Genomic DNA, 72,089 nt, shown 5'->3' with positions numbered 1-72,089 from the left:
CAAAAAAGTGGAGTTAAGTGACATTGTTTTTGTGAGAGAAACCCACACTAAAGAAGCTTACAGTGAGGGAGAGCTTTAAACCATGTCTTCTGAGTTCTAAAATATCCAGCCCAAACCAGTGGTTGCTTAACTTTTCACTTGTGGATCCTGCGACCAACAGGACCGAAGCTTCCCTGGGATAGATTATATCCACATTAAATCCTTGACTGCTACATTTCTATCCTGAGTGTTAGAGGTCTGTTCTGCCCTCCGTTGGGAAGGAATCTCTGCAGGTTGATAACAAGGGGGAAGTTCATGTTGTTTATCACCACTGGGAAAGGGAAGCAGCTTCTAGGTTGATTCCTTGACAAATATGTCCTGGCTTACCCAAGGTGTGTCTCCCTGTGCTTGCACCTGTTGAGTATGTACTATTCATCAGAAGTGTCAACATTCCCATGGGGCAACTAGATTATCTGCTTCAGCCTCTTCCAGGTTCCAGGGTAGAGATGAAGAGCATTTGTCTCATTCTCCACTTCTGGACCTGAAGAGTAGGGACCAGGATCCTCCTAGGGGAACCTGAATGGGAAGTGAGGCTTCTGAAGACAGCAGTCGAGAGTCGAGAGGGGCTCTGATTCCTTCAGTGGAGGATGTAAGATCTTGTTGTGCTCCATCTTCTTAACTCTGACAGTGTGGACGCGGTAGTAGACATTCCATTCTGTAGACACGCCCTTAAACTCCAGGCCTCACTCCAGACTATGCCAGTGTCTGTGGGGCTACCGTCACAGTTAAGGACATAGAGCTCATTCCCGTGGGATCAGAATGATACTTCTGTAGACGCAGAGAGGCGAGGGTGTACATGAGTGACACCGGGGTGGGCAGAGATTCTCAAAGCCCGCTGGGGGGTGGGTGTGACACCTGTAGGTTGGTGGCCTTTTGTTAATGACATTAAAAGGTGACTCATGACCCTCCACCCAGTCTATCCCAAAAGGTAGAACTGAAACTGGAATTAGGGACAAGATTGAGAACTCCCCCTTCCCTGGCTCTGGTGAAAGTATAATTCACAGATAATGGCTATGATCCATCATCCATGAAATCTTTACAGGTATAACGAAATGCAGGAGAGACTCTAATAAAGCACGCTAGGCTGAGAGCCAAGGAGTCTTGTCTTCTATAATGCTTTATCACTCAGTCCCCGTGTTCACGTAACCTCTCTGGTTTAAGGTTTCATTTGTAAAACCAGGGATTTGGAGCAAAGGGTTTGACAGGTTCCCTCAGGCATAAACGTTTTAGGGTTTGAATTTAGCGGGGTGGAATGTGTCTGCAAATTGCCACCCTTCAACCACTGCAGGAGAGCTTTCCAAGTCACAGTTGCTTCTGTGGCAGTGACAGGTTTGCTGTCGGGGGAGCTGTGTGCTGAGGGTCAGTTTGGATCAGCTGCTTTCTAAGAGTTCAAGATACTCTATTTTGTAATGATATTTCCAAGGTGAGTCACACTCTGTGCATACACAATAAATATCTTTTGAGCCCTTGAAAGCGTAGTTTAGACTGGCATTTTAAGGTAGTAAGCAGGGAAGGGCTGCTTTCATTCTCCTGAGGTACTAAGATAAACAAGCATAACCCAAGGTAGTCAGTGTGGCCACAGGAGGAGCGCACAAGGTGCTGTGGGGCTGGCTTCCTGTGCGCTCTGGAGGGTGCAGCATAGGTGGAGTTGGGACGAAGCATGCCCAAGGTGTGGGCCTCAGGGTGGGGACTGATCAACAGAGGAGACCAAAGTACTTGGGTCATTAAGGTCCTTGCTCACTGCACGCAGGTCCTACTACCACACAGTGGATGGTCCATAATCAGTGCTGAACAAGTGCTTCAGTGCATGGAGATCACAAAATGGGTAATTGAGGGGAATACCTAAACTGTCTCTGAGATCTTACTGTAGGCAGAAACTGTGCCTAGCATGCATTGCATTTTTGTGGCCATTTATTTTCCAGAAACTCCATAGACGTAGGCAGGAACCTCAATAAATATAGGTCTAGTAGTTAAATTGAAGGAAATTCTTATTTCTCATCTCAAGATTCAATTAACTTAGAGCGCACCCTCCTGTTTCCACGGAAGCTCGTGAAAAATGAGTGGAATATGTTTGTTCAAATAATGTTTACTTTTCAATATTTTTGAGTTAAAAACTCCCTGTGTAATTAAGTGAGGAACCAAAGCACAAAGGAAGATTGTTTCGTCATGGTGACCATTTTGTGCCTTGAAAATAAACTCAGGACATGCCCTCCATATCTGCTTTTTATGCCTTGACAGCACACACAATCCCTATCATTCCTTGGACAAGTTGAAAGGTGAGACTGAGCCAAAAGAAAAAAAAGTGTTTCCAAGACAAAGCTTCAAAGAATTTGATATCTGATCAAGAATAGGTCAATTTCCTTTATTTTCTTATTTGTGTCCTTAATTTGTTTGGTACGTTGACATGGAAAGTTTCATTTTAAATTCTAGTGTCTATGAAACAATCTGTAAGCATCACTCAGTGAAACAAGATTTTTTAAAAAAGGCTGCAGAAGCAGGAAGTTGGGATTTCTCTGGCTAAATTCTGGCATTATTCTTCTATGGAAAGAAAATGTGAAGAAAATATTGCATTTGAACGTTGTGAGGTGAGGAAGTGTTTAGAACAGTCAATCAACAGCAAAGGTTAGAATGGCCTGGGAACCAGAAGAATGAGGGGGATGAGGTTGGAAAGGAGAGCTGCGAGTTATTGTCAACTTGGTGCATTAAAAAATCTATTTCTAGTGGGGTACATTGGCACATGCCTGTAATCCCAGTGGCTTGGGCAGCTGAGACAGGAGGATCAGAAGTTCAAAGCCAGCCTCAGCAAAAGCAAGGCACTAAGCAACTCAATGAGACTCTGTCTCTAAATAAATGCAAAATAGGGCTGGAGATGTGGCTCAGTGGTGAGTGCCCCTGCATTCAATCACTGACACCCGCCACCCCACAAAAAAACTAAAACCAAAACCAAAACCTACTTCCATGAAAATGTCTATTCAAACAGAGATTTTACCAACACCAAGTGAGCCTACAAAAGGTGAAAATCTGGATAATTCAGGGTTGCAAATAGCTTTCTTGTCTCCAGACTGTGAGTGAACGGTTATCTTTATATAACCCAGCTTAGTGGGCACTGGATGAAGCATGAATGGCTGACTGGGACAAACACATCCTTTACAGCACAGAAAGCAGTGCACCCTGGAGCATGTATGCAACCATGCTGACCTGGGTGGTGGTGGTGTTTCCTGGGCCCCAGCAGGTCAGGCACTCTGCTCAGGAGGGTGGACACTCCACACACACACTCTCCTTTCTACAAACCAGATGGGTGGGGACTATTCTTGTCTTCATTTTCCATGAGCACCGAGGCTCAGAAACACAAAATGAGTTGCTCCACCTCATAAGCAGCAGAGTCCAAACTCAAACTTAGGTCTGTCTGTCCAACTTTGAAGGATATTCTTAATTAGACTTAAAAGGCATGTAAAATTAGAGGGTTCTGGGGCTCTAATGAACTAGAGCAAACGAGGAAACATTCTGCAGACATGAAATGCTCAGAAAAGTTAACCCAAAGGATTAAAAAAAAAATGCTGAGCAAGGTGTGAAAGTAAATACCCATGTAAAGGGTATGAGCACTTAGTCATTATCATCTAGCTGAAAAATGAAAGTTGCAAATGCGTATTTTTATATCTTCTAGCACATACAATAAAGGTCTTAGTTTGAACCCAAAGTTGTTCACGTATTATAAAAACAACTTCTCCAAGATCCTACTAAGTGCTTCATGGATCATGTGTTTGAAGGATAGGGGTCTGAGCCAGGGCAGATGATAAACCTCCTGGAACGAGAGCCCTTCTCTTTCGTCTTACCCAGCTTCATCAGTCTCATTCTTTTGGTTGTCTTGCTGTCCTCTCAGGCACTGGAGTCCTCATGTTGTTGTCACATTTACTCTTTTCCCAGGCATACCTTAGTTAATTAGCGGGAGGCAGACTCACACTTCTTCTGTCTTGTCTAGCTACCATGAGAAAATTTTCATTCCATCTCAGGCGAAGGCACAGCTCTGACTCTGATTAGTAAGAATGAAATGAGGGCTAGTGATTGACAGAATTGATGTCAAAGAAATAGATCCAGTACCATCATTTTATAAACCTTTGTGCAGCAGACTATGAGGTGGACTACTGCAGGCAAGAAGACACATAAATATGACATTGAACAGGTAATTTGGTACTGCAAGAAATTCCCTGATGTGGCAGTAGATAGGCCCTGCAGAGCTGAGGTGGCCTCACCCGGCCGGATGGCACTTGCAGCAGAAGGGATGAACCAGTGGTTTCTCTGCTCCTGGGATCTGGTCCACTCATTGCCCTGTATTCCTGGCAAGAGCTACCAACCTTGAGGGTGGCCTCTGTGAGGAACTAGGGAACATTTGGATAGTTGTGTCTTCACTTGTGACCTTAAAGCATAAATGTTTTATTGTGTTCTTGGCATATTTAGTTGCAGTGGTCAGAGGTGTTGATTTTTTTTAGTAAATTTCAAATCCGTATTGTCTCTCTGTGTTTGGTCTAGTTCACTCTGAAATCCCCCATCAGATTCCTTACAAAATCTCCACTTACCCTTCATCTCCAATTAAACTGCTTCCCTCAGGCCCCACGTGTCCAGATGTATTAATGCCTTATCTTGTTTAATATACTAGTTGAAAGTTATTTTATCCTTTGTAGACATTGTATATATTTCCAGTATTTTACAGATGAAAAAAATCACTTTAATTTGATAACCACCATTTAATGAATGTGTCACTTGGAAATTCAGTGAGAACCCATTGTAAACTGAATACACTCTATTCAAGCCTTCAGAATTTAAAATACAGGGTGCAAGATTGGGATGATATGGGTTGTTAATGAGCAACATCAGATCTGTTCACCATTATTGGTTTAATAAAGCATTTCCACTGTAGTTTGGGTTTAGAGATGGGTTTTTGTGAATGGTCAATAATGATGGTATTTGGTCTAAGGGGGTTGGATAGCAAACTCTGCCTATTAATGAGCACAATGTAAACTGAGCTTAGTATGTTCATACTTCATTTAGGTCACAGGAATGCTATACCTTTTTTCATTTTACAGGAGACAGGTTGAGGAATCTGATGTAAATAAATGAAATAGATGATGGGGCAACATATATTATTTATTATTAATTTTAAATTAGTTTATTATTAAAAATAATTTTCAAAAATTACAAAGTCATATTTACTAATTATAGAAAATTGAGAGAATACAGGTTCATGAAAACAAAAAATGAATTCCTTCATAACTACATCAAATAGAAATAACCATGGTTATTAGTTTACAGTATTTATTCTTTCTGTACAAAATGCTAAAAAGAATACCTTTTTACTTATAAAAGTGAAATCCTACTTTTTGTACCTGCTTGTTTCAATTAGTATTACATCATGAGCATTTCCATTATTCTTCTGGATCACCTTTTTTGTAGGCCACACAATGTTTAGAAAATCCCCTTAATATCAGAAGCTTTGTATGATGTATTTGTGATAAATGTGATACATGTCTTTTGAGCAAATCTTTACCCATCACATATATGTCCTTAGGGGCTGAGTTTGTGGCTCATTGGTAGAATGCTTGCCTGGCATTCATGAAGCACTGGGTTCAATCCTCAGCACCACATTGACAAAAAAACAAAAACAAAACACAAACACCCAGCTAAATAAACATATATGTCCTTAAGTTTCTCGAAGTATAGCTGTTGGGTTGAAATCTATATCTATATCTATCTCTCTATATATAGAGAGATAGATATAGATATACTTGGTACCAGGGGACTAAACCCAGGGGCACTTAACTACTGTATTACATTCTCAGTTTTCTTTTTTTTTGAGACAGGGTCTTGCTAATTTGCTTAAAGCCTTGCTAAATTGCTGAGGCTGGCTTTGAACTTGGTATCCTCCTGCCCCAGCCTCCCAAGTTACTGGGATTTCAGGCATGTACCCCATATATGGTTATTAAAGTCATGAACATTTTTAATCGTTTTAGATTGCCAAATTAGCTCTAATTTAATATTAATGGATTCATGTTAATTTTTAATTTAATAAATAGTAACATTATTCTTAATTATTAATATTAATGATTTAATAGCTTTAATTTAGTATTCTTAAAACAAATCACTGTACCACCAGCAACACACTGAGTTTATTTTCACACACTATACTGAAAACACCTTTTAAAAAAAATCTCAGTCCATACATTACCTTCTTGTAGTTGTAGTGGTTAGATATTTCTTTGAATACTAGATCAAACATTTTTCATTTTATTGTCTACTATATTTGAATTTCTTCTTTTTCTTAAGCTTCATCTAAAATACTAAAGATTATTAAGATAAACGAGGAAAAAGGGTGTAACTTTGTGATATTGTGTTATTATTAGATTCCTTCCAAAGGAAGAAAAACAAGATCTTCTGTGATAATAAATTACTTATGGAATGAAAAATAAATTAACAGGATTAGAGACACCTGGGCCCACTAGGCACGTTTCCATGATGCATGTCATGGCTTCTAGTCTTCTTCATTTGAGTTCTGCTGACATGAGTTCCTGCTATGTTCTAGATCACTGTACTAAGGGCAAGTGAAATGAAGATCACCAGGGGGAATACTCCTAGTTAATTTGACTTCTGTTCTACTAAGGCAGGCTTTTCCTGAGTTTTGGAGTTGCATCTACTTGCCTACTGCAGAGCTCCACTTGGGTTGGCTATGGAATTTCAAACCCAGCATGTTCCAAGCTCAATTTACCTGTCTTAAACCTCTTCCTTCCTCTGTCTCCTTGGTTAGTAGCACAATAGTCTACCCAGAGAGTAACAATCTCCAAGACTTAAATTTTCTTTCTTAAGATCTTTTACTATTGACCTCTTTTTTTCTCTAATAAATTCTTTAATTCGGGGTTTTCTAATGTTAACCACTCAGTAAATATTGAGCCTTTACTCGGTGCCTGATCCTCTTCTAAGTACAAGGAGAGCAAAGATTGGAAGAAAATAGAGGAAGTCTTGCCTGTTGGAGGAAGCGAGAAGGAGGGCAGTTGACACAGATGATAAGTAAATAATAAACATGGATTCAGGGGACAATTTTGGGAGTGATTTAAGGCTGTCTGAAGAGGAAAAATTTAACCTAAGGCTGGCAGAGAAGAGGCCACTAGTGTGGGGTGTGAGGCTAGCTCTGGGATGGGGCTGTGGCAAGACAGGGAGGCAGGCCCAAGGAGCAGTTGGCAGAGGTGGAACCATATTTGGATGCCATGTGAAGAAGTCTGAATTTTATATTATTTTAACCATAATGGGAAATCTATGAAAGTTCCTAGGGACAAAGAAAAAATGTGATTTCAGATTTTCAAAAAGAACACTGTCGCTATTCTGGGAGAACAGGCAGTTGTAGGGGCAAAGGAGGAAACAGGGGTAACAGTTAAAAGGCCACTGTGGTGGCTCATTTGAGATATCTGATAGTTGGGCCAGGATGATGGCAATGGAGATGAGAACTTGATTGATGCAAACTAGAAGGTAGATCATTCTCGTCAACAATCCTGTTGAAGTTTCCCATCCTCTACAAAATGTGATCATGGACACGCATGGAACTCTGAATGCTCATGGCTAGTGGGCTCCTATTTAGAGCACTTGGAGCTGTATGAATACTAAGGATGAGTTTTGTTTCCCAAATTTGTGTATATTAGCTCTACTTAAAATTAAAAAATGTTTACTAAAGAAATAATTAAACAGGTACAAAATAGCAATTCTAGTGAAAATCAGGTCAACTGATTTGGAAAAGACTTGGTAAAAGGGTAGGCAAGAATGCCATTACAAGATTGGGGAAGAAAAGAAAAAAAATAGAACATTCTGTCACAGATTCCTTCATGGGTCTCCAGTCTGCATTCTACAGACACCAAAGCTGCAATCTGAAAATGTATCAGGGGTATGGCTTACTAAGACAGTCAGAAACTCAGTAGGGAAAATATTCCCAAAGAAAGGCTTCAGACCTCAATTAGAAAATGGGCAACGGAATATATATTTATGCACATTAGGTTAAAATAGAATGTTTAAGGCGTCAAGGTTTGTATGTTCCTGACTCGTCAGCATCAGGTAATTGAGAGGCTGCTCAATCTGAAACTAGAATTGATGGACCAATGGACTAACAATGACATATGTCACTTGCATAGGCTGCAGTTCACCCTTCAGTTTAGTATTCCCTCTGTTCCACCTCTAAGGAACAGGTAAAGTGACGTTTTGTTAATCTTAGTTGTTTCTGGCTCTCACATCCCTGTAATTCACCATGAATGACCCTATTACCACTTTTGCCACAGTGAGGCACAATCGTATATGTGATTTGCTGAAAAGAGTTTTAGAAGTCAAGGAAAACTTGATGGGTTCAACAGACATTTATCTTCCCTTTAGGTTCAAAGAGAAATAAATTTTCTCCTTTTCCTTTGCTAATAAAATGTAAGATACTATCCCAGGCAGATGCCCCTTGTTTTATAGAGAACTACCTGTATAAAAACCAGTACCATTCTAAGCTCCTTGAAGAGATCATGTATTTCTTAGTTATTTTTATAACTCAGTGCCACCACATAGCAAAGGCTCAATGTTTGTTGAATAAACAAATGAAAGAATAGGCTATCTAACCTTTTGAACTGAGAAATGTCTTATGTTACATCCATATTATACTATTATGTATTGTTTATGCACCCCACCCCACCCCACCACAATTCATATATTAAAGCCTTAGTGTACCTCTATTTGGAGATGGCATTTAAAAGGAATTAATTATGGTTAAATGAGGTCATTAAGGTTAAGTCTTTGATCTGACTGGATTGGTTTTATAAAAAGACAAACCAGAATGTTCTCTTGAAGCTCACACAAAAGAAATATAACATCACTCGAACACACAGTGAGAAGGCAGCTTCTTATAACCCAAGAAAACTAGCCTTAGAATGAAACTTACGTTGTCAGGGTCTTGATCTTGGGACTTCCAGACTTTTGACCTATGAGAAAATTTTTGTTGTTTAAGTCACCCTGTCTGTGGCATTCTATTATAGCAGCCCAAGCAGACTCATATATGTTAATATATGTATATATAAAAATTATATACTTTGTCTCATACATATTGTTTGCCAAAAGAAGCCTCAAAAGTAAGTGACTTTTGGTATGTCTGATATTCCTTCCCCTTTAGCTTTCATATAAATATCATCTTTTCTTTGCTAACAAAATGTACAATATCATTATACACAGAAAAGCTTTGTTTTGTACAATTTTTTTTCTCCCTTAAGTTCACAATCTACAGTCCAAACTTAAGATGGTTTTTATCTTGGTGTATTTAATAACAAACCCATAACTTAGGGTGATTTAACAAATGGCCAGAGTCTTTGTGATTCTTTTCTCTCCTGTGTCACATTCTGTTCCAAAGATGATTGTGCAGGACCTCTGACCATCATCTGAGGTCAAAATGAAAAGGAAGTGGTGGGGCTATACCCATAGTATGCCTGCCATCTTACAGGATGATTTCCTAGAAGCAACTACTAGATTCCCATTTGTCTCACTGACCATAATTTTAACAGGCTCAAATCTATTTTTTAAGCTGAGAAAATGACATTTAGATTTTTATCCCTATCTTGGAGGTGGCAAAGCAGAAGAGGACTACAAAAAATATCTGTTGGGTTAGCCAATGAACAGTGTCTGCTGCTTAAAGGAAACAGAAGTTTGGACTGGCAGCTGAGCTAATTCTGGAGAAAGTCTTCCAGGCTTAAATAATCCAATGGAGGAATTTTCACACTTTAGCAAGGCCTCCCACTATAATGCGACTATCATTAATACCGCTCTGATTACAATTAGCTAGGCTGCAAACATTATGTTAGGTATCTAAGGTTTATAGTTACTCTCACCAGTTGCTATTACAACAAAGAACTCCCCATCATTTACTAAGCATACATTGGCTGCACTGTTTTTTGTTGTTCTGTGATTTTTTCCTGCAAATGACAAACATAAGAAAGTGGCAAATGAGCAGTTGTAATTTGAGACTGGTTTAAACTATGGTCATATAACCATATTATGCTCTGACCAAGAACCTCCCTAACAGCTTATTATTCAAGAGCATTTCTAAATTTGAACTCCGTATTCCTTGATCTCCCGGGCATTTTTGTTTTTCTTTTAAAGAATAGTTTACCTTTTTGCAATCACTGGCTGGTGATAGTAATTGTTAGATCAAGTACCAGCTGTGATGAGTTGTCACCTAAGTATAGTCCAATATGTCACTCAAGTCTTTATCAGGACAAAAATACATGTGTTCTAATGAAATAATTTAAATAAGGAAGATAATTGGAATTAAGAGAAAAATAACACATAAAATAAAGCTGAAACTATTACTATAAAAACATAACCCATAAAATCCCACAAAGTAGCTGTAGGTGAACTACAATTTGGCTCAGAGCTGTCCAAAAGGCATTGTCTATTTTATTAGTACTGGAGATTGAACCCAGGGGTGTTTTGCCACTGAGCTACATCCTCAGCCCTTTTGGAGAGAGGGTCTCTCTAAATTGCTGAGGCTGGCTTGGAACTTGTGATCCTCCAGCCTCACCCACCATTGATGGGAAGTAATAGCATCTTTTTTTAAAAAAATTATTTTAATTAGGTATATATAACAGCAGAATGCATTTTGATTCATTGTACACAATTGCAACACAACTTTACATTTCTAGTTTTACACGATGTAGCGTCACACCATATGTGTAGTCATATATGTACCTAGGGTAATGATGTCCATCTCATTCCACCATCTTTCCTACCACTATATATGTTGTCCAAGATGTGAGGGAAAAGGCACACTCATTCATTGCTGGTGGGACTGCAAATTGGAGCAACCAATCTGGAAAGCAGTATGGAGATTCCTTAGAAAACTTGGAACAGAACCACCATTTGACCCAGCTATCCCACTCCTTGGTCTAAACCCAAAGGACTTAAAATCAGCATACTAGCATCTTTAAGGTACTAGCATCTTTAAAATAAAAACAAATCAACTGTTTAGGAGAAGTATAGGTTTCACAACTACTGAGACCAAAGAGAATTGCCTCCTCTGAGTCCTCATAAACGGTATACTGTGATATAATAGCTGCCAGCATTAAAAGCACATGCATTAAAAATATCAAGTTTTGATGATCAATTTCTCCTATCAGAAGTCAACAGCATCAAAACAAAGTGCAATGTAATAAAGGTATTTTTATGAAGAGCTAAAATGTGGATCAAATATGTAGCTCTCTTTAAGATTTTTCAGAGGATAAAATTGAGATTCATCTCTTTACCAGTAGGGCACCAAAACTTCTTTCTTGTAAGTAATAAAATCCATTTCAAACCAGGAAAATGATTTTTAGATTTAAGGCCATTCTTCCCTTCTAATGCCACAGATAGCTGAACCAGATTACATACATTTTCTCAATTAATGTTTGATAAGTGGGTACTTCAGTGGACAGGTGAAATACATTTTAAAATGTGAAGTTTTATGGTTGCACTACTATTATGTGAACTTAATTCTTAATAGTGTAAGTTTCAAGACTAAAAAAGTATGTTTAATTTAGTTACATTTAACTTTTTTATTAATAATGATTACATATGAAGAGCATTGCACCTATTCACAAAGATTTTTCAAAGATATCAGTGATATGAAGTATAAGCTCATAAGGAAAATCAGACTCATTCCACATCTGCAAAATGCAGCAGCCTTTAAACATAATTCAATTTACAATAATTATAGGGAATAGGGAGGTCACAGAAAGTAGAAGGGAAAAATGGTATTCAACTTCTGAACAACACAGCTACTGTTGTAATGAAAATATAATTTATTAACAAATATAATAATACTGGGAATAAAATGAATTATAAAAGTAAAAAAAAGTCAATTCTAAATATAAATAATGGCAGTTTACCTAGTCAACAGAGTTACTCTTTACCCACCTAGAACTTTACAAAGTTCTGAAAAGTCAGAATTTCAAAGTGTAAGGTTCCCTTTAAGATGTGTTACGCTATAATCTCTGGAATTTGGCAAACATCATCTTGCTTTATTAGCCTCAAAAAGGTATGTATAAATGATTTAACTTTTTAAGCTTTAGGTAAACTCTAGAATAATAATTTTAAAATAAATAAGCAGTTGCATTTACTATATTCATTTCTGTCTCTAAGGATAATAAACACATTTCTAATACACTTTGTGGAAAATGTTCTGAGTAGAGCATATCTGTGCATTTTGAAAAGCCTTTAAATTTTAGGTATGTTGGTAAAAAATAGTCTCCTTTTAAGATAAAAAGTTAACAAATAGCCATGGGATATGTTGATTAATGTCAGTAGAATTTTAAACAACTACATCTTAGTATGTACATTAAGACACTAATAAACTTTTAGTTAGTAAAGAGAAACAAATGGAGACTTAATTCTATTTCCTTAGCAAATGTCTCTGGTTTGAGAAAGCTTATGAAGTTCCACACAACAACTGAGATTTCAAAATGCTAGCATGATTACAATGCATATTAACAGCAACATGCAAACCAGTAGAAACAAAAATAAATGACTAACTTCAGACTATAACAATGAAACAAGGCATTTTAAATAACTGTACACAAAGCTGAAATAAACATAAACATTTTTCAAAAGGCTGACTCACAAAACCTAGGAGACTTTTGTAATATGAAGGCACTACATAATTCTGCTAACTCCACTTACTAAAGAAATTCACCAATTAAACTTGGCACAAATGAGTTTAATTTTCATAAAGTGCATCACTTGGCTAAATACATTAAAAAGAAAATCAGCCATAACACAGCGTAACAACACCTTCACAGACACAGAAATAAAACCACAATGCCATGGGTTCAAGCCATTTAGGAAATCTGCAGTGTCTATGGATTTCTGCTTTCTTTTTTTGTACAACTCCCAATTTCGAATATGTAGTGTATTTTCAAAAGAATATACCTTGATTAGCAAAGAGAGGTAGTGTTCTGAAAAAGGAAAACTCACTCAGTCTACTGATAGAGATTTAAGATGATGATGTGGCAAATAAACTAGTCTAATATATCAATAAACTGGAACATTTATAAAATCTTTACCAATGAGTTCACTTTTAAAATCAAGGCTATTTTGTCACATTAGCTATTATATGATTATAGCTCTTTAAAAGTTTTCCTTTGGTACTAGAAAGTCATTCTCCTCTTTTAAATAGTACTAACATTTCAAATAAGAAATTTTTATTTGGAGATGGCAAACATGTCAACATTCAAAATTCAACTCATCTTTACCCTTACTGTGATGTTCACTGATTTAAGCCATTAATGAAAATATGTCATTTCAGAGATACAAAGAAGTATACATCACCCAGATAGTAACATGCAACTAATTTCCACTTGACTAATGTACCTGTTGATTACACACACACACTCACACAGACACTTATGTCTGGAGCATTATACAGGCAAAACACCATAATAATTTATGTACAGTATTTTAGAATGTAGACCTTGATAATAGAATTCTAACTAGATTTTTTCAGTGTATTAAATACAAAGCTGAATAAAAGACAATTAAAAGCAGCAATGAATATATTTCCTATCCCAATAACTTAAAAAAACTTTTATGTAAACTTTATATATATATACATTCTTGTTCTTTTTGTCAATGTTTCATAGTCCTTTTTTTTCTTTTTAAATGGTATTTGCCACTCTATTCTAAATTTGCTGAAATGTTGAAATGGAGAGCTGCTTGTGTTTTGTATTAGTCTTCTTCAGCGTTATATGCCAATTCTGCTACTTCTATCTCTGGGGTGGCATTTTCAGGTTCACAGAAGCTTAGGTGTGGCTTAGTATCAGCTCTGTAAAAAAAGAGAAACATATCAATGAAGGGATTGCCATTCCACTTTATTAACACCTCCCTTTTCTTCCCCCAGTGCTGGGGATCAAAACTAGGCCCTCATGCATGCTATGAAGTAACTCCACCACTTTGCCATATTCCCCAACCTTTATTTCTCTTTTTTTATTATCTTTAAAAATTATTTACCTTGAGTAAATACTAAATATTCAATGTAAAAGTAATAAAATACTCCATTAAAAATATAGAAATTAGTATTTTTAAGTTGTAATTATCAGGTAACACCTTTGGAAATGTAAATTGAAGTAAATACATAAATAAATGTATTTTAAACTCAGTTCTCCCAACTGCCATTAACAATAAAAATTTACTTTGTTGTTACCATAACAAAATTTGCTTTCATAATTATAGTTCAACAATTACCACTAAAATATTGATGATTATCTTAGATATATATGTAATAAAAATTCTATGTACTTTCAAATATATTATCTTTTCATCATTCTATTAAGGAGGCAGGGTGGTAGATATTATAGTATTCTATTTTGGAATGAAAAGATTTACAAAACTAATTCCCTCTGTCAGAGGCCAGATATTTCAGGCATAGCTTTGAAAAAAAGCAATGAGAAAACACACAGGCTGATGCCAAAGACAAGTTTAGGGAGAACCTAGAACACCTATGGTCTGTTTGTTCAAAAGATGCAGAACACAATAACACTGAGTGTATAAAGAATGCTCTTCAGAATATTAGAATTATTACTTAAATGATTAGGCTATAATAAACTAAATATTATATACCTAGATTCTTCATCCACGATATCTTGATCAACTTCAACTCCACAGGACTCCACTCGTAGGATCTGTCCACCTTCTACTCCTGATACATACAATGATTCTTCAGCTTCTAAAGATAATGTTCTAAAGTATGTTACAGCAAAAAGTTATTTTGTATGAATAAAATAGGTATAAAATAGTAATATGTTTATTCCCGTGAATACATGTAGCTTTAGTAGTCTTCAGTTGTTGCATCTAATGCAGTCACTTTGTCAATAAATTGCTCACCGTGAGAATCAACAGAGAAATTAGTAGTTAAAATTAAAAGGATTTTAAGCCTCAATTTGATAAATGCTGATGAGAAGGTAAATATGTAAATAACCCAAGAAGGTTTTCATATGTGAAAAGTTGGCATATATGCCCAGAAATAAAGATATCACTTAGGTTACAACAAATAATGTTTATCTTTGTTGAACCACTAGAGGTTGATTTTCCTGATGTCCCCCATTCTACAAATGTTCAGCCTTCTAAATTAAATCAAAAGACAATTTATCCAATTTACAAAGGAGGCCAAGATTCTGTGACTTTAAGAATCAGAAACTTCTGAGATCATTAGGGTATGTAGCCCAGAGTATTAGGAGTAGAATTATACTACAAAGGCAAGTATCACAACACACCTGATTCTACTCTCTAAAGCATTTATGTGAAGTTGTTTCTCACTGAGCAGTTTCTTCAATGATTCCACCTCTTTTTGTTTTTCAAGTAGTTCCCTCTGTAAATGGTAATTAGTCTCTTCTAAAGTTTCACAGAAAGCCTTAAAAAATGCAGAAAGAGAATAAAATTAATTACTGATACAGTATTTTTCTTAAGTGCATTACTGAAGAGTCAAGAAAACAGATCAAAATCACAAGTATATTCACTCTCTTGAAATTTACTCTCTATACTCATCTTTTTAGGTCTCTATTATCTTGGCTCTCTTAGTCCCTAAGTATAACTCCCTTTTCTTTAGAATTATTATAGTAGTAAGTAAGTTAGACTGAAAGTGGCTATATATTTACAAATATATTAACAGATTTTTAAAAATCATGTTAGAATATTACGAATAGACTTATGCAAATATACATGAAATTTTCAATTTCTAGAAACAAATAAATTATCAAAACTGACTAACTGAATCAATTGTCAATAATTCAGTTCATTAGTATGTTCTTTAGAAAATTCTGCTGTCGTTTTGTTTGGAATTATAATACATTTACTGATAAATTTGGAAAGTATTAGCTTCATACTATTGAATCTTCCTATCAATAGATCTTCGCTTATTTAAGTCTTCTTATGCCATCTTTACACATGCAAACAAAAGCATTAACAACCCCCCCCAACACAACCCCTATAACTTAGCAAAGGAGAAAAGAAGATAACTTCCTTAACACAAAAACAAAGAGAATAAACAATTTACAACCATCAATGGCTTACGGTAAACACCATATGCTAATGGTAAAATGTAGGATCATTTCCTTTAAAATTAGGAAGGGAGAAAAACGATAATGGCTTCAACTTAATTCCATGGATCCGTGCTAATACAATGAAATGAAAAATATTAAGGACTACAAAAGATAAAAACATAACTGTTAATATTGGAGGTGATATGACTAACTATACAGAAAATCCTAAAGGATCTATAAACTAAGAAAATATTTCAGCAAGGATGTGTCATACAAAATAAATATATAAAATCAATAATGTAACAGTAATAATTTAGAATATAATAAAACACCAATTATAATATAAAAAATGCTAAGAATAAATCCTATGGTTTTTCTTAGAAGTTTAAGAAAAATATTAAACCTTTATTGAAGAACTTTAAAAGAAGACTTAAATAAGCAAAGATCTACTGATAGGAAGATTTAATACTATGAAGACAAAACCTTTCAAAATTAATAACTATATTGTAATTCCAAATAAAATGCCAACAGGAGTTTTTAAGTTGATTCTAAAAGTCATATAGAAGAGTAAACAGCCAACTTTGAAGAGTAAGGAAGAAACCCCTTGATCTGCTTGATACCAAGATTATATATGAAGCTACAGTAATTAACACAATCTAGAGATACGAGACTATCTATTGGCCAAAAATAGTCACAATGAATGTTTTATGATTAAGGAAGAATTCCTAACTAGTTAAGGAAGGAGGAACATTTCCCTAAATGATATAGGGATGAATGGTCATCCATACAGAAAAAGCAAAGTCAATTAAAGGACCCAAGTGTGAAAAGTAGAAGTTTAAACCTATTAGAAAAAAAATTAGAAGAGTATCTTTACATCATGGGTTTAGGGAAGGAAAAAAATCACAGAAAATATGACAAAGGATGGAACAGGAAATTCACAGAAGTCCCAAAGAGTTACTAGATAGAAAAGTTTTGTAAGCCAGCTGGTAATCACAAAATAAAAGGCTGACAATATTCAGTATTAATGAAAACATGGGACAAGAGGAAAATATATTGAGTGAAAGTATAACAAATTTGGGAAGTAATTTAAACATGTCATGGCATATGTTTATACATATACAACAACCAAATGATTACACTCCTGAGTTGAATTATTTAGCGACTATTTATTAAGTTGTAAGGTATTTTTAAATAGTCCTTACATAAATTCTTGGGTTTCCTCCAATATTAAAAACCATTTAGTAAGGGGGTATTTCTTAGGGAAGATGTATGTTAAGAGGAAGAAACTATTTTAGAATAGTTATTAGAAAAATGTGCTGATAGAACTATTTTGCTCTGTTAATGAGACTATAAAAATGGCTTATATTCCTAGAAAACAAAAAATAAAAGACAGATATATATATAAATCTAATTAATTATAATGCTAATTAAAGGTGAATCTATGATGTATATAATTTTCTTCTGTGGCAGAGAGAAACTGTGCCTCAGAACTGGAAAAATCACCTAGCAAATGATCCTAACAATTGATTACATTAATTATCCTAATTCAGACTGTATTCTTTGCCTTTCTAAATTTCTCAAAATTAGGAACAAGAAAATTCAGCTCTCAACCTTTAGAATAACTGAAAATTAGAATTTGAGGAAAGAATAGAAGCTTTAATGATTTTAGCTTTAATTATCTGTATTTATAACATGTTTCTTTAAGATGATTTTTTTATAATTCATTTCTAATTATAAGCTATTCATTAAAGCTAGTATACTAAGACTTCATTTAGTCCAATTATATTATCTCCATACAAATAATAGATTTCAATTTTTCCAAAGGAAGACAGAATAAATTTAGGTCCTTATCCTTCATCTTCTCTGTTCGGATACATGAGAGGATAGAAATGACAGCCTTCAACAGAGAGTAGGAGAAGTAGGTTAGAGACAAGGTTTACTGGATTGAGGATTCCTTATTCTTCAAATAATCTCAATAATCCCACTCTAAGGGATGTAGATTAATAAATCATTTTGAATTTTTTCTTAAAATGAGAGGCTGCTTAAGGAAATACGCAGACTAAAGAGATATATCTCATTAAGATCACTAAATATTTTATTTTGAAAGAAAAGAACACAGAATTTCTTTAAATTTATAATGCAAATAAATCTGTGAGCTAGAAAAGAAATGATAAACAATAATCTTCTATAGCCTAATGTACACTTAGAAATCTGACTTTCCAAACAAATTGTAGATTAACAATATGAACTGGAACAAAAGTGACCACATATTTCTGGGGAGACAAATATCACAGACTTAATTCAGGCAAGTTACTAAACAAACCCACATAATAAGAAAAATAATAAGCACTCTAGGAGGCAGGAATCAGAATCAAGAATTGTTAAAATATATTACCTAAAATGTCTGGTATTTAACAAAAAATTATGTGACATGACAATAAACAATGTAAAACTAAACATATTCAACAGAATCCAAGCAGTCCATAGAAGCTGTATTTAAATAACTTCAAGCATTGGGTATATTAGACAATGGTTTGTAAGGTGGCTATTACATATCTTAAATGAACTAAAAGCAATAGAATTAAAGGTATTTATTACTTACTAAATATCAAATCTGAATAAAGAGAAAGAATATAATATAAAATAAGCAAATGAAAATTCTGGAGTTGAAAAATCCAGTAACTAGAATGAAAAATTAATAGGAGGGGCTCAAGAGCAGATTTAACAGGACAGAAATATGAATCCCCAAAACTTGTAGATCAACAGAAATTACCTAATCTTAAGAAGGGAGAAGAAAATAAATGAAAAATGATTGAAGAAATGAATAGGACTTCAGGAATATGTGATAAGACATGAAGTATATCATGAAGTATACCAAGGAAAAAATGGATTGAAAAAAATACTTGAAGAAATAATGGCTAACAAATTCTCAAGTCTGTTGTATAGCACTAACCTATCAAAACTAAGAGGCTTATTAAAGCCAAAGTGTCATAAACGCAGAGTGTCACACCTTGATACATCATTACCAAATCCTTCTGTGAATCTAGCCTACTTCTTGAAGAAATAGGCCACTTTAACACGTCAACTGCTGATAGATATTGAAAGCAGCAAGGGCAAAATGACTCAGCAAGTATATGGAAACAATATAATTAAAGGTGGACTTTTCATTAGAACAAACAGAAACCCAAAGGAGGTAGAATGACACATTCAAAGTCCTGGAAGAGGACCTATCTGTAAAACTATCACTCAAAAATGAATGAAGAAGGTATCAATATTTGAGGGCAGAAAACTCTCCTATGTTATTAGTGGGAATGCAACATAGTAGAGCAACTTTAGAAAACAGTCTTTGAGTTTCTTTAAAAAGGTAAACATAAGATTGCCATATGACGAAACAATCCTCCTTCCAGGGATCAAGTCAAGAGAAACAAAACTATTTCCCCACAAAAGATTCTATGAAATTGTTCACAGCATTAGTTATAGTAAAACTGGAAACATCAATGTCCCTCAACCAGTAACTATATAAACAAAATATAGTAATGAATACAATGAAAAACCATTCAATAATAAAAAGGAATGAAGTAATGATAGCCATATGCAAAAGACTATATATACTGTATGATAATTACATACACACATCCACATCCACACATTCTGTATGATTCTATATATGAAATATCCGGGAAATATAACTTTGGAGAGACTAAAAGCAGGGTAAAGGTTGCCTTGGGCTGATTGCAAAAGAGCTTATAAGAATTTTTGTTTGAGGTGATGGGAATATGCTAAAACCAGATCATGGTGATGGTGGCATAGCTCTATAAATTTATAAAATACTATTAAATTTTACATTTATAATGGACAAGGAGCATATGAAGGAAGTTTTTGGATAAAGATTTTACTTCATTGATGCTGCTTTTTAAAAGCTACAGTATTCACACTAAAACACAAAGAACCGTCTCAGTTTAACTGAATACAACACTGCTAACCTATCAATTAAATCTGTTCCATTTAAATACCATTAAACATTTGGGGAAAAAACTTGCATAAAATGCAAGCTAATCTATTATTACCAAATCTTTCTGTGAATCTAGCCTACTCCTTGAAGAAATAGGCCACTTAAACACGTCAATTAATGTAATTTGAGTAGCATCAAGCATGAACTGAACTGATAACAAGACAATTACTTGTACTTCTGAAGATAAGTTTTAAATTTGATTTTAGCTGTAGGTTCTTTACTTGGATATGTGACTAGAAAAAACTCAGTATGCAAATAATTCTATTAAATGTAGTAAAACAAAATTTCTAAGTTACTGTTTTTGAAACAGTTAAAGAAGACAGGATTTATTTTAGATCTTCATTGACTACATGATGCTGACGAATTTTTATTTTTTCACTGAACTAGGTCCATGCATTTCAAAGAAAGAAACCTTTGACTCAAACATTAAGAGCTTTCTGTGAAAAACTCTCATGGTCTGAAATGATAATATTTTGCTGCTTGCAAATCTAATTCAAGAAACAATGTAGTTATTGTACTGTATTATTTGTTCCTCTTCCATGTGATATATAATACAGCACTTACCCTGCTTTCTTCTAGGCTATCAAATGGACCTGGTGGATCATCCAGACAAAGAAATTCTCTCACTGCAAGGCTTTTCAAAGGTAAAAAAAATTAGCTGGGGTATAAATAAGTTTACAAAAGATAGTAAGAAGCAGAAGTTACTTTGAAGCTATATAGTATTCTAACCAAGTAGGTTTTGCTGATACATCAAAATAAGCAGTTGGTCATGTGTCTTAATATTAAGTAACAAAATACACATAACAATCTATGAAGGATACAAAATCTAAAGCCGTTTTCTAAGATCTTATAATAAGAATCACAACTTTATGGCTACATACCAACTACAGGACATAAAATATAATTAGAATAATGGTATAAGAGACCAATCTAAGTAATGATTATTATTCTCAACTAGTAACAAAGTCATTATCCAGTTATGAATAAATATAGTTTCTAATTTATACTTCACTTGTTTTCCTTTGGTGGATGCTTCTAAATAACTAAAAAGCATTTACTCTGAAACAACTGAAAGATTGTCCTGAGGTTGTTTATTATGTTAATTTACTTAGTTTTAAAACAATGTTATTGTTTATACTTTGTATTTATCAGAAGTAGGTTAAGAAGGCAGATAACCAAAACATTTTTTCTTTTTACTAAATTTCTTTATAAAAAAAATAGCTCCCCCTTCTACCAAGCAATTTTTGGAGTAATAAACTACTTTATGTGCATGTCAAAGCATAAATGTGCAGTCTTTATTTTTTCATTTATAAAAGATAAGATTATGATTGCTTGATGGGCATAAAGGAGATGACATAAAGGAGATGACAACCTATGCTGAAAAGAGAATGGGACTTTTGAATTCAGATTGTCAAGATAGGTTGATGATGATGGGAAGCTCAAAAAGAGATGGATGGGATTCTTATTGAAATCTTTCCGAAAGAAAAACCAGTATGAACTAATATACAGAAGTAGTGTTAAGAAAAATAATCCAGAAAATCCCAAAGACAGAACAAAGAATAATATGGGAGGGTCTTATTTAATACATCAGAAGATGTGACATTCAGAAAAGCATATTTTAGATTATAAATCTTAATAGCTTGATAAAAAAGGATACACATTCAGGGAAACAAAGAATTTGTGGCTTCATAATAATGGAAGTGATCTTAAATGTGATCTAGTTCAATCATCCATAGTTTTTGTCCCTTTGACAGGCTCAGCCAAGAGTATACTGAAATATTGACAGAGATAATGGATACTAAACCTCTTTGGTTTTTTCATAAACCATCCCATGAGTGAGTGAATAATGCTGACAATTATTTCACTCCCTGTATGTGTGTCTGTCTGTCTCTCTCTCTCTGTCTGTCTGTCTGTCTGTCTCTCTCTCTCTCTCCATATATATATAAAATACAATGTCTTTTCTCCCTGTAGCTTTTATTTATTGTATGTTAGTTCTGCTTTTTTCAGTAGGGGCAGTTGGGCATTCAGAGCAAACCTAAGTCCTCTTTCACTTGGGAAGACTGAACATATGTCAAGAATGTCATCCCATTTCCTCTAACCTTCCATCTCCAAGAATCAGTAATGTTTTCACAGTATACTGCACACACAGAGCTTTCACATGCCCTATTTTAATTTTCACATCAATTATGTGAGGTTAGGATACACACTGTATCTACAATTTACAAATAAAAGTTCAGAGAGGTAAAATAACTTGCCCAATGTCACACAATGCAAATGACAGAAACGAATCTTAAATCTGTCTTCTAATTGTAAATATGTGTCCTTTTCTAGCTTTAAGTTCTTATAAGTGATGTTTTGGTTTAACTTCATTTTTTCTCCTTACACGTCACTTCTCTCAAACATACACAACTTGTCTGTATACCTTTTTAACTATGGCCTTTAGAATCTTTTAACTGGCTTAAGAGCACAGAGTAAAGTAGAAATGGGACTATCACAGTCTTCTGGTATAGATAGTAATTTCATCCACCCAATATTTATATGGGAGTACCCACTATTAGATAAAAATGAAATAAGTTGATCTTGGGCTTGAGAGAACAAAAATGTGCACGAAGCACTGAGAAAACAGCATTTGGTATTGAAAGAAAAATATGCCAAGAAGAATATGGGAGAGTCTCGTTTAATACATCAGTATATGAAAATCCAATATGAGCCATTTTCATATAGGTTTATATTCAGATATCCTCATATTTTAATAATGTTGTTATGTTCATTAATCATTACAATTATTGGACTGCTGACAGAAAAGGAAAAGTGAGTAAAGCAGTAATGTATCTTTTTTCCTATCTTTAATTTACACTAGAAATTTGGCCAATATCATCAGTGATGATGACCGTGCTCCTGCTGGAGAAATCTTTTTTTGGAGTGGCTGTTTTATTTCATTCTCCTCCCCCAAACATTTTTATGATTTCTGGCTCATGAGAGTACTACTTAAATGAACTCACTGGATTCCCTGAGTTTTCTTCCATAAGTTCCAAGGTTATATTCCACACCCTACTTTAAATCTGAAGCATAAGAACATAATTTGAAACTGACTACAACTTTAATTTCCAGCCCACTTTTTCAGTGGTTCACTGTATTTCTTCTGCTTCAACAGGACTCAGAAGTTAACATCCTCACAGTATTCCTGTCCAAGAAGAGAACAAACAAAAATCTCTGAGGAAAGTAGAATCTGAGAAAAGACTGAAACTGCAATACACTCTTATTTTCTTAGGAGAGAAGCTGTCACTGTTGCTTGAGAATCATTGACTTGGGAACTTTATTTAGATTCAATAATATCTACTGGTTGTTTACAAGTGGCATGGGTCTACTTAGTGATTTTCTATACAGTATTAGCACATGATTTATAAACAACTCAAATGAATTCTAATAATACAGAAACACCAAAACATCTATATTAAATAACTGATGGATTAAATGGAATCATTTTATAAGAACCTTACTCTTTTTTAAAAACTGTTCACTGATAAGTTGAATATAGCCCCCTAATTTCTGTTCTATTCTATCCTTGCTTCTTCTATCTGATCATGACAATGAATAGATGATAAAAATACCATGATAAGAGTGAAACCTATCTGGTTAAGGGGAAATCCAACAATCTTGAATTAAAAGGCAAGGAAGAGGGGTTGGGGTTGTGGCTTAGTGGTAGAGTGTTCACCTAGCATGTGCGAGGCCCTGGGTTCGATCCTCAGCACCACATAAAAATAAATAAAATAAAAGTATTGTGTCCAACTACAACTAAAAGATAAACATTTTTTAAAAAAAGGCAAGGAAGAATCATATCACTGAATTCCTCTTATTACCTGGATAGTATATCTGGGAAAACTATTTTAATAAAGCTAAGACCAGTTGTTAACTTAAACTGCCTGAAGATAATGGAGACCACAGGTGGTATCCTTCAGCATCATTTTTATTTTTAGAGCAAATCTTTACTACAGCTCTTTGATTCTCTTTAAAAAGTATTCTTTGAAAAAGTTTCACTGTATTTTCAAATTATGCTCCTAATAAACTAGCTCTATCTACTGAATTTCACTTTATATCTATTTTTTCCTTTCATAGATATGTATCTGTTTACACTTCAAATAATTCTTTTTGAAGTGTTAACAGCTTCATGTGTTTTTTATCTCAAAGGTTGTAATATAAAGAAGCTCCCAAAACTAAGGCCTACAACTCATTAAAAGTTCAGTTAAGAAATAAGTAAAAAATGTACTAAAAATACTAGATGTCAATTCTGCCAAAAGCAAATTAGGCACAAAAAGTCACTGCATAAAAACATTACAGAGGGATTTCAGATAGAAAATGTTCTATCAGTTAATACTTGTCTTCAGTTTTAAGAAAATAGCAAAAAAATATGAAGTACAACCTTGAAGATTAAGGATCAAGGATCATGATTGGTAACAGATAGGGTAGCTACTCTAGTAAGAAGGAACAAAGCCAAACTCTTATTAGAGTTGGCATAAAGCACCTGCTTACATTCATATTTAACTTTCTGATTTGACATATCAGCAAGAGTACATCCTCACTTTTGTAGTGCTGTCCATGCTTCCATGCTGTTACCATGCTGTCTATCATCCTGGCCCATTCTTCCTCCCTCTACCTGGTATCCTTACTCTTCAAGATTCAGCTTATCTAATACCTATTCAAGAAAGCCTTGCTGGCTAAATCCCTTTTCTCTGCTTCTTGTATGTACTACCAAAGCACCTTCATAAGACTTATGCTGTACTACTAGTATTCTGAGTTTACCAAGAAATCTGTTCCACTTAGAGGTAGATGACAGGTTCCTGGACTGCACAGATTATATCCAAATCAACAGTACAGCACAAAATAAGCATTCACCAAACAATAAATTCATTAAAATGAATCTATTAAAAAATATCGGAACAAATCTCTATCCAGTAGTATAAGCATTACAGACAATTATCAAACAGGAGATAAATTTAGTTTTCAAGAGAAACTCCTACTTTTTGTGAAAGATCTAAGTCTTAAGTATTAAAGATTAGAATCTGACTGCTGCTGATGCTCTGATTTCAAGATACACAAATATTCATGAGGAAGCACAACAAAATGAATAGGATGTAAGAAATCTGGAGTTGAAAGGAGACTTTTTTTAGAGCACACCTAGCCAAAATGTCTTATTTTACAAATGAAAACACTAATTAAAATCAATTAAGCAATCTGCCTTAAATTATTTTGCTACTAAACCCAGAAAACAATTTTGTATAAGGTCTCTGAGGTTCCATTTCATTAGGTTATAGTCTAATTATTGTCTATAATTTTCTTTCTACCAAACTAACATATTGTGGCAAAAATCATTCAACCAACCTTAACAATAATGTGTTGATTCTTATGAGATGGCATTATATAACTAAACTTTTCTTTCATTTTATAAAAAATTAAGATCTACCCAATTTTTCTTGGTAATATATTTATATCCAAAACAACTCAGAGACACAAACAATAAAACTTCTTGTGAGTAGGTAATTTGGACTGAAGTGTATAAGTAGTTAAGTTTTCTTGTTCATGAAATATAGAATTATTAATTTTTTTAAGCTGGAAGAGATTAAGTTGTCATCTAATCAAATGAATCCCATTTAATCATTCTCTCTTTAATACCACTGAGAGTTATCTACCCTCTTCAAATACTTCAGGTAAGTAGGGACTCAGTTTTTAAAAAGGCAGGGCATGCTTACATTGGACAGCTTGAAATGACAGTCCTTTCTGTCTTATTTGAGCTGACGGTGCCCTTCTCCTAACCCCTCACTGTCATTTCTAGTTCTATGTGTTGATTGTTTCAGACTCATATCTATCTTCCTACCCATAATCTCAATCCAATCTTTTAGGCTCTCAAATTCTACTCCTACTATGGGTATTGCTTGATAATCACAAATAGCAGTAATCTCTCCCTTCTCTGAGTTTCTACCATTTTATATTCCATATCATAAAAAGCAGCAATTCATAAACTCCCTTCTGTTTGAAAAGAAGCCTAATATTTCTAAATGAATTTTAAGACCAATGAGTATATCCTCTCTGATTTTATATTGGGCATGATACAGAGCAAATGCTTAACACTCAGGTGATGAATGCTTCTTCTCCTCCCTCTTTTCAGTGCTAAATCACTTTAAAAAGAAACTTCTTATAATGAGAAAAAAAAATGCAACCTATCAGTCATAAGAAAGAAAGTGGATAAACTACCACAATCAAGGCATAAGTATAATAAGAAATTTAAGTTTTCTTATTAGATTTCCTAAATGTCTGGTGATATATGACAAAAATAGGTAAGCCAATAAATGGGAGGCCTACTAGGTTCTTTTATGTGAGACTTTTTAGAATCTTTAATACACTAAGTTTATTAAATAAAACCTTTCCCCAGCTGATTTGGTCAAGAAAACTTTCTTTTCCTGAAATGCTAATTTATGAATTCAACATGACCACTACCAATGTTCTGAAGTACACAGTTTTACAAACATCATGATCTTTAATGTTGCCATCAATGTCTAACATAATTGAACTATACTCTTAATCATTAAAAAAGTGCATCTGAATATTTAAGAAAGATACATTTTTGCTACTTAAAAAATGAAGCAATCAATAAGTGAGCTACTTAATGTGGTTCATATCATTTAAAATTTGATTAGTAAAAATAGAGTACAGTCATTCATAGAATAAGTATTTTCAGCACAAAGATATAAAGGTTTACTGAATAAAGGAGAAAAGGGATAGGATGCACTGACTTCTTTGTAAAAGTTTTCTTTTATGGTACAGTATAAAGTATCTCTTTTTCAAAGACACTCTATGATTTTAATGCTTGTTAACTTTTATTACTGTATTGTGTGCCTGCATTAAAAATATTTTTTTTATTTTGAGAATATTTACAAAATATATAAAAAATAGGTATTATTTAGTTCCCACCACCTAGATCACACAACTGCTAAGTATGCCATACTTGTTTCAATTATTTTTCTAATAAATAGTATAATAGTGAATATCAACAGTTCTCTCATTGGAAAACTACTTATTGAGAACTGGCATGTTAGCCCTGTGCTAAGTGAGACACTGGAGAATAAAATAGTCACATGACCTGGTGCTACGTATCTTACAATTTGGTAAGATAAACACAACCAAATAATCACAGATATAATTAGAAACTAAAGTTTTTGAGAGTCATATACAAACCAGCCTTTCAACTGGTATTCCATGAAGAGAATTAAACCCTACTTAAGTTATTATTTTCTCAATTTTTAAGACTGGCACATAGCTAGTAATATCCCAGGAGCGTAAGAGAAATTAGTTAACTCATTACATACAATGAGTGTCTCAAGGAGGTGACTCCCAAGCTAGTGAAGAAGGGCTGGTATAGGCAGTGAAAAAAAGAGAGAAAATGACCTAGTCTTTGGTGGTGATGGGTAAGAGGTAAGTCAGGAAGGCCAGTTACCTTAAGTCATAAAGGTTATGGTGAAATCTGAAGGATGTATTAGAGTTACTTAGGCCAGGGGTAGGTAGGATAGTAGTGTGAAATATTGACTTTCCATGGAATAGCAAATTTGAAGGACAAAGGAGTAAGGTGATTTTGGAGAAAGAAAAAGATGATTAATATGGCACAGAGAAAGAGAATGAGGAATGGGGAGGAATAATAACATTTGAAGTTGGAAAGACAGACAGGTAGGTAGGGACCAGAAGTGTTTTATAACTGTATTATAAAAGATTTTTGAGAGGGGGTGAGGAAGACCAGTGGGAAGATTTCTACAGTAATTAAGGCAAAAATACTTGCTTGGATTGGGTGTTAATGGCATCAATGGAGAAAAGTAGACATGTTTGAGTGGGACCTAAAACATAAAGGAAGGGATATAAGTAGATCCTGCAGATCTGGTAGGTGATGCTGAAAATTGGGGGAAAACAGTCTGGAGACTGCTTTTAAGTTTATTTTAGGTTTGAGGTAAATTTTGAGAAATCTGAGGAAGATGTCACAGAGATTGCTGCATATATATATCTGGAGCAGAGAGAAGGGGGTCTGGCTTGTAATTTATTATTAAAAGGAAAAAGAGCTATTAAGCTTAGGCAGCTCACATTGAAAAGCAAGTTTCTTATGTACAGGGTTTGTGTCTTATGTACAACACAAGGCAATATACATAAAGACAAACTGAGAAAACAGGATAGAAAAAGAGTTTCATCTTTCTGAGAAAAACTGCTAGAGAGTCACAGACATATAAGATACGCTATTATAAATATTCTCTACATTTTTCTAAAATTTAATTCTAATTTATCTGAAGTCCCCAAATGAGCGACCTAGCTGATATTAAAGCAGTAAGAAATTTTCTTACAAATATATTCAGAATTGACTAATATAATTTTATTTAATGATCACAAAAATGCTAAATATTAAAATTAAGTTGATAGTTGGGTAGCTTGGTGTGATTATATAGTAAACTAAATTTTTTACCTCACTGACTTTGCAAAAGCTTTAATAAAAATGAAATGCCTAATAAAATCCTTAATTGAAAGAAAATCCCATGTAGAACTGTATTTTAGAAGACAAGTAATTATATTCCTTCTCTATATTATGTGCTTAACTAAGTATGGTCCTATTTTTATTCTTTAGTTTAAGTCAGTTGTTGAAATGCTTTCATAATTTCTTATTTTAATTTGTTACATACCAGTTAGCAATGTCCTTGTGAGCTACTAAATTTTGAAGAAATGCTTGTAATCCTAATTGTCTATCTTCTAAAAAGTCGACATTGTAGTTATCTTTAAACCAGCGTTTTGGTGGAAGTGCTAATCGAAAGCCTGGAAACATCTCTTTTAGCTGAAAGAGAAAGAGAAAATACAATGTTTAGTTGAATTATATTAATTCTAGAAAGTATATTTTGTTCATTATATGAAATTATTCATGAAGAAAGCTTAAAATAATGAAATTCATCTAAGTATTTTGTGCCTTATTTCTCTTCTTGATTTTTACCAGTCCTGTGTACAAATGTGTTCCAGTTGGTCTACATTCTTGCTTGAACTTGGCACTGTCCATCTGTTTAATATCAGCCATTCCAGTGGGTGTGCAGTATTTCAATGTGGTATTTCTTTATTACATTTCTTTATTTGCCCCTCTTTATTGATAGCAATGTGGAATATCTTCTCATTTTCTTATTTATATGCATATATCTTCCTGGTGAATTATCTATTAAAATCTTTCTAGCACATCCCCCTTTTAAAATATTGGGTTGTCTTTTTAGTAAGTGCCTGGAGTTCTTTATATATAATCCACATACAAGTACTTGTATTACAAATATTTTCCCTCAGACTGTGGCCTGATTTTTCATTTTGACAGTCTTACCAGAGCTGATGTTTTACATTTTAATGTTATCTAATTTGTCTATTTTTCCTTTTAGGGTTGGGGATGTAGCTCAGTGGTAGAGTGCTTACCTAGCATGTTTCAGGTCCTGGGTTGCATCCCTACCACAAAAACAAACAAACAAACAAACCATACCCACATACATCCTGACTCTCCCTCATTTTTTCTTTAAGGCTTATGCTTTTAGATCATGGGAAATTTTTGCTCATTCCAAGGCTGCAAAGATCTTCTTCTTAAAAGTTTATAGCTTTAACTTTTATATTTTGGTTTATGGTCTATCTTTCTAAATATTTAGCTTAAAATTTACTTCCTTAGGGAAGATTTACACACTGTTCAAGTTACTTTAACTGTGTAGCACATAATCTCAAAACTTAGTGGTTAAAAAAAATTATTTATTAAACTCATGGAATCAGTGTGCCTGTAATTCATTCATACAAGGTACAGTGAGGATGACTTATCTCTGTTCTACAATGAATTGGGGCCACACCTGGGAGATTTAAAAGCTGGAAGCTGGAATTGTCATACACATGTATGATACTGGTTGTTGGTTGAAACCTTAGCTAGGGCTATCAGCCATAAGCCTAGCAATGGCCTCTTTGGATGGCCTAGACTTTTTCACAGCATGAAGGTTAGGCTTCAAAGGGGAGCATCTCAAGAAAGAAAGTCAAGATGTAATTATATACTTCACATGATCCAACCTTTAAAGTCACAGAGCATAATTTCTGCTGTCTTCTATTGTTTCATTCAGGTTCAAATGAAGGGGGAAGTAGATTATATTTCTTAACAGACCTTGGCAAGATTCTGGAAAAGCATATGAACTGAGGACATTGCTGTGGCCATTTTTTTTGGAAAGACATTCTGCCACACACTGTCAAGTCATTAATATGTTTTTTTAATGGTATTTATCACATGTAAATAATACTTATTTAATTTGGGATTCTCTTAGTAAATGTTGCCTCCACACTGGAATCTTTCATGGAATTTTAAAAAAGTATGAATGATTGTGTTCTGCTTCTGACAGCTGGAGTGTGACCTGGGCACCATGATTTTAAAAAGCTTTCCCAGGAAGTCCAAAGTGTCATTAAGATTCAGAACCATTACTACACTGTAATTAATATAGCTGCATCCTCAATGTCCACCATCATGCCTGCTATAAAAAAAGTAGTCAATACTATGTGTTCAATAAATGGATGAAATAAATCTATAAACATTCACATTTTTATATTTAAAGCTAAATATTACAACTATCAAAGGGAAAAAGTCCACACAGGATAAAACGTTAAGTAAAAATGTAAAATATAACATTTTATATTTATACAAGTATGTTTAGTTACATGTGGGTAATATCCAAGTCTGGCCCTGATATTCTATATAAACTTGGTTCATTTTAACAATGAACTGAAGATGGTTTTGTTCCTTCCCTCACTTTGCTCTGTGGACTGGGCTGAAAATACTCATTTTACATACAGAAGTGTTCAGCTTTGACATGCTGCTGTGATTTGTAAGTAAAAAAATACCGAGTTCTGAAACACCCACTTCTCATGGCTATATGTCTGTAACCAATTAATCACCAGCCTACTCTATAACCCTGCCTGGTCACCTCAATTCAGGTAAAGATACACATTAGAACTTGTTTGGGAATTTGCCTTCTGACTTACTTAGCAGAGAAGCTAAGCAAGACTATAACTCAGGAAATTAAAAAATAAAGAAATAAGCAGAAAGGAAAATAAAAGAGCCCTCTCAATTTTCTATAGGAAATTTTTCTTTCTAACCAGTGTTATTTGAATTATGCTCAAAAATTTTCATAACTTCAATTAGCTACTTTTTTTCTTCACAACTATAAACGAGAAATGTAGGCTCCTTAAAGTCAGGGGCATATTTATACAGTTTCTATGTTATCTAATATTTCTAGGACAATGCTGAGCTCAAACTACTCGTTTCATAAACATTTAATGATTGATCTTATAAAAGACTGGCATTTTTGAATCCTGCCAATGAAAGTAGGTGATGGATAGTGGTCTTTCTGGTATCTATAATAGTCCTCCCCTATCTGCAGTTTTCCTTTTGTGGTTTCAATTCCCCACAGTCAACTGTGATCCAAAAATATTAAATGGGAAATTCCAGAAATATAAATTTATAAATTTTAAGAGAGAAAAGTCAAGATGAGATTATATACATTATGTGCTATTCTGAGTAGCATGATGAAATCTTGTACCATCCTGCTCCATCGAGGTGCGAATCTACTCTTTGTCCAACATATCCATCCTTTATAGGCCACCTGCCTGCCTGTTAAGTCATTTGTTAGTCCTCATGGTATCAACTGTTGTGGTATTACAATACTTTTAAGAAACTCTCATATCGTGGATTAATGCTACCTGACCATGTCTATCTCATTTACTTCATTTTATTTTCATCTCATGTCAGCATAATACCATCTCACATAATCATCAGAAGAGTGAGTATAATACAGTAAGATATTTTGAGAGAAAGAGATCATACGCATGTAACTTTATTATAGTATACAATCATAATTGTGCTATTTTATATTAGTTTTTCTTAAGTTTTTACCATGCTTTATTTATAAAACTTTATCATAGCTATGTCTATAATAGGAAAAACAATATTTATAGGGTTTGGTACTATCTGTAGTATCAGGCATCTGCTGGAGTCCTGGAATGTATCCTCAGAGGATAAGGGTTGCTACTAAGACTGATACAGACATTTATTAATGGTTTAAGTTACCTAAATCTCAGCTTCCCTAAGACAAGCCTTTGAGCAAAACAGGTCAATCTAGAGAGAGAAAGAGAAGTAGCAACATGGCGGTGGGCATGGAGAGATCAAGTTTCTGACCTCTTCAGCTGTGCGGGCACAGGGAGTCGTAAACATTCTAAATTCTGTTTGCTCAGGATCACTAGGCAATGCTGAGCTGACATGCATCTGGGGCGAATAGTCTGGGCCTCTCAGAACACACACTGAGCCCGGATCGGCTGAATTCAAGCTCCCGTTTGCCTGTGTCTCGCAGACAAACTGCTGTGACTCAGCACTAGTCCATCCGGCTGAAACAACTGGTCAGCCCTTCTGATCCTACAGAGGTAAATGCCAACCGAGCCTTCATAGGTAGTGGCCACAGGTTTGAAACGGGGCTTGGGAGAGACAGTAAGGACCCACACATTGCATTGGTCACCCGGCAAAGGGAAACGAACTGTCGCCATTTGCAAGAGATACCACCATGGCAGAGAACTGATGTCACCAGACTGCGGCGGAGGAGATAACTTCATTGAAACCAGCGGCGACAGGTGTGTAACCCCCTAGCCTTCTCTCTCCACACATCGGGGAAACTTTAAGGGCCCCTCCCAGTTCTCCCGTAAGGGCCCCTCCCAGCTCTCCCGTGAGCGCGATAGCCAGACCGAGGGAATCAGAAGTGGCGCGGGACCCGCTGTGCGGAACTCCCGGCTACCGCTCCCACCAATGCTGACACCTGAGGTCTCTTGCACCAGCTACCAGGGGCGTGGCTACTGGAGGGCAAGTAAAATTCGCTGAGGATTCTCAGCCCCAAGCTCTACAAACTTAGGGTCTGAGGGAATGGCAAACAGGGAGAGTGTGCCCAGTCGTTCATGAAAACAGGGCTCCCGGGAGCAGCAGACCTGGCGTGTAGCCAGTATTGTGGTGAGCGGCACTGGTGAGAGGGGCCTGGCTAGAGGAAAAGTGGGGAAGTGACTAGACACAAGAGGAGGCCCTAGGAACTCAGGATTGGAGACTCGCCCAGTCTGGGAGGAGGAGCTGCTGCACATTGATTGGTTCCCGCATATTGACAGGATAAGCTTGGCCCGGTGGGCACAGCACCACCTACTGAAAGAGAAGTTAATCAAACTCTAAGACTGCATTTATTATTTTTTTTTCTTTTTTTTGATTTGGGTTTTTTTTTCTTTTCATTTTCATTTTTCTTTCTTGTTGTTTTTGAAATTTTTAAAAATTTTTTCAAATTTTTTTCTTCTAATTTTAATTTTAATTTTTTTATTATTATTTTAAAAATTTTTTCTTTTCTATTTTTTTCTTCTTTTGTCTTTTCATTTCTTTTAAATTTTCTTACTCCCCCTTCCTTGAATTCTACCTGCTTACTCTCATTCTCTTTAGTGACTTCTTCCCTTCCCTTCTAATACCTTTCCTCCTAAGCATCAAATAAATTTATAGGAGTAAACAGTAACTCAGCAGTCAAACAGAACAAGAAGTAACATGAGCAGCTTGAAAAAGCAAGGAAGAAAAGGAGTACAAACAATGCAGGACAGCCTAAATATTCAGGAGGACCTAGAGTCATCAGAAAAATGGTCATATAAAGAACTCAAGGAACACCTTAGACAGATGGAATGGAACCTTAAAGAGGATACGAGCCAGCAAATTCAAGCAGCAAAAGAACACATTGAGAATGAATTACATAAACAGATAAAAGAAGAAGTTAAGCATCTTCATCAGGAGATAGAGATTATAAAAAATAATCAAACAATAATTCTAGAAATGAAGGAAACGATAAACCAAATTAAAAACTCAATTGAGAGTATCACTAACAGAGTGGAGCAAGTAGAAGCCAGAACGTCAGATAATAAAGACAAAATATATCATCTTGAAAAGAGTCTAGCTAACTCAGAAAGGCTGGTAAAAAAATCACGAGAAAAACATCCAAGAGTTATGGGATAACATAAAAAAACCAAACTTACGAGTCATCGGGATAGAAGAAGGTACAGAGATTCAAACCAAGGGAATAAGTAACCTGCAGAATGAAATAATTACAGAAAACTTTCCAGAAATAAAAAAGGAAACAGATATACAAATTGAAGATGCATACAGGACACCGAGCACACAAAATCACAGTAGACCAACGCCAAGACACATTGTTATGAAGATATCCAATATACAGAACAAAGAGAAAATATTAAAAGCTACAAAAGAAAGGAGGCAGATTACATTCAGGGGTAAACCAATAAGGTTAACAACAGATTTTTCATCACAGACGCTGAAAGCAAGAAGGTCATGGAACAATGTATTTCACACACTGAAAGACAATGGATGCCAACCAAGAATTCTGTATCCAGCAAAATTAAGCTTCAGGTATGACAATGAAATAAAAATCTTTCATGATAAACAGAAGTTAAAAGAATTTGCAGCCAGAAAACCAGCATTGCAAAGCATTTTGAGCAAAACACTACAGGAGGAAGAAATGAAAAACAATAACCAAAACCATCAGTGGGAAGTGCCTCAGTAAAGACAGAGGGCGAGGGGAAAGATAATCATGGAGAAACAAACTAAATTTTTTTTTAAAAAAGGATAAATAATCAAACATGGCTGGAAGTACAAACCATATATCAATAGTAACTCTAAATGTTAATGGCTTAAACTCTCCAATAAAGCGACATAGGCTGGTATCATAGATTAAAAAAACAAATCCAACAATATGCTGCCTCCAGGAGACACATCTGATTGGAAAAGACATACACAGGCTGAAGGTGAAAGGATGGGAAAAAATATACCATGCACACGGTCCTCGCAAGCAAGCAGGGTGGCCATCCTCATATCGAATAAAATCGACTTCAAGACTAAGTTAATCAAAAGGGATAAGGAAGGACATTAATACTGTTAAAAGGAACCATTCACCAACAAGACATAACAATTATCAATATTTATGCACCAAATAATGGTGCTGCAACATTCATAAAACAAACTCTCCTCAAGTTCAAGAATCAAATAGACCACAACACAATAATTATGGGTGACTTCAACACACCTCTCTCACCATTGGACAGATTCTCCAAACAAAAGTTGAATAAAGAAACTATAGAACTCAATACCACAATCAATAACCTAGACTTAACTGACATATATAGAATATATCAACCATCATCAAATGGATATACTTTTTTCTCAGCAGCACATGGATCCTTCTCAAAAATAGACCATATATTATGCGATAGGGCAACCCTCAGTAAATATAAAGGGGTGGAGATAATACCATGCATTTTATCTGATCATAATGGAATGAAACTGGAAATCAATGAAAAAAGAAGGAAGGAAAAATCCTACATCACATGGAAAATGATCAATATGTTACTGAATGATCAATGGGTTACAGAAGACATAAAGGAGGAGATAAAAAAATTCTTAGAGATAAATGAAAATACAGACACAACATATCGGAATCTATGGGACACAATGAAAGCAGTTTTAAGAAGGAAATTCATCGCCTGGAGGTCATTCCTCAAAAAAAGAAAAAACCAACAAATAAATGAGCTCACACTTCATCTCAAAGCCCTAGAAAAGGAAGAGCAAAACAACAGCAAATGTAGCAGAAGGCAAGAAATAATTAAAATCAGAGCAGAAATCAATGAAATTGAAACAAAAGAAAGTACTGAAAAAATTAACAAAACTAAAAGTTGGTTCTTCGAAAAAATAAATAAGATCGACAGACCTTTAGCCATGCTAACAAAGAAGAGAGAGAACTCAAATTACTAACATATGGGATGAAAAAGGCAATATCACAACAGATGCTACAGAAATAGAGAAGACAATTAGAAATTATTTTGAAAACCTATATTCCAATAAAATAGAAAATAGTGAAGACATCGATAAATTTCTTAAGTCATATGATTTGCCCAGACTGAGTCAGGATGATACACACAATTTGAACAGACCAATATCAATGGATGAAATTGAAGAAGCAATCAAAAGACAACCAACCAAGAAAAGCCCAGGACCGGATGGGTATACAGCGGAGTTCTACAAAACCTTTAAAGAAGAAACAATACCAATACTTTTCAAGTTATTTCAGGAAATAGAAAAAGAGGGAGCTCTTCCAAATTCATTCTATGAGGCCAACATTACCCTGATTCTGAAACCAGACAAAGACACCTCAAAGAAAGAAAACTACAGACCAATATCTCTAATGAACCTAGATGCAAAAATCCTCAATAAAATTCTGGCAAATCGGATTAAAAAACATATCAAAAAAATTGTGCACCATGATCAAGTAGGATTCATCCCTGGGATGCAAGGCTGGTTCAATATACGGAAATCAATAAATGTTATTCAACATATCAATAGACTTAAAAATAAGAACCATATGATCATCTCGATAGATGCAGAAAAAGCATTCCACAAAGTACAGCATCCCTTTATGTTCAAAACTCTAGAGAAACTAGGGATAACAGGAACATACCTCAACATTGTAAAAGCAATCTATGCTAAGCCTCAGGCTAGCATCATTCTGAATGGAGAAAAATTGAAGGCATTCCCTCTAAAATCTAGAACAAGACAGGGATGCCCTCTCTCACCACTTCTGTTCAACATAGTTCTCAAAACACTGGCCAGAGCAATTAGACAGACGAAAGAATTTAAAGGCATAAAAATAGGAAAAGAAGAACTTAAATTATCACTATTTGCGGATGATGTGATTCTATACCTAGAAGACCCAAAAGGGTCTACAAAGAAACTACTAGAACTAATAAATGAATTCAGCAAAGTGGCAAGATATGAAATCAACATGCATAAATCAAAGGCATTTCTGTATATCAGCAACAAAACTTCTGAAACGGAAATGAGGAAAAACACTCCATTCACAACATCCTCAAAAAAAATAAAATACTTGGGAATCAACCTAACAAAAGAGGTGAAAGATTTATACAATGAAAACTATAGAAACCTAAAGAGAGAAGTAGAAGAAGATCTTAGAAGATGGAAAAATATACCATGTTCATGGATAGGCAGAACTAACATTATCAAAATGGCGATATTACCAAAAGTTCTCTATAGGTTTAATGCAATGCCAATCAAAATCCCAACTGCATTTCTTTTAGAAATAGATAAAGCAATCATGAAATTCATATGGAAAAATAAAAGACCCAGAATAGCAAATGCAATTCTAAGCAGGAAGTGTGAATCAGGCGGTATAGCGATACCAGATTTCAAACTATATTACAGAGCAATAGTGACAAAAACAGCATGGTACTGGTACCAAAACAGGTGGGTGGACCAATGGTATAGAATAGAGGACACAGAAACTAATCCACAAAGTTACAACTATCTTATATTTGATAAAGGGGCTAAAAGCATGCAATGGAGGAAGGATAGCATCTTCAACAAATGGTGTTGGGAAAACTGAAAATCCATATGCAACAAAATGAAACTGAATCCCTTTCTCTCGCCATGCACAAAACTTAACTCAAATGGATCAAGGAGCTTGATATCAAATCAGAGACACGGCATCTGATAGAAGAAAAAGTTGGCTCTGATCTACATATTGTGGGGTCGGGCTCCAAATTCCTTAATAGGACACCCATAGCATAAGAGTTAATAACAAGAATCAACAAATGGGACTTACTTAAACTAAAAAGTTTTTTCACAGCAAGAGAAACAATAAGAGAGGTAAATAGGGAGCCTACATCCTGGGAACAAATTTTGACTCCTCACACTTCAGATAGAGCCCTAATATCCAGAGTATACAAAGAACTCAAAAAATTAGACAATAAATAAGAAATAACCCAATCAACAAATGGGCCAAGCACCTGAACAGACACTTCTCAGAGGAGGATATACAATCAATCAACAAGTACATGAAAAAATGCTCACCATCTCTAGCAGTCAGAGAAATGCAAATCAAAACCACCCTAAGATACCATCTCACTCCAGTAAGATTGGCAGCCACTATGAAGTCAAACAACAACAAGTGCTGGCGAGGATGTGGAGAAAAGGGTACACTTGTACATTGCTGGTGGGACTGCAAATTGGTGAGACCAACTTGGAAAGCAGTATGGAGATTCCTGGGAAAGCTGGGAATGGAACCACCATTTGACCCTGCTACTGCCCTTCTTGGACTATTCCCTGAAGACCTTAAAAGAGCATGCTACAGTGATACTGCCACATCGATGTTCATAGCAGCACAATTCACAATAGCTAGACTGTGGAACCAACCCAGATGCCCTTCAATAGGTGAATGGATAAAAAAAATGTGGCATTTATACACCATGGAATATTACGCAGCACTTAAAAATGACAAAATCATGGAATTTGCAGGGAAATGGATGTCACTAGAGCAGATTATGCTTAGTGATGCTAGCCATTCCCTAAAAAACAAATACCAAATGTCTTCTTTGATATAATGAGAGCAACTATGAACAGAGCAGGGAGGAAGAGCAGGAAGAAAAGATTAACATTAAACAGAGAGATGAGATGGGAGGGAAAGGGAGAGAAAAGGGAAATTGCATGGAAATAAAGGGAGACCCTCATTGCTATACAAAATTACACATAAGAGGTTGTGAGGGGAATGCGAAAATAAACAAGGAGAGAAATGAATTACAGTAGATGGAGTAGACAGAGAAAATGTGAGGGAAGGGGAGGGGGGATAGTAGGGGATAGGAAAAGTAGTAGAATACAACAATTACTAATAGGGCATTATGTAAAAATGTTTATGTGAAACCGACGTGATTCTGCAATCTGCATTTGGGGTAAAAATTGGGAGTTCGTAACCCACTTCAATCTAATGTATGAAATATGATATGTCAAGAGCTTTGTAATGTTGTGAACAACCAATAAAAAAATTTAAAGAAAGAGAAGTAAACACTAAATAATAGTTGAGTCCCGAAAAGAAAAATAATGTTATAAAGGATTAAATAGCTCTGAGCTGAAAATGTTTCAAATTAGTTTGAGTGACAAAAGTAACAATTTTGTAAGAACCCTAAGAATTCCATTTAAGCATCTGATAACTGATGAACTGCTTTTATCTTCTTTTTATTTAGTTATTAAAGAAGCAATAGAAGCACAGAATTATAGGATCTTAATTCATTTGCATAATATATGAAGCTCAGGAATAAGAAAATTCAGATAAATGGTAGAAATACATTAGAAATAAACTTTAAATATTCTGTCACATAGGTTAAACATCAAAATGTTTGTGACCAAAAGTAGTTCAGACTTCAGACTTTTTCATATTTTGGAATACTTGCATATATACAACGAGATATCTTGTATAAATATGAAATTATATGTATAAATACAAAATTCATTTATGTCTCACATACATATATAAATATGTATTTATATCTTACATAAATATAGCCTAAAGATAATTTTATATAATATTTTTAGTGCACTTTGCACTTTGATTGTGACCTGCCACATGAAGTCAGGTGTGGAATTTTTTTACTTGTAGTGTCATATCAGTAAAAGTTTAGAATTTTTGGAACATTTTGCAATTTGGATTTTCAGAGTAGAGATGTTGAATCTGTACTAAAAAAGGGCATCCTAAGCACAATTAATAAAAGATAAAATAGTTTAGCATTCTATATTTTACTTTTTCATTTAAACTGAGGTTTTCACAGCAGCAGAAACTTTCTAGTAGGCAGTTGCTAACTCATATAAATCGACATTCTCAGCACAAAGCATTATAAGAATATATTAACTTTTGAAGTTTTGAGTAGTTCTTGAAAAGAGTAAAGAGAGGATGGAAAATGAGAGAGAATAAGACCAATAGAGCTTCCTCTACTACATACCAGTCAAAATTGGGGAATGATTTCCAGATGTTCTAAGGTTATCTTATTTGGCCTCTTAAAAGCATCATAAATCACTTGCTTCTTGTAAAAAAATGATTTTTTTTCTTGGCTTCCAAAATATCAATTACCCCACCACCTACCCCATCTGGTTTCCTTCAAGCTTTGTGGATAGCTCTGCTCTTTATTACATACTAACTTCAATTTACTTAATTCCTCACTGTGAGAAATTTAGGATGGTTCTAAGTTTTAGTTATCAAAAACAAACAACACACAAACAAAATCACCATAAATAATATGCTAAGTATATTAGCATATTGTATATACTTAGAACTAAGCCTTTCCCATATTCATGACTGGTTACATAGGATTCCTAGAAATCTGATTACTGCATCAAAATTATGCAAAAGTTAATGGAGTCCTTTAGGAAGATTTGCATTTTCAATGCTGAATGATACCATTTAAATGTCTTTCAATTTGATAGGGGAAATAGTTTTGTATTTTTCTTTTCTTGAAGTAGTTGTAAATTTTTCAGAATTTATTGGTCACTCACATTTCTTCTATGAATTACCTTGTTCATATCATTTTTATATTTTTTCTTTTGGGCTCACTTTTTATTTTTAAGGGTTCTTAATATATCAAGATTCATTATTATCCTGTTTCATATGTGTAGTACGCAGAATTCTAGATGGCTTTATGACCTTTGCCTCTGGTATTGCTCTTGTGATTTTGTTATGTTATAGAGCTAAAGGTGTTTTGCAGCTGTAATTAAGGTTACTAATCAGTTGACCTTAAGATAGGCAGATTATCTGGTTGAGTTTAATTTCATAACTTGAGACTTACACAGTGTCTTTTCTGGCTTGTGGCAGAAGAGAAAGTTGGAGAGATTCAAATCATAAGGACTTGAGTTACTGTTGCTGGCTTTGAAGACACACAAGGAATGGAAAGTAGTCTCTATGAGGTAAGAATTACCTTTGGCTGTCAGCCAGCAAGGAAACAGGGACTTTAATCCAATATCTTCAAGAAACTAAATTCTGCCCACAATTTCAATAAAACTGGAAGCTGAGTCTTCCCCAGGGACTCTAGATATGAGCCTAGCCCAGTCAAAAGCTTGATTTTGAGTTTGCTTAAAACTAAAAAGCAAATCAAGCTGAACCCACCTAAATTACTAAATAATAAATAAGTGTGATTTTAAGTAACAAGGTTTATAATAACAGGAGACAGGAATAGCACTAATGCAATATGTTAAAATATTTTTTTGGTTTACTCTTATAGTAATGATTTTATAAGTTGTGATCTTATTATATAGATCTGTGTCAAACTTACATGATTATATAAATACTTTTATATATTACAGATAGAATTTAAGGCTATTATAGTAAAATGAAACAATTTTCTTATTAATTAGTAAAGATTTGAATCACATAATTAACAAGGAAAAAACATAAAAATATAATAGAAGTGCAAGGAACAGATAACTCCATTGAAAAGGCAGGTTGGGATTTATTAAAGTACTTACTTTGTCATTAAGCCTAGAGAAGTCAGTGTATCTTCTGAAAACTACCCAACTCTCTTCTGGGGTTTTCTTTACAAGTATTTTATACACCTACAGAAAGTTAGAAAGAATTAGATAAAAAAAAGTAAAAGTATTCAAACCTAATATATTAAAAACTTGAACTTGAGAAAACAAACTGTAACCATTATTATCCAAAAAATATGAGAAACCATTTAGATAGCCAAAAATACATAATAATCATCAATGGAGACACCAAAGCCAAAGTTTTTCCTTAAGAAAATCAAGATGATAAACTTGAGACAAAGGCTTCCTCTGTGCACAGTAATAACAATGAACTCACCAGCCTCTAAAATGTTTTATGCCAACATACGCATTCTAAAATTGATAATCAATAATGCTTAAAAAGAAGTGTTCTGAATTAATTTAATTTCTAAACCCAATAATCTATATAGCTAATTATTCAAATAAGTTCTATATTGCTTTAATTTTCAAGGCTGAAATAAAAGCTTGAAATCTTAAAAACTCATATCAAAGGTTTACAAAATTGCACATAATAACAATTATGCACAATGATCTAGGATATTGCATAGAAAAACATAATTAAATCAAGTCAACATATTTTTTAAAAGAATATAACAAGAAAAATATAGATTCTATTTTTTAAAAAAGTATAATTTTATAATTTATTATAAATAGGTATGTAAGAAAATTACAGAGAAACATCTAGTAGTTTTTGGTGCTATAGGCTGTATTAAGGTAACAAATAAGTACTTAGGTATTTGTTGAATGAGTGAACTCTTAATAAGAGTAATTCTTTTATTGAAATCTGTTATGCAATAATTCTCTAGAGTTATGCTTTAGTCACATGTGTACTCAGTATTTGAAATGTGACTAGTCCAAACTGGCATGTACTCTGAGTGCAAATACTCACCTGATTTCAAAGACTTAGTGGGAAAAAAGATGTAAACATCTTTATTGAAATTCTTTTATATTGATTACATATTGAGGTGATAATATTTTGGGACATATTAAATTGAATCAAATATCTTATTAAAATAATTTTACCTGTTTCTTTTAAGTGTTTTCTTTAACTCAGTTACTAGAAAATCTAAAATTACAAATGTGAGTCACAAGTGTGATTCACATCATACATCGACTAGCCAGTTCTCCTCTAGAGATAAGTCCTTATTTAAGGACTGCAGACTGTTTTTACTATTTGATTTCCTCCCCTCCCATACAGACTGTATTTTCAGATTTTAAATGGAAAAAGTAGCAAGAGTTAAGGATACATCTTTTGCTTTGAAATAATTATCTTCCTAAAATATAAGAGTAGAAAATAAAAATCCCTAAATAGATACCCTTTTAAAGTCTGCAAAAAGTCCTGACCTAAGCTAGTCACAATGGAGATACAAAAGAAACATTATTTTTACTCATTAAGACAAAAAAAAAAAAAGATAAATTAATTTGATTTTTTTCCCCTTTGCAGTACTAGGGCCTCCCAAATACCCTAGGCAAGCACTATTATTACTGAGCCATATCCCCAGTCCCAATTCAGTTAGTATGAATAACTAATGAATGATAAAAGTCAACTTCATGTCTACAAATCCACATGACTTTATTTTCCTATTTTAGAAACTACTGCCCTGTCCCTTAACTAAGCTATTCCTTACTCTGACTCCTGAATACTGCTATTCTTTTAGAAAGACATAAACCTTTGTGTTTTCTTTTCTAGAAAGCATTCTTTCTACCTTTCTACTTGTTTAAGTAATGCTTTCAATGAAAACTTTATGTACTCAAACTTTGTGTTCTAAAAGTAGTTACCACTAGCTATTCAAAACAGCGTATACAACTTTGTACTATCTTTTATGTAGTCCTTGTTTGATCTTTTAAGTGAATTATAACATACAGAAGCACATAGTAAATTACAAAATATATATAGAAAAGTACATAAACCTTAAGAATGCAATTTGATGTATTTTCATAAGTGAACACACCCATGTAACTAGTACCAAGAGCAAAAAACATTATCACTGAAGAAGTCCTTAAGGCCTTTTTTCTAATCATAATCATCACTCATCATAATTACTTTGTTTTTAAATATCTCTGGAAACACTTGATACTCTACATATTATCAGATCTCAATAGTCAGTCCTATACTGTCTTTGGTATAGATCACTTTGGTACAGTTGTAGTCATGTGCCCGCCTATAATCCCAGCAATTTGAGAGGCTGAAGTAGGAGGACAGCAAATTCCAGGCCAGCCTCAGCAATTTAGCAAGACCCTCTCTCAAAATAAGCAAGACAAACATAATTAAAAGGACTAGGGATGTAGCTCAGTTGTAAGCACTCCTGGGTTCAACTCCTAATTAAAAAAAAAAAATAAAGTTCTTGGAAAAAATTATTTTGTAAATCTAAGGCTCCCTCCCAAGCTTGGTATCTGCAACCCAGACTTCTCCCCTAAACACAATTTACACATATACATACACAAAACTGGGGATGTGGCTCAGTGGTAGAGCACAGCATGCTAGGTTCAGTCCCCAGCATCACAAAACCAAAAAATAAACACATAAATAAACACATAACCCCATCTCCTCAAAAAAACACCTTTTCAAAACACCTTCATTTTATGTACAATGAAATCCAAAGTCCTTACAACAGCCTATACAATGTAACTAATCCTTGTCACACTCCCCTGCCTTTCCCAGTTATCTCATTTCCTTTATCTCTCCTCTGTTGTTTACTCTGCTGTCAGCCATAAGGGTCTCTGTAGACCTCTCATCGGTATGGAAAGCTCTTTCCCCAAATAGTTTCATTTCTCACTCCATTAATAGTAACATCTTTTCTATGAGGCCAAGAGTGACAACCCTATTTAAATCCTAACCCCAGCTTCAGGGAAATTCCTTGTCATTCCTCTTCTGTTTCTCATCACTTATCACCAAGTGACATACCAGCAGTCTTTTTATTTACTTTTTAATTATTCTTTCATGTTGCTATACCACGATTACCAGGAACAGTATCTGGCACATAACAGGTAATCAAACAATGGTGAGTTAGCGAATGAATGAACATGACTAATCTGTCTTCCTCTATATTATAAAAAAGCCTTTATGTATCACTGCTTTAAATAAGATTGCAAATTTGCATTTTCACACATGTCACCTGTTTAGTCCATTTGGGCTGCTATTAACAACACATCAAAACCGGATGGCTTATGAATAATATAAATTGTCTCTCATAGTTTTAGAGACTAGGAAGTCCAACTTCCAGAAGCTATCAAATTTGGTGTCTGGCAAGGACCTACTCTGTGGTTCAGAGATGGTGTCTTATAGTTGTATCTTCAGAGGACACACAAGGCAGCTCTCTCTTTTGTAAGGGGACTAATCCTATTCATGAGGGCTCTGCCCCCATGATCTAATCACAAAGGCCCTGCTTCTTACTGCTGTCATCTTAGAGGTTAGGTTTTCAACAAAATTTTGGGGACACAAACATTTACACCACAGCATCACCTCAATGAATGCTCATTGTTTCATAAGAAGGGAAGACAATGTAAAAAAATGAGCCATCAGTTTATTATAATTTCTAAAACTGCCTTCCAAAAGAGAGAGTTCCAGGCAGATTCCCCATCATATCACCAGTTTTATAATTCTAAAGCTCTCTCTTTGTAAATAATGTCAATACATTTTCCTAGATGCCCTTTTATCCTGGCATAAATTTACATAAAATTTTACTGCAAGAAAATCCAAAGAAACAAATTTTGACCTCATAAGTGAGTTTAGCAAGGTTGATGGATATACATAAACATATATAGGTTCAAATACATAAACACAAAAGGTCAAAATATACAAATCAGTAATGAACAAATAAAAAAAATATCTCTTACAAGAGCATCAATCTAACCAAAAGAAGAAACACTTCTGCACTGAATCTACAAAACGTTATTAGAAGAAATGAAAGTCAATGGATATGTTCATAGATCTGATGACTCCCTATAGTAAAGTTGTCTGTTATCCCCCAGGTTTATTTATAGACTTAACAAAATCTCAATGCAAAGAGCCAAGAATGTCCAAGGTGATCCATAATGATGATAATAATAAAACTAGAGTACTTAAAACTATTGAGTATCAAGAACTATTATAAAGAATCACTAATTAGTATTGTGGAATTAGTAAAAATAGGAAAACAGAATACGGAAGCCAACCCGTACATTTATGGTCATGTGATTTATGATGCAAGCAAAACTGTAGAGGCAGAGAGCAAGAGTGGTCTTCTTAACATAAGCCTGATTAATTGATTCCATATAGAAAAAAACAAAAATGACCAGACAAAAATCAATTCCAGACAGTTTGCAAATCCAAATGTTAAAGGCCCAGTAAAAACAGCTTACAGAAAAATACATGCAACAATATACTTATAACTTTGCTGTAGGTAAAGTTTCAAAAAGTGCTAGCCATAAAAGAAAATATTAATAAATGAGACTCAAATTAAGATCTTTCAGTTATAAAAATGGAGAAGACTTCCCCAAAGAAAAAGGAACAAAATAATATTCAAATGGCCAAGAAAATTTTTAACAATCTTTAAATTAGTCATTAAAAACATTCAAACTACAATGTTTTATTCTACACAAACCAGAATAGGTAAAAAGAAAATGATGGGAAAAGCACATGTGGGAAGGTGTAGAACAATTAGAAATCAGATACACTGCTTATAGTACAGATATGTACAACTACTCTACAACACTGTCCATTAATATCTTCTAAAGTTGGGCACATGAACAAGCCATTTAGTCCTAGATAGATGTTAAACAAAAATGTATGCTCTTATCAAGTGACAAGTACTAAACTGTTTACATCGGAAGTGTTTGAAAGAACCTAAAAAAAAAAAATTGTGGCATATTCACATAAAGGAACACTATGTGTAATAAAAAGGAGCTACCAACATTTGTTGCAAGATCAAGGACAAAATCACAAACATAATGCTGAAGAGACCAGACCCAACAGGGTACATACTCAACAATTCCATTTACGTAAAGTTCAAAAACAGGCAAAGTTAATCTAGGCTACCAGAAAAGTGTTGGGCCTATGGTTACTAACAGAGACCATGAGAGGCTTTTCAGATGCTAATAATGTTCTATTTCTTGATTGATATGCCAGTTACACAGGTGTGTCAGGTTTGTGAAAATTCATTAGAGTAAAACAAAAGTTTACTATAACATGACAAAACTTAGTGGTATAAAAATCATAAAAAATTTTATACTCAAGAAATTATAAGTATAATAATTTAGACTAATTAACAATAGTTTAAATACACAGATTAATCAATTTTTTACTTTCTACTGGTGTGTAGTAGAGATCAATACTTACAGTAAATTTGGCTCTTTCTTCCATTACCTCATAACCCAGTATAGTAGGTGTAGATGGTCTATCTTCCCAATTCACTGTTTCACGACTTTGTTCTTCAATTTCTCTTGGTCTAGTAGAATACTCAATGGATGAATCTGTACCTGTAAATTTAGTCCTAACGAGAGGACTGTTACAGACAGACGAAGTACTATCCATATGATCAGGCACACTTGTCTGTTTACAATTACCCATATTTGAATCTTCTAATTGGCCTTTGGAAGAGTTTGAGCTTGTTGAGATACTTCCAAATGAAGAACTCCTTTGATTTCTGTTGGTTGTAAAACTGGAAGCAGAGGTTCCTATGGGCATAGGAACTGGGACATAAGGAGTTGCCATCCTCTTTTGGCCTTTGCAATAAACTTGTACACTGTTGAGTCCAAATACTCAGAGAACAACTAATATGCAATCCATTATTTTCTTCTTAGGAATTCACTATCTAAAAAATGAGAAGGACATAATTGATAGTTTAGTCTTAACTGGAGCATAATCCCAAAGAAAGCAAAATGTTCTTTTCAATTTTGTGACACTTTCATTTTAACTGAATTGAAAGCACACCTCAAAACATTTCCTTTGATCTCAATTCTCTAAGGACTCTTGTTCTCAAGGTAAAGAGAGCAAAACCACTTCATATCCCCTTTCTTAACCCTCATGCTATATTTCATCCATTTTTCTTATTTATTTTCTGGTGAAGTATTTCTGTAATGTTCATTTTACTCTCAATTGATCCCCAGCACCCCCCACCCCAATAAGAATTAAAGGAGAAAGAACAGTAAAGACCTTCCTGAAGCTGTATTGTAGGCTTTTCATCCTAATAATACTTTAAGTACTTTATATAGTATAGGAAAAAAGGAAAGGAGGGGGGTGTTTAGACACATTACCTTTTGATTTAATTAGTGAAATTCTAAGAACTTACAGAGTAATAATATTGAGTCAGAAGCTTAGATGCTGTGTGGTAACTACAACTCTTAAAATAATATTTTGTAAAACCCAGGATAGAATGTATTTTAAGAATGAACTCGATCAAATAAATTAAATAAAACCCAAAGAATATTAAACTTATATTCAACAAGATTAAAGTTTGTTTCACATTTTTTCAGGTCACCTATAATCTTGCTTTGTAATAAAATTAGAGTACTTAACAAATCTTTAAAACTCATACTCTGTAATGTGTTTCATCCAAAGAACCAGTATTTCTTTTATCAGAATAATATCCTAACACTACTTAATGCTTTATCAATATTAAATAACAAACTCATAAGAAATTTAATAACTATAGACCAACAAAATGACTATGCATAACAACAATGGATCTGCCTGCCCAACTTCATCTACGGCAAATCCACTAGTGAAAAAGGTAGGAAGATTCCCGGGACTTGTAAAGATGCTGAAACAAGATTTTTTTAACTCAGCACGTGGCTCTGGGCAACCATCCCTACTATAAGAATTTCGAAACTTGAGCTGCTGATTCACAGGTCCTTGGTTCCGCTTGATGACCTACCCAAAAAGAAGTAAATAAGTGTGATATCTCAACCTTCTCAAGGCCTGTGGGATCGCCCTGCCTTTTGCCGGAGCTACCTGAGGCCGCCAGGCTGGGGGAAAGAAAGATATCAACACAATCACTGACGTCTAAAGAACTGAGAACTGCCCGAGCGTTAGGAAGACTTCTTGTCTCATTAAGCGCGTCTTCACTTTTGTTCTTGCTTGGAGATGCTCCCTAGAAGGTTCATCTCAGTCTCACCTCGGGCAGGTGAGGTGGTCGGGGCAACCTGGTATGTGAGAGGAGTGGGCGGAGGGAAGAACTTGGGGACGATCTACTCTAGCACTGGGTCTGAGCGGGTCTTAGGGCTTTTGGCTCCGTGGGTAGTAAGTCTTGCAGCTCTTGGAGGTACCTGGCGACCCCAGACCCTCCAGCCTCTGCCGCCTGGTGCGTGCGAGATCAGAGCCTCCCAGGGACGCCGAGGAGTCAGGGTTGTACTGACCAAAAAGGGGTTGGAGCGCGGGGGGAGGGGGCTCTAAGGCGTCTCTCCACCCTCGGGCGCCACCCGCCAGTCATCCAGGGTGCAGGTGTCACTCGCAAGAGAGACCAGGACAGCGTCCGCCGCCCACTCCCTACCTCAGCGCACTCGGTGATCTTGCTCGAGCGTGCTTCCCGGTGACGGTTAAACTGGACTCTTCCTAACTTCAGCTTCTCGCCTCCTCCCACTGCACTGAGCTGCCTCACGTGACCGTCCGACCAGAAAGTAGTGGCTCCTAGCCGCTCCAGCCTCGGCCGGGCCACTGGGCCCAGGACCCAGGAGAGGTGGAGGGAGGGGCTGGCCTGGGACGCCGATCCCGGAAGTGACGCCACCACAGGCACCGCCCCCGGAGGCGCGGGTGGAGCTGTCTGCTGCTGGTTCTCTAGTAGATGGGTTAAATCTAATCTTGTAACAGTACATCCACACTCTCAACCCTATCTTTAATTTTCCAAGTAAACTTCTGAGAAAAGGAGCTACGATAACTAGTTTGCCCCGCAGGTGATTAAATTTTAAGACCCAGCAGGAACTATGGACAACGTAAGACCGCTCTCCTGCTTTGCATCATGGGACATGTAGTCCTCACCAGCTTGGGCTAGTTCTAATGGGTTATTGATTGTTTCCAGAATTAGCAGAGCTTTAAGGGATGACAATTGATTTGAAGAGTGGAAAGATAGAACATTGAACTTTTATCTATCTGTCCTACTTAATTCAGAAATCCTTGATGGTAGAAACCCCTAAATTCTTTAACGTGTTTCTCCCCCATCTGGGAACAGTTTATCACAAATGATACAATATATTAGGCCTGCTAGAATTGTTAATGTGAAAACTAAGGTTATCAGGAAAGCCATTCTTTGATAATTAAATCGCAAGATTCAGACGGCTGTACAGGACTGTTCATCACTAGAGATGTGCAATTGGATTTAAAGATTATTCCATGATTTCTCGGTCTTTGGAGCAGTACCAAGAGTGGGAAAAATTGATAGTGGTATCTTCAAAATGAATGTAGAAAGATAACCTATAGCATAATGATGGTTTTGGTTTGAGAGATATTTTACTTTCAGTATGAAGAAACATAAAAATAGAATTCTAAAGAAACAGGGTACTAAATTTTTGTAGTTTTCAGGATACACTTGGCAGTCTTGACCTCAGATGACAATTATATCTTTCACTTACTTAAGTTATTAAGGTAAGAGAAAAACAAAGGAAGGAAAAAACCTTGTAATATTTTTCTTAGTTATGGATGGGGCTGCAGGTGGTAGCAAAAAAATTCCTGTAATGAGATACAGTTCAGTATGTAGGAAGCCAAGGAAAATTAAACTTCTTGGAAGTAAGAGCATATAGATATCACAGTTAAAAGTAGTATAAAAATCTGGAAAAGATCATTGAAATTGTTCAAGAAGAACTTTTTATTTTTTAGTACTGGGGATTGCACCCAAAAGGACTTAACCACCAAACTACATCCTTAGCCATTTTTATTTTTTATCTTAAGACAGGCTTAGGGCCTTGCTAAGTTGCTAAGGCTGGACTCAAAATTGTGATCCTCCTGCTTCAGCCCCTCGTACTGCTAGGATTACTGGCATGGGCCACTTCACTCATCAAGAAGAACTTTCTTCACAGATTATTGAGTGAAGCATAACAGACTATCATACTACATGCTTTATCTTCTAGAATATCTGTTATTGACAAATGTCTACATTTTACTTTCAAGATATAACTAAGTAGCTGTAATAATCAATGAAGAATATCCTGTGGTTGGTCAAAGTGAAAGTTCCTGCATTATCACAGACCATATTGATGGCTACTCCCTATATATGAAATTTTTTAGTTAAGCTTATGGATACTTCTACATAGTATCCACAATCAAATTGAATTGCTTATATTTTGACTTATGGAATAACAAAAGATTATTTTTCTGCCTTCACTGTTTAATTTTACATAAATTATATATCCCTGGAAAGCCATTTTGAGCTCACCCAAGATATCATTTTATACAATGATATGTAGTTTTTGATAACTGAAGTGGGGTTACAGGAAGGAAGAGGTAAAAATTACAGCAGGAAAAAAATCACATGCAGTAGATGAAGTGACTTCCTAGATCCAAACATTTCCCCTTCTCAGGAATTGGTATTTATTTTGTAAGGCTGGGCCTCTGGTTGCTATGTTCATAATATGTCACTCTTGGAAAAAAGTTTTTCATTATAGTTCATTGTGCCAAAGTGGAACATTTGACCCAAGTTGTGTCCAATAGGTGCTGTTTCCTAGGAATGAAAATTGGGTGGTTCAGGAGGGAAGTTGGAAGGCACAGGAAGTAAAGTCAGAATAAAAGAAATTTTGTGATGAGAAGATACATGGAGTTCTACTGCTAAATTCTCTGGAATTAATCTGGTCTCTCTGCATGCTTTACATTCCTTGAACTCTATGAGATAAACTAGTGTTCTTTCAATATATTAGCTTTTTGCTTCAATGTAGCCAGAGTTGGTTCTTTTGACTGAAACAAAAAATACAACTAATACACAATAAGGAAACTGAAAATGAATAGTAGATATCTACAAAATGCCTTTCTGGCTTTTGCAAATAGCTGTCAACAATTTGTAGTCTAAGGTTTTAAAATAAAGTATGGCGTTTCATAATCTGATGTCTGTTTATACTTTTTAAAAATTCCTCAATGATTACAACTACAATGATGTAGGTATAACTTCATTAATTATTTTGGTTTCACTTTATATATTCCCTAATTCATGCATTTTGTTTTTCATAGGTAGTGTTTCTTTAATCTTAATATTTAGTATCTGTATTCCACCTTCCCTCTAATTCCTCACTGCCATGAAAGTAAGAGTCCAGAGAAAGACCCACTAATGATCTATTTTTAGAGTTAAGGGAGGTAACCAAAGTAGTAACATGATAACATGACAGCTGAATTTATGTCAATGAACCTGTGACCTATATATTTCCAAAATCTAGGGTAGGAATATATGGCATTTGTAATGGCACAGAAATGACACTCTTCAATACTGCTGCCATTGATTAGTGATCTTTGACTCATATATTACATAAAGAAAGTTTTGACAGCATGTTTGGAAATCCTGGATACATAAAAAATGTGATCAGAATTATTCCTGGAGATCACAGTCATAATCTCAGAACTGAAAGGAAGTGTCATGACCATAAGGATAAGCCTCCATTTTATAGCTAAGGATACTGAGGAAAACGGAGGATAGGGCATCTGCCTGAGGTCATAGAGCCAGTGAATCCTTGTTAGTAAACTAGTTACCCTCTTAGCATACACAATAAGACACCATTCCCTAAGCACTTTTATACTCTGTCAAGTCCTATGTGTCTTTCAACTTTCCAATATATAGTTTCTGGTATATTTTCAGTTGGTGTTTGCTTCCTGGGAAATCTTCCTGGATTTTTTGTATGAGAAAATGCCTGCACTAGGCCTTTGGAGGTCAGTAGGAATTGGATAAGTGAAGAAGGAAGGCGGAGGACATCAGTCAAAGTTGAAGACTTGAGAGAGAAAAAACAGCAGAGGTGGGGTGTTGTGGGACCATTAAGAGACAGTCTGATTGTACAGAAAAAAGGGATGTTAGGAAATTGCTAGAAATAAACATGAGCTTCTCCTTATGTCCATCTCAAATATAATCACATCAGCAGTACCTTTCTGTTTCTCTCAGATGGTATTAAATAAACCTGTTCTCTATGACACTACTGTACTTAATTCATGAATGGAGAAAATTATTACTTTATATAATAAGTACTCATTTATCTGTACAACCTAAGGGGCAAGATCATGTATTAGACATCTATGTGCTGATAGTAACTTGTTTTGCTATCTGAATGAGGTATAGTCCCCACAATTATTATTGTTTTACAAATAGCTCCCTGTACTTATTCACGTTCACTGCAAGATCCCTTAGGCATTGCATTTTCAACTCCTCGTTTCTGAGAATAAAATCCAAATGCTTTGAGTAGGCCTGTATGCTCCTTCATGAACTGACTTCTATGGCCTTATTTTCTTCAGAATAATTAGTCAGCTAGTTAATCAATTAACTAGCCGTTTATTAAGGACGTGCCGTATGCAATAAATGTCAAAGTCCAGCTGTACCAGTTATTTCTCATTCTGAGTCTTTTTTCCCTCTTTCCAGCATTTGATACTTTTGCCTGTAATTCTCCCTCATTCTACTTAACAGGCTTAGGTGTAGGTGATGTGCTTTCCAAAATAGTGTCCTCTCTCCCTCCATCATGTCCTCAGAGACCTCTCCGCAAGCCTCTGCTACCAACTTACTCCCATTGTATATCATCACTTCCATGTCTGCTTCCTTGACAAGAACAAGAGCTTCTTGGGGCTGAGACAGGTTCTTTTTCTTTTTCTATGCTGGCTGAAAGAGTCTCTGGCACAGAGTGTGGCTAAATTGCATGAGTAAATGAATGAATAAAATTTTTTCATTTGTTCAACATGGTGGTTTACTACAAGTAAATATAAACACACACATTCTTTGTGGAAGTATGCTTTGAAGAAATGTTAAATGGAAGCTCACTGTATAAAACAAATGAAAGTGAAGCAGCTGTGGTTGGGAAGAAAGGATTTCTTTAATTACTGAGTGATTTGTAAACCATTGGACTAAATAAATTATTTCTAATGTCCAGTTCAAATCTAACACTTTATGAGTTTATATCTATTACTTGAGACCTGAAGTAGAAATCAAAACAAATACCATAGTCTAGTTAGCAGCACAAAAATCCATAAAAGGCATTAGGCAAAGCAAAAACAAAATTAAAACAACAAAGAGCTAAACTCCTGAAATTATACAAACCAGTGAATCAGACATTATTGTGTATTTAAGTCTTTGTCTTAAATAAGTTTGAGACCTGCTGAACTCCTGGTATGTGAGTAAAGAATGAAATCTGTCATCTGAATTCCTAGTGCCAGGTTTTACAGCATCTGGATTTGCAAGAGACCCTTGCAAAGATGCAAGAAAGTTTCAAGGTAAAAAGCAGAGCCTTGAGGGACAATAAATCTTCAGTCAACACCATGATTCCTGCTTGTCCCAGGCAAGCCTGATACCTTCTCAAGGGGAACTTAAAACATTGTTCTACACCGAAGTCTTTTGTTTGGGTTACCTCTGAGTTTTTTCATCTGTATGGGGTAACAATAGTCCTTTCCCATGGGATTGTTATAAAAAGGAAAAGGATGCTTGTTAAGTGTTTAGTATGGTGACTGGTAAAAGGAACAATAGCTATTGTCATTATCTCCTGAGTCAACTAGTCAGCTCAGCTGCTTCAAAAAGACATGAATGACATTATTAATAATGTACTTAGATATATGCTAAATGAATGAATAGTAATTAACCGTACAGAGAATTGCTGTATTGACTACATGTGTATTAATCAACCAGTATTTTGGACCTATATTTCTGTGAGTTTTTTCCCTACTGACTTTTATTTACATATTTATTTTTCCTGATTTATTGAGAAACAATTGGTAAGTAAAATTATATGAATTTAAGGTATACAATGCAATGATTATATATTCATATGTATTGTGAAATGATTATCAATACATTACATTACATTTATTTACTGAATCCTCATAATAATAATATAATAAACATCAGTTATAATAATATAATTATAACATCAATTATAATAATCCCATGAGATTATTATAATTGATGTTATAATTATATTATTATAACTGATGTTTTACATATTGAATCTCTTGTCCTTTTTTAAATGGGAAAGTTATTCTACAAGATTATCTTGTTTTCATGGTTGGAACTCACACCTCATTTAAAACTTGTGTTCAGATTCCAGCTCTATTTTACTTTCTCCATCTCTGTAGCAGGTGGAGACTGGTTCTTCAAAGAGCCACACAGGCAAGACATTTGTTGAAAACAAACTCTCGAAGGATTTAGTTCCAGGAATTTTGAGGTTCTTCAAATCATTTAATAAACATACTATCTAGGCCAAATGATTTAATTTTGTTTTTCTTTTTCATGGATTATTAGCTAGTTCTATATAGGCATCTTAGCAATGGTTTCTAAAATTGTTTTGATGAGCTAATCTTATCATGTGCCTATTCTGTCCCCGGCTTTACTATTGTTATCCTGACTTGCTCTCTGGTATTGGTTCTGATGTTACCTTTTAAATTTTCCTTGTTGAAAGACTGGATGAACTGGAAAGATTGGGAGGGAGTTGACCAGGTGAAGCATGTTTCCAAAACAGAAATAGGGATGTAGTTGGATAGAAGAATATCTCAGGCAGAAGGGTGTAAAAGATATTATGGAGAAATTCCTTAAAATGTGAGATAATGTTGTCTGAATTGAAATAAACCTTGTAGACATAGAATTTGAATTATTATATAATTGTATCAAATGGCTTCAGCACTTTGAAGAATCAGATCTTAATCCTCATTCAACAAACATTCGTTGAGTGCCTACCACATGTGCCAGTTATTGTTCTAAGCTTACAGGAATTTACTCGTAACAAGATATGCAAGGTCACTATTATCATGGAATTCACATTCTGGTAAATGTTTTTGCAGAAATAATCAGTGAACATAACACATGTTTTAAGAATTTAGGCAATTTTACATTCTCTATATTCTAAATATTTATTATAAAATAGAGTAATGTAATAAGAGTGGCTGGGGCAGGAAAAAATGAAGCAATTATAGATTGGGGCATGAAATCAAGGGTCTCTCAGCATATGTTTTCAATTGTTGAGATTTTTACATCTACCAAAAAAAAAAAAAAAGAAAAAGAAAAAAAAAAAGCCTTTGCAAAAACCTGATGGCTAAGCTTTGCAGGAAAGCTACTTCACATAGACCATAGGAGAAAAAAGGAAAAAGATGAGTTAGTAAAAGTGCTCCCTTCCCTTCTCTAACAGCTCCAATTCCAGGAAAAAAGATGCCAGATGTTTCCCTAATCACAGATGTGGTACATATGTCCCTGAGACTTTGGATTTTTAACATTAATACTCAAGTCCTGCTGGTTCCAAATTCCAGCTTCTTTGTTAAAGAATTCTAGTCTTTTATAAATTTTCCCTAAGTATTCTTGATGTCCCCAAGGGTACGTTCAATGCTCCAGGGAACCTGTTCTGGTTATTGCTCTCTGTCTGAGTTGCTGGATGAGCTGCTGTCATTGCCTTTGCCGCTGGCTGAGTCATGCTTGCCTTGACAGCTCTACACTAGCCTTTGCCCTAATCTAGATTAGACGTGCAGTGCCTCTTGACTTAAACCCTGACAACCACTGCTGCAGGCTGGAGATCTGCCAGTAATGCTACCTGACTCTGCTGAACCAGAGACCCACAGTGGTCTGCTACTGGCTGAAATGAAAAAGCTTTCACTTTTGCTTGAATTCTGGAGTGTTACACAGTTTGGTGAGCCAACCCTTTCAGTTTTGTTCGCAGTCTTCTTTTCCCCAGGGAACTCTTCGCCACGTGGGTGGCTCATTTGACAGAAACTCCTATAACAACTCTGTAGTAGATCTTATTGGCTGTCAATTCTGAATCTTTGTGTGTCTGGGGCATTCCTACCTAGTATGAATCTTGATAAGAGGTCAGAGCCCACTTCCTACTAAAATTTTAGAGTGCCATATATTTGCTTTATCAGCCTCCCTTGCAGCTAACGTATGGATAAATGCTCAAGGTGTTGCTAATCTGATGAACCATTTCCAATACATGCACACTGATGTCTCAGAAACAGGGTATAATGCTGGATCATGACAGCATCCTCATAAGACAAGTCTTGTGGTTTGATTTTAAGCTTTGTTCTTGCTTGCATTGTCCCCAGGCTTCCTAGGATTTTTGTGAGTTTGTTAATATCTTTAAAAAATATCATTCTTTTTAAATTGGACACAACTTAACATACATATATGTGAAGAGAAATGTCAAGAGAAAGACCAAGAGAAGGGAAGATCTTATTTCTTGTACTTGAGGGGAAGTGTTCTCTTCAACTGCATATAAACATGGTAAAGAGTTCTCATTGCCATCGGCAGTCACGTGAGTCACTTTGTACCAAAGCCAATAGGAGGCTAGCAGGGTGAAGAGGGAGGGGTACAACAGCTGGTTGATGCTATCGAGTCTTTCAAGTCTACTCTGCTTCTGGATGTGAAATCCCCTGAGAAAATCAATTTCCTATCATTAAGCAAGCTTAAGTTGAGATTTTCTGTTGATACTGGCTTTACCACAATAAATACGAATAATAGTGCCTAGCCTTTATTCAGAACTTACTTTCAATGTTGCAAGAACTTTTTATTCATTCAAAATATTGAGCACCTACATATATTAAATCATTTAATCATTTTAACGATACTCATTTTGGCAATAAAGTATTATGTGTGCTGCTGGATATATGCACTTATACATAGATATATACTTAGATATAGACATACATCTAAACAGATATGGGCATGTAAATGGATATAGATGTAGGTACTGGTGTAGTTATAATTAAGGCTATTGGTATAGATATAGACATAAAGATGTGCATCTAGGTGATAAATGAGATTTCTATGCTCTCAAAATGGCAGCTAAAACTCAAAGCTGAGGCTGTAAATTGGTAAATACTACATGTCTTAGTGGGAATAGTGCACAAGTAGCTGGAGACCTTGATATTCTCTAAAATTCTTATTTGAAGGGTGCTAGTTCAGAGAACTGGCCCAATCATCAGTTTCACCAGGTATTATTAGAAGATGCCTGAGAGAGGGTGGCATGCCCTTTTGGAGAATGCCATGTCTGTGAAAAGAGACTATTTTTTCCCCCATCACAACTAATTGAATAGTGAGCCCCATCTCTAGCTTTTTTACATTTTATTTAGAGACAGAATCTGGCTGAGGTGTTGAGGGCCTCACTAAGTTGCTGAGTCTGGCTTTGAATTCACAATCCTCTGCCTCAGCCTCGCGAGCCACTGGGATTACAGGCTTGTGCCACTGCACCTGGCTTAACTACATTTTTTGACCTCATAATCAAAATGGCCAATAACCTAGCTTGAAATGTTGCTTGGTACCATGCTTCTCTCACTTAGTCCATTTCATATCTTAATATCAACTCTGAATCAGAATAAATATGCTTTGGGGCGTAGGTAATAGAAATTTTGGCTCATACTTGCTGAAATATAAGAAAATTTATTGCATTAATTACCTGAAAACGCAGAAGCAGGACAGATTTTAGGTTTGGGTGATTGCTAGACTTAATGGTTCTGTTCTGATTTCTGTGCCATTAAGTTAAATTAGCCTCATAGCTGTAGGATGACTTCTAGTAGTACTCCAATTTTTCTCTGTTTATTCTAGTGGGACAAAGAACTTCTGTATGAATGTTCCAACCAAGAGTCCTGATATTTATTCTGATTTAAGTGTTTAAGTTCAAATGCACTAATGACTATAGTCAAGGAGATAGAATATGTTTGCTTTTTTTAGGTCAACCAATGTCTACTCCTGAGTTTGGGGACTTTGAATCAGCTTTACCCAAGGTTGCCTGGGGCATGGAGATGAACATCTGCATTAAAATATGAAAGCCATTAGGAAGGAAAAGCAGCATGGATGCTGAGAAACAATCAATAATGTTCTCCCCAAGGAGAGTTAATGACCTGATGAGAGATGATCAATAATAGGGATATATTTGAATCCTAGAGAAGAGGCAGAAGAACTTGGACAGTGTCCCAGTTGATAGGTAAGGATGTGCAGATTTTAGAGCTTCAATGGCTTTGAAGAATTTGCTCTCCATAAAGACCCGCTTATACTTTCTTTGGGTTCTGTATTCCTTTGTAGAAAGTTAGGTTAGATGGTGTCTAGAGCAGGTTGAGGAAGGGTACCTCCCTCTGTGATCCATTGGTAGAGAGGCTGTTGGCTTCATCATGGCTGCTTAGTGAGGAGCCTGTGGCTAGTTGGAAAACGATAACACTAACGCCACTCTCATTTTCCCTTTCCTACAAGTGAAGAGGTACATTCTGTGAAACAGAAAAAGAGAAGCACTTGTCCTACGTCAGATTCCAAAAGCTGCTTGGATGTCTCTGCTTCCTGCACCATTAGCACTTTGAAGTCATCATTTCCTAGTATCTCCTTCCTCTCTACCTAGGTATTCTTTTCCCTCTCTGCTTTGGTTGGTGATGATATTGCTACCTATCAGGTCACCTCAGGCCCCATTTGTCCCAAATTTTCCCTCTTTCCTGGCACTCCTTGGCAGAAGCAATCCCTGTCTGTTGTTTTCTAAATATTTTCTGAAACTGCTCTCTCTTCTATCATCACAGTGAATACATTCCTTAGGCATCCACACTGTCAGATTGCTCTCCTTCACACTGGACATGCATTGTCCACTTTTAGCAAAAATTCTGAAACACGAAGCTACATGCATACAACGGTCCAAATTATTTATCATTTCAGTAACTTTTGAGATAAGGTTGCAAAGCCCTTTAGACTGGTATCAGGTATCTGGGGACATTTATAAAGTGGTCCTGCTTACTAATCTAGCCTCCTGGCTCCTAATTTTCTTTTTCTTTCCTCTTAATTCAGGTCCTGGGTGAATCCCTTGTTCTAGATCCTTTTCTTTGTCGTGTTGCTTCTTCCTTCTCCTGAAAAAACCTCATTCATAAAGCTCACATTTTTTTCATAAATATCTCAAGTTTATTTGGCATTTCTCCTTCAATGCTTCTATTTGTCCTTTGTGTAGCTTCTGTTTGTCCTTTGTGTAGCTTTTGACCTTTATCACATTTTATCAAAATTGTTTCAGCATTTGTCTCTCCATTCATTTAGTCATCTCCCAGTTCTTGAGTATCTTGTATGGGTGAAGAATAATCCCAGGTTCTGGTCATATTAAAGTAAATACTTGTTTACTGATTTCAGTCTGAAGTGAAGTAGAGATAGGCATTGAGATCAATACACACAAAAGTATTTTGACTAAATAGGTCTCTCAAGAAGGTATTTAAGTTGGGCATGGTGGGGAATGCCTGTAATCCAAGCAACTCAGGAGGCCTAGAGGCAGGAGGATCATGAGTTCAAAGCCAGCCTCAGCAACTTGGTGAGACCCTGTCTCAAAATTAAAAAAAAAATATATATACATATATATAATATATATAAATATACACACATATATAATATATAAACATAAAATATACATACAACATACACACATGCACACATATGTGGAAATGTGACTCAGTGGTTAAGTGCCCTGGGTTCAATCCCCAGTACCAAAAAAAAAAAAAAAAAAAAAGCTACCCAATAAGCATAAGCAAGAGAAGGGCAATTTTAGTTGGAGTTGGGGATTACATGTCAGGTTTTAATATTAATCGCTACACATGTTGTTGCATTCATTATTTTTGTGATCAACATATATTTATTGAACATTTGTGGCTACTACATACCAAGTAGTGACCGAAACAGAATTAGTTATCATCCTCTTGGCATTTATAGTACAGCTTGGAGGAGACAGAGCAAGCACCACAACTGGGTAAAGAGGAAAGGGCTCATACAAAGTGTTATGTCAACCCAGGCTGTGGGGTGAGAAGGCAGTGAAAATTTCCAGGAGGAAATAATATTAAAGCTCTACCTGAAGGATAAAGAGAAGTTAGGCAGGTGAAGGGGCTAGTGTGTGTGTGTGTGTGTGTGTGTGTGTGTGTGTGTGTAGGTTAAGTTGTTCTGTTCAGGATAGTATTTCTCAAAGTCTGAACATGAATAAATAGCACGGTCAATAAAATGTATTATGGCAAACAATTAACTATATATGAACATATGTAATTTTCTATATAACCTTGACCTTTAAGGTAGAGGTTAATTTTATTTATTAAGTATTTACCTAGTAATGGGCTCATTTTATTTTAAACAAGGGAAACAATAGAGAGAGTAAAGACTGTCTTTTCCAGGAAGTTCATATGTGCCATTCTTCTGAGAAAATCAGGAAATTCTAGGGCTTGCAGCTGCTGGTTCTGTCTCTTCTAGACCACTTCAGAGTGGGTTAATTTGGTTGTTGGGCTTGAGTGGAAGTCTGAGGACCAGGTGTCATGAATGATGAGAAGTGGTAGCATGAAGGAGGAACTACTTCTATCAAGACAGAGAGGAAAAGATTTTTTTTCAGGCTTTTCAGAATGGGAAACCTTTAGGAAAAGGAGTTAGGTAAAGGAAGTATTTAGGTAGCTTTCTATGGGCTTTGTACATCATTCCTGTATAACCCTTCTAAGAATTCTGTTGTTAAGATCTGCCCTATCCTTCAAATTTTCAGAGGGAAGGCTCATGTGTTTGTGACTGGAATGCCACGTAGAGATCAGGGGGCCCTGGGAATTATTTGTATTTTGAAAGAAAATGTAAGCAGAGAAATAGAAAAAGTTTACAGAGCTCACTTCACAGAGTATAGAGTGGGGAGGTTCAGGATGGACCAGAGGGTAAAGGAGGGCAGGTAATCAAAGTCTTTGAAAACAAGGATGAAGAGCTTAGAAATTAACTGGTGGGATGAGCAATGGGAACACGAGGAAAGGAACCCAGCATCAGACTGATGTTTTAATGGATTATTCTGTCTCTGGTGTCCAAAACAAATAGGAAGGAGGCAAGTCTGAAGGCAGAGAGATGACTTGTGAGGTGTAGCAGTCAAGTATTATTATAGTTGGCCCTTTGTATCTGTAGGCTGTATTTTTCTATTTTTATGTTTTATATCTGCAAATTCATATTTGAAAAAAATGCTTCTATACTGAACACGTACAGACTTTCCCCCTTGTCATTATGCCCTAAAAATACATCATAACAACGATTTATACAGCAGTTAAGTTGTGTTAAGTAATCTAGAAATGATTTAGTCTGTGGGAGAATTGTGTAGGTTATAAGCAAATGTACAATTTTTTTTTTATAGTACTGGGGAGCTCCATTTTTTTATGGAGCCCAGGGCCTTGTGCATGATAGGCAAATGCTTTACTACTAAGCTATACTCCCAGCACTACTATGTCATTTTACATGAGGGACTTGAGCATGCATGCATGGGTATGGGTATCAGTTGAGTGCTCCTGGAACTTGTTCCTCATAAATACTGAAGGATAACTGTATGCTGATTTTCCACGTTCAGAAGCAAAAGCTCAGTGGTGTGTTTGGCAATAAACAAAGAGGATTAGGACCCTGGACTATCTAGTTCCAAAGTCCATCATTTTCTTAGTAGTTAATGCTTCTTTTGGACTATGCCAAATTATTCTTTAAAGGTAGAAGCCAGGTCTTTCTATTTTTATTCTGGTTATCCATTGATGCATAAATAATCATGACAAAAGTTACTGACTTAAACCAATAAGAACAGTGATTTTGCCCCTGTGTCTGCCACATGAGCAGGGCTGGGCAGGCATAGTTCAGCCAGGTTCTCCTCAGTTTGGAGGATAGGGACTGGGATCACCTAGGGGCATTTACAGGCATGTTTGCCAGTTGATGCTCATATTGCTTGCAACCTTTGCTCAGACTTCTGGCCAGAACACCTTCAAATAGCTTTTCCTTGCATCTTGTCTCTTGTTTCCTTATAACATGATGGCTGGGTTCCCAGGGTGAGCAACTTAAGAAAGAGTTTTAAAAAATAGCATGCTAAATTTATATTACTTTTTTAAATTGGCCTGAGAAATCACTACATTCTGTCCTTTAAGAGTGCTTCACGATGGACGTGGGCCTGAGGAACTTCCAGATCAGAGGGCCTAAACATGGATGCCTAAGGCATTCCGGATCCTGGGGCCTAAACATGGATGCCTGAGGTGTTTCTGGATTCTAGAGCCAAACATGGATGCCTAAGGCACAACCGGATCCTAGAGTCTCAACATGGACATGCATCAAAGGAACTTCTGGATCCCAGAGCCTAAACATGGATGTGCGCCTGATGAACTTCCTGATGCTACGGTCTAAACATAGATGCCTGAGGCACTTCCAGATCCGAGGGCCCAAAGAGGGACGTGCACCTGAGGAACTTCCACATCCGAGGGCCTAAACATGGACGCCTGAGGCACTTCTGGACCTGGGGGCTTAAACATGGACGTGCACCAGAGGAACTTGCAGATCCTAGAGCCTAAACATGGACAGGCACCTGAGGAACTTCCAGACCTGGAGGCATAAACATGGAAGCCTGAAGAACTTCCAGATCCTAGAGTCTCAACATGGATGTGCACCAAAGGAACTTCCGGATCCTAAACATGGACGAGCACCTGAGGAACTTCCTGATCCTGGGGCCTAAACATGGATGCCTGAGGCACTTCCAGATTCTGGAGCCTAAACATGAATGCCTGAGGAGCTTCCAGACCCCGGGGCTTAAACATGGACATGTACCCAAAGAACTTCCTGATCCTAGGGTTTAAACATGGACATGCACCAAAGGAACTTCTGGTCTGGGGGCCTAAACATGGACGTGCCTGAGGAACTTCCGGATGCTATGGTCTAAACATGGTCTAAACATGGATGCCTGAGGCACTTCCAGATCCGAGGGCCCAAAGATGGATGTGCACCTGAGGAACTTCCACATCCAGGGGCCTAAACATGGATGCTCGAGGAACTTCCGGATCCTAGAGTCTCAATGGACGTGCACCAAAGGAACTTCCGAATCCTAGAGCCTAAACATGGACGTGTGCTAAGGCCTAAACATGGATGCCTGAGGAACTTCCGGATCCGGGGGCTTAAACATGGACGTGCACCCAAGGAACTTCCGGATCCGGGGGCCTAAACATGGACATGCACCTGAGGAACCTCCAGATCCGTGGGCCTAAATATGGACGCCTGAGGAACTTCCAGTCCTAGAGCCTAAACATGCACATGTGCCTGTGGCACTTCTGGATGCTAAGGCCTAAACATGGACATGCGCCTGAGGAACTTCCGGATGCTACGGCCCAAATATGGATGTGCGCCCAAGGAACTTGTGGATACGGGCACCTAAACATGGACGTGCACCTTTGGAACTTCCAGATCCGGGGGGCCTAAACATGGATGCTTGAGGCACTTCCGGATCCGAGGGCGTAAACATGGACGTGTCCCTTGAACTTCTGGGTCCTTGTGCCTACAAAGGGCAAGGCATGACCCTCAGAAGGGACGTGACCCATGAAGGAGAGCGGAGTATGGGGCCTGTTGGGGGGCAGACTGAGCTGTCACACCCTGAACTTGAATGTGATGGTGGCCTCACTTCCGGGCCTTCCCCTGGGTGTCACTTCCTCCCCTTCCAGGCGGTGCTGGGGAGGAAGTGAGAGCAGGTGCGGGGCTCAGGCCCTGAGGAGGGACACCATCTTTCTCATCGCTTAGCCAGGCGCCCAGCCTGGCTGGGGATGGGGATGTCTTGTGACACTGGCTGCCTCCTGCATCCTGCCCCAGGACCTCAGGGACCACAGGTAGGGACAGTTGTTGATTCTCCCCTGGCCACTGACCCTCAGCCCCGGGGTCTGCCCAGGGAGAGCTCTGTCTCCCAGAGGGTCAGGGGGCCCCTGTGACCTGCTGCTTCTTACACACAGTCATCCTGGGCAAGCACAGGTCAGGACACCAGACTCTACCGAGAGTGACATATCCTGGATGGGCGGCTGGGGACTTTGCCTCTGTCCCCAGGCCTCAGACACTGGATGATCCCCCCTAGAAACAGAAAATAACCCCACACTGCCCAAGACTTATTTTTAAGCTTTGGATTCTGAAATTTTCTTGCTGCCACCTTCTTTGTGAAGCCAGGTTTTCAACAGAGACAATATTCCAGGGGGGAAAAAAGCAACAACAATGTGGAGTTAATCAAACCAAGCTGACACATCTGGTCCTCCAAGAGAAATCTGGATTGGAGGGAGAACAGCCATTCTCAACTGGAAAAATAGTGAAGTTCTCTTGTCCTTATTTTGTGTAAGAAAAATAAATAATCTGATGTTAAAAAAAAAAAAAGAGTGCTTCACTAAGGTGGACCCAGATCTGACAAAAAGAGAATGAGACTCTTTTGGTGGGAGCAAAGTCAAGGAAATGACTGACATGATTTAAATTCACAACAGTAACTAGTCAGAAGAGCTAATACTTATAAAGTATTTAAATAAAGCAAACATTCTTCTATGACTTTTACTTATTTAATTCTCATGACAATGTTATATTATTATACAAACTTCACATATGAAGAGAAGCAGTCCCAATAAGTTAAATATTTTATGAAAGATCACACAGATGATAAGAAATAGAACTATTACTGCAGCCCAGACTTTCTGTGTCCAGGGTCTGTGTTCCTAATCACTACACTGTATCGTCTACTGTGATGCCTAGAATACTGGCTGGACAAATATATACATATTTGTTGCATGAATTAATATTTTGTATCTTGGGTTCCCTTAAATACTAGTCAAGTCATCATTCAGGTGAATGATTATGTGTCACCATGCATCACATATTGAATGGAAGACATGTCATTGCACAAGCAAAGGAGCAATCATGGGCTTCCAAGTGAGTGATGAAAGAACCTATTCAAGGTGGCTCTGCTTTTGGAGCTATCTTTGGTACTATATTCTACTATCCTTACTCAGGAACCTTGGACACTATATAAATAGATGACTTATTGAAAGGGATAAATCTCTTTCTTGCCCACATACAAACAGATCATTGAGAATAAATATACATATCTGCATATATATGTATATATATACATATATATATATATATATCTTAAATTTTATTCTTTTGCCCCCCAAACTGGGTTAATTTCCATATTATTCACTTAGAAAATAGATTGTATTTTCTCTATAGAAAAATCATTCACATGATAGTCTAGAAAGAGCCACCTTGTGGCAGAACTTAGTATTTCACATTTATATATTTATAAAAAAATCCTTTGGACAGCAAAATAGAATATTTTGATAATGTCTAAACGTTACATAATTCTGTTTGTGAGATACACAGAGTTTATTTTAACATTCAAAAATATTATTCAAAATTATTCATTGAGAATTCAAAAACCCCCACATTAAAACCTGCAAAAGATGATATATTTGGTAATGAATTTATATTTAAAATGCTCATTTCAAGTCCTTAGGTATCTCCCATATGTTCTCAAACTATTAATTTGAGCCTTAAATTAAAATTTAAAAGAATATTCAGTTAGATTTTTCTTGATGTAGTATTTAATTGAATTGTTAGTATTTATACAGAACCTGGCACACACAAGGTGCTAAGTAAACTCTGTCCAATGAATAAATCCATCAATGGACAGAAGAGGAACATGCTTACATACATGCTGTGAATACCAACCATTATTATTTCTTATCACACAAATGCTCATCTCAAATGCTGAATGTGTGTGTGCATGCATGTCCCTGTGCATATGTGTGTGTGTATATATATGATTATACATGTGCATATTAGCTCAAGTGACAGTAGAAAGAATTAGCAGATTCATCACAAGGGGGAGTTTTTATCTACTTTGTCCACTCTTGGCTCTTGTCTATTCCCTTCATCTCTGTTAATTCCTATCGTCAGAATTAGTTTACTGGAAAATATTAGGGTTGTGCAAATTGCTTGCTAAATCCAAGGTAACTCCTAATAAAACAAGGGCTGATTTAGTGTTGGAATGTCTCTAGGGGTATAGTTTTAGAATAGGGTTACACTTTACTACCAGAGATATGTGGAAAGGAAGCTAAATAATGAGAAAATGAAGCAAAGGGGACAGTTTTTGTGAAGGGATAATTTGATACTCATGATTTCTATTAATTTAATAGCTGCATGGTGCTTATGTACTTTGTATTGTCTCATTTACTCCTTCAAACAAGCCTCCCAACACTGCTTTGATTCTGTTTTTACAGATGAGGAAAATGAGTGCTCCAGTTACTCTTTTTTTTTTTTTTTTTTTTTTTACAAATGGTACCATTTTTTTTTAAGGCTCATGAATTTTATGGATCAGAAATTCAGACAGAGTTGGCTCGTCTCTCTCTACTTCACAATCTGTGATGCCTTGGCTGGAAGACTTGAAGGCAGGGTTAGCCTTCATCTGAAGCTCTTCATCTTACAAGTCTAGCAGTCACTGCTGACAGTTGGATGCTGAGGGTCTTTTCGATATTTGCACATGGGTTAGTTTGCATTCTCCAAGGGCATAGCAGATGGACTGTAAATAATAAGTAAATGAATGTTGATGGAGATAAAGAGAAGGGAATGAGAGAGAAGAAGGGAGAGGGAGAGGCATCAATTTTGAGGACTGTCCTTGAACATCATGGGGACAGTACCTTCTGCCACATCCTATTCATTGAATGATTATGAAGAATGTCCAATTTCAAGGGGAGGAGAAATTGACATCTCTCCATGAAATACAGGCAAGGATGGAAGAGGAACACAGATGTGGTCACTTTTAGAAATTACAGTTTACAACAGAGTCTCAGAGAGCTAAATGACTCTCCCAGTCAAAGAGCTATTAAGTGGAGCAGCTCTGGGCAGAAATCAGAGTTACTTGTCTCTTGGCACTTGATCGCACTGCACAGTAGAATGTTGTACAATCAATACAATTTCAAAAAAAACTACTGAGAAATAAGTAGGTGTGTGAGATCCTGGAGATTGATTCCTAGAACTGCAGATAAATAAATAAATATAAATAAGTAAATAAAAATAAGCAAGGACAAAGTTATGTGAACAACCTAAATTTAAAGTTTAGGTATTACAGAAGACTCCCAGAGTTGAAGATTTTACAGATCACTGAATACTTTTCTCTTTTTCTTGTACCTTCCTGATGGCACCTCTTCACTTTTTACTTTGATAATGTTATTTATCATGTTATCTTAATAGTCACCACCCTCAACACATACATTCTGTCTGCTTATTTTACTCAGAGAAGGATCTTGGTCTAATTTGGTTTATTTATCTGCCATGATGATGTTACGAGAGCCTGGCTTATAGAATACCTTTAGTAAATACCTGTCAGATGAATACATTAATTTACACTGATATGAGATGGTGGAAACTATGCTGTTGTTGAACTCCTCTGAGTAACCCAAGTTGTAGATGCTGTAAGGGTCACATTAGATAATTAGAGGTGAAGTGCTTCAAAATGGTAAATGTCAAATATGAGTTGTAATTAATATATGGCAGGGGTGAATTTAATCCAGAAGCTTTTGTAGACCTCTGAGAAAGATGTGAAGATGTTTGATTTTTGGTTTTGACTTGTGGCATTAGCTGACCTTCTAGAAACCAAAAAATATATCATGGTTAGAAGATCAAAAGAAACGTAGTGTTAGATGATAGGAAGGTCTCCTCAGTCTATCTTCTATCATCTATCATTTGTTATATATTTGTAATTTTAACATAATTACATAAATAAGATCATATGTTTTTTAGTCTTGTTTTGCTTTTAATCTTAAAATATATATTCCAGGTCTTTCCATATAACTATATATGATTTAACATATAAAAATTATATGTCACAAAAATTCAGTGAATGTGTCACTTCACTGCATTATATAGAAATATTTCTATATATGAATATTAGGTTGTTCCTTTTATTTTTGTTGCAATTATAAGTAGTGCTGAAATTTAATTACACATAGTAATAATTACACATAGCAATATAATTACACAAAGCAATAATTTTTTATTAAATAAATTCCTAAAAGTGAATTACTGGGTAAAAACATATGCTTGGTTAAAAGTTTGATAGATATTGGCAAATTACTCTCCTAAATGGGTATATGGTTATATTTCTTCTGATATTTCCCCATATCTTGTCAAGGTTGACTTTGATGTGATTGACTTGAGGATATTATAACATGGTAGGTTAAAGTTTCCATGTAAATAGAGGAAAGATTTTGGATTCACATCTGGTTTAAAAATTCTTACTCTGACTGTAACAAAGGAAGTAATCTTGGGAAAAATTTCTATCCATTTCTCTGCCTCACAATCTTCATTCATAAAATATAGGCAGTGGGAACAACCTTCCTGATTTGTTGAAAAGAATAAACAAGATAGCTACACATGTAAAGTGCTTGAAGGAACACTTAATTACAGTTAAATTATTTTTTCCTTTCCTTTATCAAATTTTTATTTAAATCTATAACTTCAAAGAACAAGCCCTATTTGGGTCCTTATATACCTTCTTAAAAAATCCCGCTTGATTTGTACATTTTCTCCTGAAATAATGGTTGAAATTTAAAAGTATGTATTTGGAAAAATGCATTTTGATTTTTCTGACAAAATCCACACATCAGGCTTTATAGTAATTTTTAAAAAAATCTCTTTGGATTACACTCTGATCGTGTAAAAAAATCATATGCTTTTCGATATTTGGTTCTTAAATATGTTTTAATAGTGCTATATTCTACTAATCATAGATTCAAGCCACAGTTTTCTTATTTTCATAGAACGTATGCTGTTTAAAGAAATACTCCAGAAAGCTGAAGTTTCTACCTATTAATATAAAATTTTCTCGAGAGAAAGGTGGACAACATTAAAACTTGATTGTTTTTGTGGAAGTTGCTTGGGATGAATACAATTTTTTAGTTTGTAATGAGTTTTAGAAGAAATGATGAGAATTGAGGTATTGGAAAATGAAATATGTCTTTTAATTGAAAAGACTATGATTGTTTTTTTTTTCCCAATCTAAATCAAATTATTATGGCAGTGCTTTCAGGCAATTGGAAAAAGGAATAATTCTCTGGAAATAATGACCTTATTATACAACCTAAAAAATATAACCTAAAAAAACCCTTTCATTGTCTTTCTGCTGAAATAAATGATATAAAAGTGAAAATATACATAATGTTCATCTGCAAGTATTATTTTTTTTTCTCAAAATAATATCTAAGCATTAGAAGAAAGGTATTTTATTCTTACTGGAATTATCATTTGAGGCTATCATGAGATATAAACTATCTGAGCAAGGGAAGTGAAGCTACCATATATAAAATACATTTTATATATATGAACATATATAATATTTACTATTTTAATTTTGATTTATTTTCATAGAAATTTTAAGGAATTATTATTATTTAAATGGCAGCGTTACCCTTCTTTTTAAAATACTTTTATTTTATTTGTTTATTTTTATGTGGTGCTAAGAATCAAACCCAGTGCCTCACACATGCTGGGCAAGCACTCTACCACTGAGCTACAACCCCAGTGCAGGAATTATTTTTTAAATGTTAATGATATGGGGCTGGGGATGTGGCTCAAGAGGTAGTGCGCTTGCCTGGCATACGTGCCGCCCGGTTCCATCCTCAGCACCACATACAAACAAAGAGGTTGTATCCGCCGAAAACTAAAGAATAAATATTGAAATTCTCTCTCTCTCTCTCTCTCTCTCTCTCTCTCTCTCTCTCTCTCTCTCTCTCTCTCTCTCTCTCTTCTCTCTCTCTCTTAAAAAAATGACATGGTTTAATTTTTAGGAATATAATGTACATTTTTATATTATATGTACATTTTAAATTATGCACGCTGCTATGGTATTCTTTACTGTCCCCTGAAATCTCATGTGTTAGAAAAGAAAGAACATTGAGAAGTGAAATGATAAGATTAGAAACCCCATCAGTTTGATTGGCTGATTGGGTGATAACTATAGATGGGTGGGGAGTGGCTGGAGGGAGTAGGTCACTTTGTTGTGTCCTGGGGCTACATCTGTCCCTGGCTTCTTACTTTCTCTCTGCTTCCTGGTTGCAGTGAGCTAAACAGCTTTCCTCTGCCATGTCCTTCCTCCAAGAGGTTCTGCCTCACTTCAGGCCCAGAGCAGTGAAGTTTTCTGACTGTGGGTGAACCTCCAAAACTATGAGCCGAAATAAAATTCTGTTTTTGTCAGGTATTTTGGTCACAGAAATGAAAATCTGATGAACGCACACATATTAATACAAACACAATCCCAGTACATGAAGAAGCAACAATAAAAGAGACCGCTACATTGGATGTAGATGTTCCAAATACTGACTCTTGTGAAGGAAGAACATGCCATGATGTGCTATCTGGAAGAAGGAAAACTTTCAATTACTTTTTTTTTTTTTAACTTTTAGACAAAATTAAGATAATTTTGTCCAAATTCTAATACTCTCTAATATAGTAAAATAGTACATGATTTAATACTCTAATAAAGTAAAATAGTACACAATTTCAACTTTGAGAACAAATACTCATTGTCCAAATCCAGATGTTAGAAATAATTACCAAAGACTTCATTTTTCTTTTCCCATTTACTGCTAGTGGACTATGTAAATCATTATTCAATACTCTTGTAGTTTTATTTTGATCATGACCTAGACAGGTTGGAAACTGGAAAATTTTCTGAAATGATTTACTAATACGAATCTACCTGTTTATCCATCTATCTAGTTAAAATATCTATCTATCTATCTATCTTTTCTGCCAATCTATCCATTCATCTCTCACCAATCCACCCATAGCACATATATTGTGCATGCTACTCTTCCTTCTACAGAATACACACTCTTTCTGTATATATGTGTATCAGTTATGCTTCTTTCCCATTTTTGTATAAAATTCAATAGATTGAACTTTTAGTACAGAAGCATTTGGAATTAAATACTTAAAACAATTTAAACTTGGATAGTTTCACATCATCAAATATACCCTTGGATAGTTGTAATTGTTTGGGGGTTCTTGTTTCAAACCAAAACTTCAAATTCTACTTCCTGGGGCCCCAATCTCCAAACAAGTAGCAGATCTAAAGTTTCCTATGACATCGATCTCCCTTCAGAGCCTTAGTTCTTCTTTCTCCTTCATCTTCAAACTAAATCCTCTCCTATGGGCTTTTACTTTCTGCTTTGGGGCTTTGTTTAAGATACAGCTCTAAACCAAAAATATTTCTGTGCATAACTGTACACATATACACATATACTCCACTCTCGGGTTACAGTTTTCTCCTGTATCCTGATTGTTAATCTTATTCTTCAAAAGTCTCAGTTGTAAACAGTTTCTAAAGCTTTCACATATGTTCATCTCACTGTGAAGCAGGGGTAACAAAATCAATTTGAGATGATAAACCAGTGTGATTAACACAAGCTCATCAGTCTAATTCTGATTCCTTCTGTATACACTCTCAAATTTATAATTTATAGAAAAAAAGCACTGCTTGAATCAATTCTTCAAAACCTTTCACTAGTTCACATTAAAGAATAAAGTACATAAAGTACAAATGCCATACCAAGGCATTATAGACCCTTTAATCCATCTTGCCAACTTTATCTACCACTATTTTC

At 35.5% G+C, this 72,089-nt stretch overlaps 1 protein-coding gene across 1 annotated transcript; it reads right to left on the bottom strand.

The window, feature by feature from the left end:
* Nucleotides 1–11,847: 11,847 nt before the first annotated feature.
* On the bottom strand, nt 11,848–49,292 carry Snx16 (sorting nexin 16). Its single transcript, XM_005335998.4, has 8 exons — nt 49,066–49,292; nt 46,914–47,388; nt 41,558–41,644; nt 28,821–28,969; nt 20,677–20,746; nt 15,336–15,472; nt 14,683–14,802; nt 11,848–13,888 (listed from the first exon to the last, which is right to left on the bottom strand). Exons 2-8 carry the CDS (start codon nt 47,286–47,288, stop codon nt 13,792–13,794), a joined length of 1,035 nt encoding a protein of 344 aa, XP_005336055.2. The 5' UTR covers nt 47,289–47,388; nt 49,066–49,292; the 3' UTR covers nt 11,848–13,791.
* Nucleotides 49,293–72,089: the final 22,797 nt, after the last annotated feature.

Source organism: Ictidomys tridecemlineatus, chromosome 7 (assembly GCF_052094955.1).
Source record: "Ictidomys tridecemlineatus isolate mIctTri1 chromosome 7, mIctTri1.hap1, whole genome shotgun sequence".
In the NCBI taxonomy this organism is placed as follows: domain Eukaryota; kingdom Metazoa; phylum Chordata; class Mammalia; order Rodentia; family Sciuridae; genus Ictidomys; species Ictidomys tridecemlineatus.
The sequence above is the reverse complement of the archived record's forward strand: the minus strand, read 5'-3'. Positions and strand labels throughout refer to the sequence as shown.

Bases quoted from the DNA above. Each gene is read 5' to 3' on its own strand.
- Snx16 (XM_005335998.4), bottom strand. From the start codon at position 47,288: ATGGCAACTCCTTATGTCCCAGTTCCTATGCCCATAGGAACCTCTGCT. The intron at 15,473-20,676 runs GTAAGTGCTGTA...GCATTTTTTAAG, and splicing joins ATAGCCTAGAAGAAAGCAGG to GCTTTCTGTGAAACTTTAGA. The intron at 13,889-14,682 runs GTATATAATATT...CTTTTTTTACAG, and splicing joins ATCGTGGATGAAGAATCTAG to AGCTGATACTAAGCCACACC.